At 46.7% G+C, this 60,948-nt stretch overlaps 1 protein-coding gene across 1 annotated transcript; it reads left to right on the forward strand.

Moving 5' to 3' along the window:
* The first annotated feature begins 16,631 nt into the window (after nt 1–16,631).
* On the forward strand, nt 16,632–58,744 carry LOC136619884 (ficolin-2-like). The gene is made up of 9 exons (XM_066594613.1): nt 16,632–16,734; nt 27,083–27,196; nt 29,593–29,615; nt 36,502–36,523; nt 40,153–40,191; nt 41,048–41,175; nt 41,275–41,404; nt 49,255–49,389; nt 58,294–58,744. Exons 1-9 carry the CDS (start codon nt 16,647–16,649, stop codon nt 58,539–58,541), a joined length of 927 nt encoding a protein of 308 aa, XP_066450710.1. The 5' UTR covers nt 16,632–16,646; the 3' UTR covers nt 58,542–58,744.
* The last annotated feature ends 2,204 nt before the right edge of the window (nt 58,745–60,948 follow it).

A 60,948-nucleotide genomic window follows, 5' to 3' on the forward strand; every position in this document is an offset into this window, starting at 1 on the left:
GCAAACAATCACAGCGCAGCTTTCATTTTACCTCAGCAGTATAAGAAATTGCAACCAATTACAGTGCAGCTTTCCTGTTACCTAAGCAGTATAAGGAATAGCAACCAATCACAGTGAAGCTTTCATGTTACCTCAGCAATATAAGGAATAGCAACCAATCACAGCACAGCTTTCTTTTACCTCAGCAGTATAAGAAATAGCAACCAATCACAGCGCAGCTTTCATGTTACCTCAGCGATATAAGAAAAAGCAAACAATCACAGCGCAGCTTTCATTTTACCTCAGCAGTATAAGAAATAGCAACCAATCACAGCGCAGCTTTCATGCTACCTCAGCAGTATAAGAAATAGCAACCAATCACAGCGCAGCTTTCATTTTACCTCAGCAGTATAAAGAATAGCAACCAATCACAGCGCAGCTTTCCTTTTACCTCAGCAGTATAAGAAATAGCAACCAATCACAGCGCAGCTTTCATGTTACATCAGCAGTATAAGAAAGAGCAACCAATCAAAGCACAGCTTTCATGTAACCTCAGTAGTATAAGAAATAGCAACCAATCAAAGCACAGCTTTCATGTAACCTCATTAGTATAAGTAGCAACCAATCAAAGCGCAGCTTTTATGTTACCTCAGCAGTATAAGAAATCACAACCAATCACAGTGCAGCTTTCATTTTACCTCAGCAGTATAAGGAATAGCAACCAATCACAGTGAAGCTTTCATGTTACCTAAGCAGTATAAGGAATAGCAACCAATCACAGTGAAGCTTTCATGTTACCTCAGCAGTATAAGGAATAGCAACCAATCACAGCGCAGCTTTCTTTTACCTCAGCAGTATAAGAAATAGCAACCAATCACAGTGCAGCTTTCATGTTACCTCAGCAATATAAGAAAAAGCAAACAATCACAGCGCAGCTTTCATTTTACCTCAGCAGTATAAGAAATTGCAACCAATTACAGTGCAGCTTTCCTGTTACCTAAGCAGTATAAGGAATAGCAACCAATCACAGTGAAGCTTTCATGTTACCTCAGCAATATAAGGAATAGCAACCAATCACAGCGCAGCTTTCATGTTACCTCAGCGATATAAGAAAAAGCAAACAATCACAGCGCAGCTTTCATTTTACCTCAGCAGTATAAGAAATAGCAACCAATCACAGCGCAGCTTTCATGTAACCTCAGCAGTATAAAAAAAAGCAACCAATCACAGCTCAGCTTTCATTATACCTCAGCGGTATAAGAAATATTAACCAATCACAGCGCAGCTTTCATGTTACCTCAGCAGTATAAGGAATAGCAACCGCAATTGTTGTGCGAAACGTTCGGCAGATGCATCATTTTGTAGTTGAACACGCATCCCGTTGTTCGTCTGTTTTTGAAGCTCGTAATGCCTTTTTCTTTCATTCTTGAGATGGAAATCGATTGGTCAATCTATGTCTGGGGGCATAACTGTCGATGATGCTCGCACGCACCCCACCTATCGTAGGATAGATGTACTATACCAGAAACCTTGGCAGCAGTGTACTCAACAACTTCCCAAAGTTTCATGGCAATCGGATGAATGGTGTAGTAATGCATAAAGGACAAACAGACAGACGTTTGTTTTTATATATATATAGATGGAAAAAGGTTTTGGTATTTTTTTTAACTTATTTACACTTTTTTATGTGATGCTTTGATCAGTCCTGCAGTATGATGTAGCATGTATAGCATTACATTTAGAGATGAGCGAGCATGCTCGGTTAGAGGATTTACTCAAACAAGCATCGCTTTTTTGGAGTAACTGCCTACTCATCCGAAAAGATTCGGAGGGCGGCGGGGATGAGCAGGGTGGAGAGAGAGAGATCACCCCACTGCTCGCCCCCGCTACCCCCAGCTCTACCCCGCCGCCCCCCGAATTTTTTGGATGAGTAGGCAGTTACTCGAAAAAAGCGATGCTCGTTTGAGTAATTGCTCTAACCGAGCATGCTCGCTCATCTCTAATTACATTGTACCGCTATCTGACAGGCATTCTATCAAGCCATGGCGCACGGCTTATTGGAGGGCTGCTGCGGGCGGATGCCAACTGTAAGAAGCTGCTGGCACCTGCGTTGTATGGTGCGAGATCGCCCTGCGATTTCCCTTTATACATACCCCAAACGTGCAGGATGTAACTGTACATCCTATAGTGTTAAGGGGTTAAAGACTACAAGTAAAGCCTTTATCACTATAAAGGCTCCAGATAACCAGGATCAGGAGTACAAGCTGTAAGAATGCATTACCAATGCCAGATATCATTACACCTAAAGGCCCATTTAAACGTAACGATTGTCACTCAAAATTCATTCAAATGAAAGTACATGATAAAATGTAAACTTTTTATTTGTCGCTCAGTTTCAGCCTGCATTAAAAAAAATAGCCTTGGAGCACTATCGCAGTGGGACGTTTTTATTCGCTCCTCTGACATTTTTGTTCAGTCATTACCAGCCCTTGGTACTCAATCACCATTTTAGCATTGATTTCAAAGAGAGCGTAGTATTACTTAAAGTAGCGAACAAAACACATCTCGCAGGCAGCAGCCAATAAGAAAGTATTGATAGAGCCATGAGGAGCTGCCACCTGTGAGATATCTTCGCTTGCTACTATGTGGCCTATTTGCACCAACAAATGTATTGGTGACAGTGCAAAGGACAGCTTGTAGGTTCGTAGTTAGAGATGAGCTAGCACCAAAATACTCGGGTGCTCGTGTCGAACTTTTCGTAATGCTCAAGAGCTCGTTTTGAGTAACGAACCCTATTGAAGTTAATTGGCGACTCAAGCATTTTTGTATGGGACCGATGCTCCGCATAGCTGATGACTTGTGAAACACCAGAGAACATCAGAAAGTCATGGAAACACCACAGAAACGGATAGGGAAGGGCAGGGGCAGCATGCATGACTGCATCTGAGGCTCCCAGGTCCCACTATTAAGCGAAAATGGGGGCAAGAGTCTGGCGGTCACCCCCCTAACAATTTACTTGAGACAAACCCTCATTAGCAAGGCACACGCGCTGGCACCAAGGACAATCACCGCCTGTGGGTTACACCGCTGCCTCTTCTCCTGGGTTACATGCTGGCATTGCTGTCCAACCCCCCGCGCGTCCACAGCACACACAAAAATTTCCCTGTTCAGCTGGCCTCATGCCACACGCTCGCTTTATAGCTACACCACCGTCATGTCTATTTATAAGCGCAAACTGGATGAGGAGGAACCGGAGGCACACACTGCAGAGGGTTGGCAGGGCCAGGCAGCGAACCTCTTTGAAAGTGTGGGCGATAGCCCACAATGCTGTTGAGAATTGATGATAAATTGACGTACGATCATCATTCCAATCCCGTGCCACCTCCGTCACAAAATTGTCAGGAGCCGCAAACGTGGGCATAAAGGGGACTCAGGTGCCAGCACTTCTACACATCTCCACAATGCAGCAGTAAATACTAACACCGAAGATTGGTTTGAAGCAGGAGGTGTCGCAAAAGTAACCACCACAGGTATACAGTGACCTGTGAAAGTCTCATGAAATCACTAACGCTTCCTGTGAATGCTCCAATCCTGTATCTCAGATAACTGTGGTAATTTGTAGCATGAGAGATAATACATGCCGACCAACGCAGATCCCCAGACCCCAAGCAGGAGGAGGAGGTGCCATAATAAGCCCGAGAAACCATGACCAAGGTAGGACCCGCAATACTCTGTGTGGGAAGCACGTGAGCGGGACCTGAGTCAGGCTCGGTCCCAGCCTCCACCTTGTGTGACCCAAGGTGCCGTGAGTTACATAGCATTGGGAAATCCATGTGTCCCCACAAACTATTGATTCTGTGCAGGTGTCAGATAGCTCAACACCGCAAGGTGTCTTTGAGTTCCTTGGGCTCGCCTATGCTGTCAGTGCACAAGAAGTGGTATTACACAGGAAGAAATAAGAGTGCCCAAACATGGCAGAGTTTCATCCCGCCAAGGACCTCGGCCCACATTTCTGCCCTAGTCAGTCAGTATATTTGTGCCAGATAGGTAAAATACTGTAATGGGAAGTCTTTGTGCACCCACAGTATAGGCAGACCCCAGTAACATTTCTGTTGCAAAAGTATAGGCAGACCCCAGTAACATTTCTGTAGTAAAAGTATAGGCAGACTCCAGTAACATTCCTGTAGCAGAAGTATAGGCAGACCCCAGTAACATTTCTGTAGTAAAAGTATAGGCGGACCCCAGTAACATTCCTGTAGCAGAAGTATAGGCAGACCCCTGTAACATTTCTGTAGCAGAAGTATAGGCAGACCCCTATAACATTCCTGTAGCAGAAGTATAGGCAAACCCCAGTAACATTTCTGTAGCAAAGGTAGAGGCGGACCCCAGTAACATTCCTGTAGCAGAAGTTCAGGCAGACCCCTGTAACATTCCTGTAGCAAAGGTATAGGCAGAGCCCTGTAACATTTCTGTGTCAAAAGTATAGGCAGACCCCAGTAACATTTCTGTAGTAAAAGTATAGGTGGACCCCAGTAACATTCCTGTAGCAGAAGTATAGGCAGACCCCAGTAACATTCCTGTAGCAAAGGTATAGGCAGACCCCTGTAACATTAATGTTGCAAAAGTATAGGTGGACCCCAGTAACATTCCTGTAGCAAAGGTGTAGGCAGACCCCTGTAACATTTCGGTAGCAAAGGTATAGGCAGACCCCAGTAACATTTCTGTAGTAGAAGTATAGGCGGACCCCAGTAACATTTCTGTAGCAAAGATATAGGCAGACTCCAGTGACATTTCTGTAGTAAAAGTATAGGCAGACCCCAGTAACATTCCTGTAGTAAAATTATAGGCAGACACCAGTAACATTCCTGTAGCAGAAGTATAGGCAGCCCCCTGTAACATTCCTGTAGCAGAAGTATAGGCAGACCCCAGTAACATTTCTGTAGTAAAAGTATAGGCGGACCCCAGTAACATTCCTGTAGCAGAAGTATAGGCAGACCCCTGTAACATTTCTGTAGCAGAAGTATAGGCAGACCACTATAACATTCCTGTAGCAGAAGTATAGGCAGACCCCTGTAACATTTCTGTAGCAAAGGTGTAGGCAGACCCCAGTAACATTTCGGTAGCAAAGGTATAGGCAGACCCCAGTAACATTTCTGTAGTAGAAGTATAGGCGGACCCCAGTAACATTTCTGTAGCAAAGATATAGGCAGACTCCAGTAACATTCCTGTAGTAAAATTATAGGCAGACACCAGTAACATTCCTGTAGCAGAAGTATAGGCAGCCCCCTGTAACATTCCTGTAGCAGAAGTATAGGCAGACCCCAGTAACATTTCTGTAGCAAAGGTATAGGCAGACCCCAGTAACATTCCTGTAGCAGAAGTATAGGCAGACCCCTGTAACATTTCTGTAGCAAAGGTATAGGCAGACCCTTGTAACATTTCTGTAGCAAGAGTATAGGCGAACCCCTGGAGCATTGGTGTACCATGAGTGTAGGCAAAGCCTGAAAAATTAGTTAGATAACAGTATAGGCGAGGGCCAGAAAAATTGGTGTACCAAGAGTATAAGTGCACCCCTGAAAAATTGCTGAACCGCGAGGGCAGGTGAAACCCATAAACATTTTTAAAGATACAGCTCGCTGTTGCTTAATTAGTAACAGAGCCTGGAGGCAGCCCTGTGAAAAAAATTGGTTTCTGTTAAAGTATCAATACTTTTGAAACATTGATAAATTGTAAAAAAATTATAAACAGAGCCTTTTGGGCTGCAGAAAAACTGGCAGTTCAGCGTGATAACATGCTGTTTTAGGAGGAGGAGTACGAGGAGGAGGAGTAATAATATTCGAGAGTGATTGACAAAGCTAATTGCCCCTTTTTTCTGGTGATAGAGAATGCTTTTTTTCTCCTGTTGCAGTGAAAAGAATCATTAGGTTCCGCTGCTTTCCACCAGTGGAGAAGAGAAGTCTGGGGAAATCCAGCCTTTGTACATCTTTAAGAGTGTAAGCATGTCGGCACTGGCAGTTGACAGGCGAGTACACTTATCCGTGATGATTCCCCAGCTGCACGAAACACCCTCTCTGACAAGACGCTAGAGGCAGGGCAGGCCAGAACCTCCAGGGCGTACAGCGCAAAATCATGCCACATGTCCAGCTTTGACACCCAATAGTTGTATGGAGCAGAGGCATCACGGAGGACGGTGGTACGATTGGCTACGTACTCCCTCACCATCTTTTTACAGTGCTCCCTCCGACTCAGGCTTGACTGGGGAGTGGTGACACAGTCTTGCTGGGGAGCCATAAAGCTGGCAAAGGCCTTGGAGAGTGTTCCCCTGCCTGCGGTGGACATGCTGCCTGATCCCCGCGCCTCCCCTGCTACTTAGCCCTCGGAACTGCGTCTTCTGCCACTAGTGCTGTCGGATGGGAATTTTAGCATCACTTTGTCCACCAGGGCCCTGTGGTATTGCATCACTCTCGTACCCCTTTCCTCTTCGGGAATGAGAGTGGAAAGGTTCTCCTTATACCGTGGGTCGAGAAGGGTGTACACCCAGTAAACAGTGTTGGCCAGAATGCGTCTAACGCGAGGGTCACGGGAAAGGAATCCTAACATGAAGTCAGCCATGTGTGCAAGGGTACCAGTACGCAACACATCGCTGTCCTCACTAGGAAGTTGACTTTCAGGATCCTCCTCCTCCACAGCCCATACACGCTGAACAGATGAGATGCAAGCAGCATGGGTACCCTCTGCAGTATGCCCAGCTGCTCTCTTCCCCCTCCTCCTCCTGCTCCTCCCCCTTCTCCTCCACCTCCAAAACGCGCTGAGATATAGACATGAGGGTGGTCTGGCTATCAAGCGACATACTGTCATCCCCCGTCGCCTGTTCCAACCGCAAAGCGTTGGCCTTTATGCTTTGCAACGAACTCCTCAGCAAACTTCTTAGCAGGCAAAGCAGCAGGATGTAACGCTAATGATTGATGCATCGCCGCTCACCATCTGGGTAGACTCCTCAAAGTTTCCGAGGACCTGGCAGATATCTGCCATCCATGCCCACTCCTCAGTAAAGAATTGCAGAGGCTGACTACCACTACGCCGCCCATGTTGCCGCTGGTATTTCACTATTGCTCTATGTTGCTCGTACAGCCTGGCAAACATGTGCAGCATATAATTTCAGCGTGTGGGCACATCGCACAGCAGTCGGTGCTCTGGCAGCTGAAACCGTTGTTGCAGGGTCCTCAGGGTAGCAGCGTCCATGGTGGACTTGCGGAAATGTGCGCAGACGCGGCGCACCTTCCTAAGCAGGTCAGACGAGTGGGGGTTGTTTTTCAGAAAGCGCTGTACCACCAGATTGAAGATGTGGGCCAGGCATGGCACGTGTGTAAGGCTGCCGAGCTGTAGAGCCGCCACCAAGTTACGGCTGTTGTCACACACGACCATGCCCGGTTGGAGGCTCAGTGGTGAAAGCCAGAGGTCGGTCTGCTCTGTCAGACCCTGCAACAGCTCAGGGGCCTTGTGCCTCTTGTCACCTAAGCTGATTAGTTTCAGCACGGCTTGCTGATGCTTGCCCACCGCTGCACTGCCACGCGCTACCGACTGCTGGCGATGTGCTCACACTTCTTAATTGAGAGGTAGAGGTGGCATAGGAGGAGAAGGGGGAGGGGTTGGAGGAGGTGGCATAAAACGCTGCAGATACCAGCACCGAGGTAGGACCCGCTATTCTGGGTGTAGGTAGGCAGTGAGCAGTCCCATGCTCTGACTCTGTCCCAGCCTCCACCAAGTTCACCCAATGTGCCGTCAGGGAGATATAGTGGCCCTGCCCACCAGTACTTGTCCACGTGTCCGTGGTTAAGTGGACCTTCCCAGTAACGGCGTTGGTGAGAGCACGATTGATGTTGCGGGAGACGTGCTGGTGTAGGGTTGGGACGGCACACCGTGAAAAATAGTGGCGACTGGGGACCGCCATCATGTTTTTGAAAGCCTCCATTTCCACCAGCCTGTACAGCAGCATCTCCAGGCTGATTAATTTGGCAATGTGCACGTTTCAAGCTTGAGCGTGCGGGTGCGTGGTGGTGTATTTGCGCTTGCGCTAGCGACAGCTGAACGCTGCGCTGAGAGACATTGCTGGATGGGGCCGAGGACAGCGGAGGTGAGGGTGTGGGTGCAGGCCGGGAGGCGCTTGTGCCTGTGTCCTGAGAGGAAGATTGAATCTGAGTGGCAGGTTGGGGCACAGGGGAAGAGGCAGTGGTGTGACCCGGAGGCGGTGAACGGCCTTAGTCCCACCTTGTGGGGTGCTTGTCCATCATATGCCTGCGCATCCTGGTGGTGGTGAGGCTGGTAGTGGTGGCTCCCCGGCTGATCTTGGTGCGACACAGGTTGCACACCACTGTTCATCGGTCATCCGCACTCTCACTGAAAAACATCCACACCTTTGAACACCTCGGCCTCTGCACGGTGGCTTGGCACGAGGGAGTGCTTTGGGAAACAGTTGGGGGATTCTTCGCTCTGGCCCTGCCTCTACCCCTGGCCACCTCACTGCCTCTTCCAACCTGTCCTGCTGCTGCACTTGCCTCCCCCTCTGAAGACCTGTCCTCAGTAGGCTTAGCAAACCAGGTGGGGTCAGTCACCTCATCGTCCTGCTGCTCTTCCTCCGAATCCTCTGTGCGCTCTTCCCTCGGACTTACTGCCCTTACTACTACCTCACTGATAGACAACTGTGTCTTATCATCATCGTCCTCCTTACCCACTGAAAGCTCTTGAGACACTTGCCGGAAGTCCCCAGCCTCCTCACTCGGACCCCGGGAATTTTCCAAAGGTTGGGCATCGGTCACGACAAACTCCGCAGGTGAGAGAGGAACCATTTTTTCCCACTCAAGGCAGGGACCCGAGAACAGTTCCTGGGAGTCTGCCTGCTCATCAGAGTGTACGGCAGAAGTACGCTAGGGGACTGAGGCCTCATGGAATCTGGGGGCGGAAAGGGTTAATAAATGTAATAAAAGGTAGATGGATATGGTTTGAATTGGGGATGGGGGGGGGTTCTAACCTGTTTTTATTAAGTCACTCTAGGGTCAGCTATAATATGAGGAGTCTGCTATGGAAGCTGGGAAGCCTAGCGACAGAGAATGATTGGTCAAGAAGATAATGGCAGTGACCTATCAGGAGAGAAGGTCTCTGTGAGGCAAAGGCTTAGCAACAGGCTGTGATTGGTGGAGGTTTTGAGCGGGAAGAAGAAAGGAGATATCATTAAGAAAAGCTGCAGAATCCTGTCACAGTTTCCTCACAGCATTCAAAGTTGCCAGCTGTGTAATGGAGGACTTACTGAGGCAACTGATAGTGAGAGTGGAGGCTTCAGGGGGTGAGGAGTGGCTAAGACATTGCCTGGAAGTTCCTGCTGCAGGTGTGTCTGCCTTACCTGTCAGCTTGGAGGATATCTCCCTTTTAGCCTCTGAGCTGAGTGACCCGGAGGAGGTTGGAGGTGTCGGGTCAGCAGTCATTTTGCCCAGGAGGGACTCCACTAAAAGTGTTGCAGCATTGTCCAGTGCAAGGAAGAGGTCGTCTGGAAGGAAGGTGGTGTCGGAGGGGCTGACTGGATGCCCGCCGCAAGCTTTAGTACCAGGGGTTGTGGAGATGCAGACCCGCGATAGAAGTAAGAGCACACGGAAGAGCAGCAGGCCCTATTCTCCTTCAGTTTCCCCACAGCGTCACAAGCCAGCGGAGGACAGTTCCAGGAGGACACCGTTGGGCTCCACAGCAGCTGAAGGGCCAGCCATCCACATGACAGCAGCGGCGAGCTCCAGGGGTGGTGAGACTTCTGGAGGGCAGTGTTTTTCGCTGCCCTCTGGCAACAAAGGTTTATTGCAGCCATTGCTGGTGTCTGCTAATAGGCTAGCAACCTTAGGTAGTGTTTTGCTGACCCTGAGAGGGTTATTAATAGGCTGGTGCTTCAGGGGTGCAGCAGTCAGTGGAGTTAAATAGAGGGTTAACTGTGCAGGATGAATCCCCAGCAGTGTCATGGATAGCTGCACCAGCAGTCCCATTGATGGATAACAAGGCCGGTGTGAGCTCGCAGTGTTTTACAGAAGCTCTGCCCTGTGAGCTGACACCGCTGGGGTTTCACCTGCCAATAACCACTAAGGAGAAAATCTGTCACGGAGAGTTTGTGGAACTCTTGCCACTATTACCATCAGGCAAGGGGGCTGCAAAATCAGAAGAGGAAGAAAAAAAAGTTCCCCAAGAGTTCCAATGTGTGGTTGCAGGCGTTTTGCATTTATGCTGCAGTGTTATCTGAGAAGTCGTGGGTTAAGACTGCAGGCATTCTGCAACATATAGACATTATATTGGAGGCATATCGCAGCTTTGGCGGATCGTCATGGTTTACTTACGATGAAATGTTTCGCCAAAAGCTGGCGATATACCCCAATTTGAAATGGGGAGTCAAAGATGTGGGTCTGTGGCTGAGCTTAATGATTCCACCGAGGCAGCGGAGCTTTCCTAGGGTGCAATCCACAACAGGGGCGGTGCTGAAGAGAGGACACTGCTTTGCATTAATGAAAGTCAGTGTAAATAGCTTCAGAACTGCAAGTACCGGCACAAGTGCTCCTTTTGTGATGGATTGTACCCTGTGGTAAAGTGCTTTCGCAAAGCTGCAGCAGCCAGCTCTCAGGTTGGTACGACGGATTTGCTTGTTAAAGGCTTCAACCCCAGTGAGGCTGGGAAGGCTGCTGCCGTGGTTAGGACGGTACCCAGAGCGCCTGAGGGCCCAACTCATTGAAGAAGGTTTTCGGGTCGGATTTTTTATCCCAGGTTTGAAAGGCTCCGGGTGTAATTGGGTGGAAAACTTAAGTTCGGTCAAGTTGAAGCCGGATGTGGTGCGTGATAAAATCCTAAAGGAGATTCAAGAAGGCCGGGTTGCTGGACCATTTAGTAGTCCTCCTTTTGAGAATTTCAGGTTATCTCCCTTGGGTCTAGTGTCAAAAAAAAGAAGCAAATACTTTCCGGGTCACCACCTGTATTTTCCCCCTAATGCTTCCTTGAATGATGAGGTGGATGGGGGTCAGGCAGTGGGGAAGTATGCTTCATTTGATTCAGCTTTAGTTTTATTACAGAGGTTTGGTGAAGGTGCCATGATGGCTAAAGCTGATGGCAGCGTTCAGATTGCTTCCGGTGTGTGCAGCTGGCTTTACCTCTTTAGGTTTTCAGTTTGATGGATTTTTCTTTTTTGACATGGCCTTACCCATGAGTTTTAGGCTGTCTTATTACTAATTTGAGCTATTTTCTTCGTTCTTAGAGTGGCTGGTCAGCAGAGAGTTCCCTTTAGTTGGTATTATGCATTATTTAGATGACTTTTTGTTTATATCTGGTCATCCAGAAAGTGGCGAATGTGCTGAGGTTTTGAGAGGTTTTTGTGTGATGATGGAGTTTTTTGGAATCCCGCTGGCTCATGAGAAGACAGTTCAGCCTGGTGTGGAGCTAGAGTTTCTAGGGATAGTTATTGATAGCATTAGGATGGAAGTTTGTCGGCCAGCTGAGAAAGTGGACAGATTGTGCAACTTGATCAGCGGTGTACTGCGCAAGAAGAAAGTTACTTTGAAAGAGCTACAGAGAATTGCGGGCCAGTCGGCTTTTGCGTGTCGTGTAATTCCAGTGGGTAGAATTTTTTGTCAGAAGTTTATTTTTGGCGATGAAAGGGTTGGTTTCACTTTCGTTGCATGTTAGATTAACTACAGGTATAAAGGAAGATCTGAACATCTGGTTGAGCTTTCTGTCTGATTTTAATGGTCACACCGCATGGCAAGCATGTTTTTGCCGGACACAGGATTTGAATTTAAGATTAGGAAAATCTGAAAGTGTTTATGCGGCAGGGCTGCTGAGTGAGTGGTCTGTTGAGAAATGGCATGAATCTTGGCTATCAAAAGGTTTCTTCAAGAATGCAGTGTTGTTAGAAGTTTTCCCGTTAGTGGTAGCATTGTATCTATGGGGTGAAAAGTTATGTAATAGGAGATTGTTATTTTGTTCCGATAATAGAGGAGTTTTAATAGCGTTGAATTATTTTGTATCCAAATCAGGGCCAGTTACAAGACTGTTAGGGCGCCCACCCACTGGCGTTTTTTTATCTGCGTTTTGCGTTTTGCGTTTTTCCTGCACAGGCATAGAGATAACATGTGTTCCTGTCCACTGGCGTTTTTTTTGCGTTGCGTTTGCGTTTTTAACATAGGAACTGTCAGTTGCATATGTGTCCTTATTTTTCTCCTAATGCACCCATGAATGTCAATGGAAATTAACGGAAAAGCCACGAAAACGCCGTGAAAAACGCGCGGAAAAATCGCGGAAAACGCGCCGAAAACGCGCTAAGTGTGGGCTTGTTTAAAGTACAACATTTTTGTCAGAGCACAAAGCAGTCTTAGTCAACATGAGGTTTCGGTCCCTACTTTATTTTGCTTTCAGATGCTGCATTTTAGGGAGCTGGCACCAGAAGGGGATTTAATTGGTGTGATGTCCCGAACATCTCTGGGCCCTGATGCCGAGTTGATTTTTCAGCTTTTGTCCACATCTGTAGCGCCGATGACTTGGTTGGAGTATAATGCAGCTTGAGAAGCTTGAAGATGTTTTTGCAAGGAGAAGGCAGTACATGAGTTCACAAGATGTGAATGTTTGCATTTCCTTTTTATGTTCAAAGATTAAGTCGGGGTTGGCTTATAACTCTGTTATGAAGCTTTTGGCAGGTATATCCTTTTTTCAGAAATGGTTGAATGTAACGCCAATTAATTCATATAAGCAAATTAAGCTTCTGACTCACGGTTTTAAAATGGTTGCTTTTGCCGCAGATCAGAGGTCGGCCATCACGTTTAGTTTATTGAGTAAGTTAGTGGCGGTTCTCAGCTTAGTCTGCACTTCAGAGTATGAGAGTATTTTATGTCACTGTGCCTTTTTAGTGGCTTACTTTGGAGCTCTGAGATGTGGTGAATTTTTGTCCCAATCCATGGTAACTTGCTCACCGTTATTGGTGTTTGACGTGTTTGATCAGGGCAATCACGTGAAATTATTTTTAAAATATACAAAGACTGATAAGTTAGGCAGAGGGATATGGATTCAGCTGTTTCAGAATCCCTCTGCTAACCTGTGCCCGGTCAGAGCTTTACAAAGGTATTCGAGGATTCGTCCGCAAAAGATGGAATCGTTCTTTTGCCATGTGGACGGAGCTTTGCTGTCACGATTTCAATTTGTAAGTATACTAAAGAAATGTGTTAAGAAGGCAGGTTGCAATGGCGTTAAAGTGACATCACACTCGTTTAGAATTGGTGCTGCCACAGAGGCGGCTAGGTTGGGTTTCAGCAAAGAGCATATTAAGAGGATTGGTAGATGGGAATCAAATCGATTTCAATTATATGTTCGGCCCAATAATGTTGCCTTGTAATGTTCTTTGTTTTTTTTTTAGGTTCTCAAAAGGAGATAGTTTGGATTGTAGGACACTCTTTCATATTTTGGGCCCATCAGAGGGCGGTAGGCCACTGCTACTCAGGGAATTTGGGTTTGGATACATCTTGTTACGAGATCTATTGGTGTGGAATCAGGGGTATGCCTTGGCCCTCCTTGACATCGTTGCTGCTCGAGAAACAGGCAGTGCTGCCTATGCCGAGCATTTTGATCATTCATTTAGGAGGAAATGATGATGGAAAGCTGAAGACATACGATCTGATTCTTGAGATCAGAAAGGAGCTGTGGAAAACGACGTCTATGTTTCCTGGGACCAGAATAGTGTTATCAGAAATAATACTCCGGAAAATTTGGTAATTCCCCAAGTTTTTGTTTATGGAAAAGATTAGAAGACGGTTGAATAGATCTCTAGAGAGATAGATGTCAACCATTGGGAGTTTCTCATTTCGGCACAGGAAATTAGAAGGGTTCGTTCCTGGGTTTTACAGGGCGGACGAGGTACATTTATCTGATATTACTCTTGGCATTCTTAACATGAATTTGCAAATTATGATTGAAATGGCTGCAGCGGTTGTGGAGGGCCATGTTATAGGATGGGCATGGCTGGGTGGGTTGTCGCCCGCCTCCTGCGGGTGGACAGAAAGGTTATTAAAAGGACTTTAGTGGTGTAGTCTGGAGTCTGCAAGACTAAGGCTACAGGTTATATTATATTAGATTTTATTATATTTGGTAGACTTGAGGTGGACGGACGGAGTCTACATTTTATATATATTTTATGATATTTAATATGTTTTAACCCAGTTTAAATAAATGCCGCGGCCTTTTATTCCAGATTTGGACTTCGTGTATGTTATTTTTCACGGTAAGATAAAAGATATTTGTAGCCTAAGATTCCATGTGTAGTTTTCATGGAGTGAGGAGGCTGGGAGGAAGAAGGAGCAGCAGTCAGAGGATTCAGAGTGCAGCAGTGGACTGCATAGAAGACTGGGTCGTCGATACATTGCTCGATACATTTTCTGCCATCCACGACAGGACCTGCTCACACTGCTCGGTTTGCAATAAAGGTCTACCACGTGGACCCATAAATTGTGATAAAAAGCTGGGGACCCCAGAAACTTGCATCTTTCCTAATCCCGCAGCAGCCGGCTGTGATCGACCTGGACCAGGAACTCTGCTTGTGCCCACACCCTCACTTGGACCTCCGCGTCCTCGCCCGCGTCCACGTCCCCAACCCCTACCCCTCAGCATGGTGGATTATGAGTAGAGCAGACACAGACCGGTGTAAATAATTATGGAATTATTTGCATACACTTTCACGCTGAGAACGGTATTGTAACGCAAACTCCAGGCAGAAACAAAGAATATGGAAGGCTGCAAACAGGCCTAGCTGTGCAATAGTAATGCACTAAAACTCCCACCAGACACCCTGTAAAATGCAGACAGTCAAAGGTAGCCCAACGAATGAGCTTTTGTTTTTTTTGGAAAAAGAATACAGGCTATATAGTGTGTATATCCCTTTCTCTCTATCAGTGGCTGTGGCCGTACGCTGTGCGTCAAATTCACTGCAGACACAGACCGGTGTAAATAATAATGGAATTATTTGCGTACACTTTCACACTGAGAGCAGTATTGTAACGTAAACTCCAAGCAGAAACAAAGAATACGGATGGCTGCAAACAGGCCTAGCTGTGCAATAGTGATGGACTACAACTCCCACCAGACACCTTGTAAAATACAGACGGTCAGAGGTAGCCCAATGAAGGAGCTTATTTATTTTTGAAAAAGAATACAGGCTATATAGTGTGTATATGACTTTCCCTCTATCAGTGGCTATCGCCATACGCTGTGCGTCAAATTCCCTATAGACACAGACCGGTGTAAAAAATTATGGAATTATTTGCTTACACTTTCACGCTGAGAACGGTATTGAAACGCAAACTCCAGGCAGAAAAAAATTGCAAGGAAGGCCGCAAACAGGCCTAGCTGTGCAATAGTGATGCACTACAACTCTCACCAGACACCCTGTAAAATGCAGACGGTCAGAGGTAGCCCAACGAAGGAGCTTTTTTTAAAAAAAGAATACAGGCTTTATAGTATCAATATCACTTTCCCTCTGTCAGTGGCTGTGGCCGTACGCTGTGCGTCACATTCACTGCAGACACAGACCGGTGTAAATAATTATGGAATTATTGGCGTACACTTTCACGCTGAGAGCGGTATTGTAATGCAAACTCCAGCCAGAAATAAAAATTATACAGAAGGCTGCAAACAGGCCTAGCTGTGCAATAGTGATGCACTACAACTCCCACCAGACACCCTGTAAAATGCAGACGGTCAGAGGTAGCCCTAAGAAGGACCATTGGGGTTCTTGTAGACAGGATCCTACACTACCATTTTCCCTTTCTCAGCAGCACTTTCCCTATACTCTGTATTACAGACTGCAGACTTAAAACGCTATAGCTGTAATGGCCTGCACAGTCTGAGATTAAAAAAAAAAAAATTGTGCAAAACTGCTCCCAGCCAACCCCAACCAACCTAAGAAGGACCGTTGGGGTTCTTGTAGACAGGATCCTACACCACCACTTTCCCTATACTCTCCCAGTGTGTGTCTGAGGCGAGCCGCATGTGGGACCGCTTTAAGTACTCGGCGGTCACTTGATCTCTCCAGCCACTCACTGGCTGGCACGTCACAGGAGGAAGCGGTAATGCCTTCCCTGCATGCCTATTCACTAAAAAATGGCGCTAAACATGCAGGGAAGGAAATGGAATTGACTCAAGTACTGGGTGGTGCTCATCTCGAGTAACGAGCATCTCGAACACCCTAATGCTCGAACAAGCATCAAGCTCGGACGAGTGTCCTGGTTCATCTCTAATAAAGACAATATCGAGGTCATGATGGGAATTGGCAAGTCTGGAAACTTACATGCTGCATAAATTAGTATAGGAGGTTTAAAGAGTCATATAACCCCAACTCCACATCAGGAGGACACCGAGTTTATTGACGGTTAGGAAAGATTACTTAGAGAATTCATTACGTACAATCCAATAGTCATTGGACTACATAAATGTTTTTTTTCTAACATATCTACTCAGCTAGAGAAGGATGTGAATAGGATGAACAAAGAGCAGCTTAGATTTGAAATGAGCAACAAAGATCTTAAGGAGGAGCTTATATTTATGAGGAAATTTACAGATCTTTTTCTTAGAAGGCTGAAATAAAAGCCCATCTCAGTCAGGCTGAAGGTCAGATGGTAAGAACAGTCACAATGTGGACTTCGCTGGCCACTGTGCTCTGGCTGGTAACCTGCATTGGTAGTGCTGAAGACTCATGTCCAGGTGAGTAATCTCTAATCAATAGATACTAGGCAGATCTGCTATATATATTGCAGATATCAGTTTTTATAAGCTATCACACTGCACTTGTGTACTCACCCAAAAGGGTCATTTTATGTCAACTGGCCTAATTTGGTGGAGGGTCCCTGCTCGACCACCTTCAATTTTGCTGAAATTTTTACAAAATGTTCATACACCAACTGTAAGAAGTTCTGCAAAGTTTCATCTTGGTGTTTAGCTCAGTTGAGGCACTAGAGCCATTTGCATAAATCCTTCTTCCCTTGCAGAGGTCTTTTTAAAAAATTTCCAAGTTTGTGTCGCCGCTGTTCTTGATCCAAGCAGGTCAACTCACTGACACTTGGTCAACTTTTTGTGCAGAGTTCGAAAATGTTACTGTCAGGGCTCCCTAAACATTGATTTGTTGGCTAACAAAATTGTCGACAAGTTTAGGAACCTATAACTTATAAACAAATAGCTTACATAAGCTGGAATTTGGCCAGTGAGGAGTACAAGTGCTGACCAAAAGCACAGTTACATTGGCTTCATTGTTTTTTGCATACTTAATGTTTTATTTCATTTTGCTTTGTGCCACTAGAAAGAGCAGGTTTTAATCCATGTGTTTCTGTAGTTTCATGTTGGTGTCTTCCCACTTAAGGAGAAAAAATCCAAATAAAATAGTGTGGTGACATTTGCTCAAGATATGTAAATCCTTGCGTTGGTCCATGGTGGCAGTGCCACTATCAATGTGTAAGACTGGTATCCCAATTTCCAAGGGCTTCATGTCCGATAGTCATGTAAGGCCAGCCACAGGATGGTTTCTTTGCCACAGGTTCCCAAGCCTGAATAGGGGTGTCTTTTAGGTTCCCATTTCGTAGCTGATTTTTTTCCCCTTAAAGGGGTTGTCCCGCGGCAGCAAGTGGGTCTATACACTTCTGTATGGCCATATTAATGCACTTTGTAATGTACATTGTGCATTAATTATGAGCCATACAGAAGTTATAAAAAGTTTTTTACTTACCTACTCCGTTGCTAGCGTCCTCGTTCCCATGGAGCCGACTAATTTTCGCCCTCCGATGGCCAAATTAGCCGCGCTTGCGCAGTCCGGGTCTTCTGCTCTCTTCAATGGAGTCGCTCGTGCAGAATGCCGGCTCCGTGTAGCTCCGCCCCATCACGTGCCGATTCCAGCCAATCAGGAGGCTGGAATCGGCAATGGACCGCACAGAAGAGCTGCGGTCCACGGAGGGAGCAGACCCCGGCGGCCATCTTCAGCAGGTAAGTATGAAGACGCCGGACCGCCGGGATTCAGGTAAGCGCTGAGCGGTTTGTTTTTTTAACCCCTGCATCGGGGTTGTCTCGCGCCAAACGGGGGGGGGGGGGGGGTTAAAAAAAAAAAAAACCGTTTCGGCGCGGGACAACCCCTTTAAGTGGAAAGACACCAACATGAAACTACAGGATCAGTTGACTTGGAATAACCCAATGCAGAGAGATCTCACGGACTGTCGATAGGACAGACAAGATCCCACCTAGCCAGCTGAAAGCCATCATTAGGAGGAGATGGAAACATATCTAATTACCTCTATAAATCTGTATACATTGAGCTCTCTGTTGTAGCAGCTAGAGGCATACAGAGTTTCATCACTTACACCAGAATTCTGTTGTAAAAAAAATAGCAATTTTTTCTGCACAAAAATTTGTGACTTTGCAACTTTTTACGCCACACTCGCCACTTTTGTAAAAAAGTGGGTCAGGATTGGAAGGGGGCTGGAGCAGACCACAGCCCATCAAATTCAATATAATTTGTGCTGGAATTGGCATAAAATGAAGCAAAAATTTATGGCAGGTTTATATACAGTGTACAGGGGGACGCTCGCCACTACATACAGCGGGCAGGACTGCACACGAATCACTACATACAGCATACAGGGGAGAGGGGGACACGCATCACTATATACAGTATACAGGCAGGACACGCATCCCTATATACAGTGTACAGGAGGACACACATTACTATATATAGTGTACAGGGGGAGACACATCACTATATACAGTATTATGCCACCAAATGTCTGTCCGCTGTCTCTAATATTATGTCCTTTCTCCACCAAATACTGACCTACTGGTATTTCCACCCTCTACCAACTGACCTCATCCTGACCTCTCTATCTCAGTATGTGGCACCACCATAACTCCCAGCACGCCTGCTGTCTGGGAGTTGTATTTGACTCTGATCTCTCCTTTACCCCCTATATCCAATCCATTGCCCGAATGTGTCACCGTTACCTTAAGAACATCACAAGAATCTGCCCTTTTCTCACTGTGGACACGCTAAAAATGCTCACTGTTGCCTTCATCCACTCTCGACCCAATTATTGCAACTCACTGCTGATCAGCCTCCCCCGCACCAGACTCTCCACACTCCAGTCCATCCTGAATGTGGCAGCCAGGCTCATCTTCCTGTCCTGCTTCTGCTCTATGCCAGTCACTGCACTGGCTGCCCATCAAATAAAGAATTCAATTCAAACTCAATACCTTCATCTTCAAAGCTCTTCGCAGCACAGCTCAGCCCTACATTGCCTCCCTCATCTTAATCCACCACCCAGCCTGGACACTCCGCTAATGAAATTAGATTAGGTGCCCCTTTAATTCAAAGCTCTCATTCCGGCCTCCAAGACCTCTCCAGAGCAGCACCTGTTCACTGGAATGTGCTACCCAAAGCTATCCAGGCAATCCATGACCCACAAAACTTCAGCTGTGCTCTAAAAATGCACCTCTTCAGGGAGGCATACGATATCCCCTAAACCAAACCCTTCTGTACTCTGCCTGATAACATGCTTCCTGACCTACTGACTGCAATCCCTGCTAGCCACCATCAACCAACACCTGCAGTCATACCAATTCAGCCACTATACGGCCTGACCATTGTCTGTGTGTATAACATCATTCACTCTCCACCTCGCTATACCATGCACATCTCAAGCCTCTTTACCTTCTGTATCACCCCATTATCTGTAGTATGTAAGCTTGTTGGAGCCCCTCACCCCTACTGCTTCCTTCAACTGATTACTACATGTAACTGTGGTTTTGTTTCTGTTCCCGCTGTCTTGTAAGCGCTGTATGTTGGCACTATATAAATAAAGATTATTATGATATCCACTGGATTTACAACTTTCATAATCATACATTTGAACTGAAACTGATAATTAGCAGTATATTTGTATACAAGGAGAAATCGTGGCGGAGTGCGGAGATTTAGTAGGAACCCACAGGCAGAAGGAATGTGAGCCCAATTGAATTTCTCAGATGGGGGAGAACATTGTTTGTAGAAATGGCCTTAGTGTTGGAGACCGTCTGCGGAGGGGCTTTGTAGCTCTGTTACTGAGTACAGCGACTGACCCACTTTCCTAGGGTACCACTGTGTTTCCCCGAAAATAAGACTGTCTTATATTAATTTTTGCCCCAAAAGAGACACAGTGTATTATTTTATGTGGGGGGGGGGGGGCGGGGGAAGAAGTGGGGGGAGGGGTACCTTATACTCACCTAGGTATCCAGATGCTTTGCGATGGTCTCGGGCGGCACTGCGGCAAGCTGCAGTGTCCTCTGCGCTGACATCTCAGCTTTTTTCTGGCGATGCGGCTTGGAATATCCCGCCTCCAGCAAAGCGAGTGCTATGGTTGGATCAAGCGCCAGCCAATCACAGCCGGTGCTCAATGAGCTAATCACAGCTATTCAGTGATGTCATTTAGAGCACTCGCTTTGCTGGAGGCGGGGTATTCAAAGCCCTGTCAGCGCAGAGAACACTGCAGCTTGCCGCAGTGCTGCTGGAGACCATCGCGAGGCATCGGGACGCCGTGAACCAGGTGAGTATTGTTTTGTTTTTTTTATGTAGGTTAGCTAGGGCTTATTTTTGGAGGAGAGCTTATTTTTCAAGCCTCCCCCGAAATCCATGGTAGCTCTTATTATCAAGGAAGCACAGTATTGTACCTTGTCACCACCAGAAGCTAGGGATTTGACAGGGCTTGCATGCAAGAATGCCCCTAGCTCCCGATTGGCTGAATTCCTGAAGGTCCTAGCAGCGTCTCTATAGATTTTTGCCTGGGTTGCAGGGTTAGTTAGTTTTTCTGTTAGGCTCACATTATTTGCTATAAATGCTTCATTGTTACAGGTATCACTTTCCCCAGAGCAGCCGTCGTTGTTGCTGCAGCTGAAGCACATTGTGCAGCGGTGATGTTAGGTAGCCGGGGAGACTGACAGCGGGGACTGGTCAGCCGCGAAGCAGTGCTGGGAGAAGGCAGAGCGCTTCCCTGGGCTGACATTGGGGACCGGCCAGTGGTGGGACAATGCTGGGAGAATGCACAGAAGGCAGAGTGCTTCCCTGAGCTGACATCGGGGACCGGCCAGTGGCGAAGCAGTGCTGGGAGAATGCACAGAAGGCAGAGTGCTTCCCTGGGTTGACATCGGGGACCGGTCAGCGGTGGAGCAGTGCTGGGAGAAGGCAGAGCGCTTCCCTGGGCTGACATTGGGGACCGGCCAGTGGTGGGACAATGCTGGGAGAAGGCACAGAAGGCAGAGCGCTTCCCTGGGCTGACATCGGAGACCGGCCAGCGGTGAAGCAGCGCTGGGAGAATGCACAGAAGGCAGAGTGCTTCCCTGGGTTGACATTGGGGACCGGTCAGCGGTGGAGCATTGCTGGGAGAAGGCAGAGCGCTTCCCTGGGCTGACATTGGGGACCGGCCAGTGGTGGGACAATGCTGGGAGAAGGCTAGAAGGCAGAGCGCTTCCCTGGGCTGACATCGGGGACTGGCCAGCGGCGAAGCAGCGCTGGGAGAATGCACAGAAGGCAGAGTGCTTCCCTGTGCTAACATCGGGGACCGGCCAGTGGCGAAGCAGCGCTGGGAGAATGCACAGAAGGCAGAGTGCTTCCCTGGGCTGACAACGGGACTGGCCAGCAGCGGAGCAGTGCTGAGAGAGGGCACAAAGCCTCCCGGGGCTGACATCAGGGAATGGCCAGTGGCGGAGCAGTGCTGGGAGAAGGCACAGAAGGCACAGCACTTCTCTGGGCTGACATCGGTGACTGGCCAGAGGCGGAACAGTGCTGGGAGAAGGCACAGCTCTTCCCAGGGATGACATCGGTGACGGCTCAGCGGCAGAGCAGTCCTGGGAGAAGGCACAGAAGGCAGAGCGCTTCCCTGGGCTGAGGAGCCGACTGGGATTCCGAGCACCACTGGTGAGTGCAAGCCTCTCACTGTCCATCACAGCGCTGCCACTGTGTCGAAATACACAGTGTGCTGCTCGCTCTCCCGGGCATTACTGCGGGATCTTGTCTCCCAATTGGCATCTAGCGTCATGACAGGGGCGTTCCTACATGTAAGGGCTGTCAAACCCCTAGTTTCCAGTGGTGACAAGATACAATAATACTAGAGATGAGCGAGCATGCTCGGATAAGGCAGTTAATGGTGCGAGCATCACTCTTCTCGAGTAACTGCATTCCCATCCGAGCAGGCTCAGGGGGGGGAAGAGTGAAAGAGAGAGATCCATAGCAATAATAGTGACTCCCCACAGTAGAGCCAGCAATAATAATGACCTCCCCACAGTAGCCACAGCAATAATAGTGAGCCCTCGCATTAGCCACAGCAATAATAGTGAGCCCCACAGCGATCCCCAGCAATAATAGCGACCCCCATAGTAGTCACAGCAATAATAGTGAGCACCCACAGTAGCCACAGCAATAATAGTGAGCCAGCACAGTAGTCATAGTAATAATAGTGACCCCCATAGTAGCCACAGCAATAATAGTGACTCCCACAGTAGCCACAGCAATAATAGTGACTCCCACAGTAGCCACAGCAATAATAGTGAGCCCCCGCTTTGGTCACAGCAATAATAGTAAGCCCCCGCATTAGCCACAGCAATAATAGTGAGCCCCACAGTGACCCCAGCAATAATAGTGATCCCCCACAGTAGTAATAGTGTCCCCTTAGACCCATACACTTACTTCTTCCTGGTCTTCACAGCGTCACTGCTCCTCCCAGCGCTGACAGCGAAAGCTTGTGCGCCTGTAGCAACACCTCCTCCCCTCTGCTCTCCTCTCTTGCAGAACCAGGAGAGGTGAGGGAGTTGGGACAAAGATAGAATCATAGAATGGTAGAATTGGAAGGGACCTCCAGGGTCATCGGGTCCAACCCCCTGCTCAGTGCAGGATTTACTAAATCATCCCAGACAGATATTTGTCCAGCCTTTGTTTGAGCACTTCCATTGAAGGAGAACTCACCACCTCCCGTGGTAACCTGTTCCACTCATTAATCACCCTCACTGTCAGAAAGTTTTTTTCTAATATCTAATTTGTGTCTCCTCCCTTTCAGTTTCAACCCATTGCTTCTAGTCTTTCCTTGTGCAAATGAGAATAGGGCTGATCCCTCTGCAGTGTGACCGTCCCAGATCCTTTAACCGTTCTTCATAGGAAATGATTTGCAGATCGCTTACCATCTTGGTAACTCTTCTCTGAACTTGCTCCAGTTTGTCTATATCTTTTTTAAAGTGGGGTGCCCAGAACTGGACACAGTATTCCAGATGAGGTCTGACTAAGGAAGAGTATAGGGGGATAATGACCTCATGTGATCTAGACTCTATGCTTCTCTTTATACATCCCTGAATTGTGTTTTTTGGCTGCTGCATCATATTGTTGACTCATGTTCAGCCTATGATCCATTAGTATACCCAAGTCTTTTTCACATTTGCTGCTGCTTAGCTCAATTCCTCCCATTCTGTATGTGCTTTCTTCATTATTCTTGCCCAGATGTAGGACTTTGCATTTCTCCTTGTTAAATACCATTCTGTTAGTCGCTGCCGACTGTGCAAGCTTTTCTAGATCTTTTTGAATACTCTCTTCCCTACTGTTAACTATCCCTCCTAGCTTTGTGTCATCAGCAAATTTGATCAGTTTCCCATCAATTCCCTTCTCCAATCATTTTATAAAAATGTTGAACAACACTGGGCCTAGGACAGAGCCTTGTGGTACCCCACTTGATACATTCTTCCACTTGGATGTGCAGCCATTTATGACCACTCTTTGAGTACGATCACTCAGCCAGTTCTGAATCTACATAACAGTTGCCTTGTCAATCCCATATTTGGTCATTTTTTCAATAAGTATAGTATGAGATACTTTGTAAAATGCTTTACTAAGGTCAAGATAAACTATATGTGTTACGGCACTCTGCCCCCCGAGCGCCAGGTGGGGTGCCCTGAACTTCCCGCACCCCACTGTCCCTGCCTACTTGCCTCGGCCCTGGCTAACCCCAGGCAGACAACTGGGCGGCGGTCCCTGCTCTGGCTAAGGACCTGGCGACTACCTAGATGGAACTAACTAACGGGGGACAGAGTGCCGACAGAAGAGGCAGGTGGAACAGACCAACAGAACTTACAAGGCAGAGCAAGGCTGGAGATGGAGCTCACAGGCAAACTGGAAGGACACTGACTAGCAACTAGAGCAGACTGAGACAGACCTGACTAGAGGCTAACAGAACCAATAACTGGCAGTGAGCTCAGGTCACTGCCAGTCTTTTCACTTCAATCCTCCGCCCAGGGGCGGAGAGTGGGAGGGGCTGACTCTCCCACTGTTGCATATGGAAGGTAGGGGAGAGCGGGCGGCACCCTATGGGCGGACACGCCCACGCCGCCGCCCGCTGGCTGCCCCCCCCGCCGCCGGGAGAGCCCCGCCTGCAGAGCTCCGGGACACCGCAGCCGACATCAGAACGGCGCGCGCCGGCCGTGGGACCCAGCGCCGCCCTGCATGGTAACATTATGCACCGCATTTCCCTGATCAATCCAGTCAGTGATACTATCATAGAAGGAAATTAGATTAGTCTGACATGACTTTTTTGTTTCAAAACCATGCTGGCTCTGGTTAATTACTCCCTTTTCATCCAAGTACTTGCATACATGCTGTTTAATAATTTGTTCAAAGATCTTTCACAGTATAGAAGTCAGGCTCACAGGCCTGTAGTTTCCTGGATCCACCTTCTTCCCTTTTTTGAAGATAGGGACAACATTTGCCCTTTTCCAATCTTCTGGGACTTCTCCTGTTCTCCAGGAATTTTCAAAGATTATGGCGAGTAGTTCAGCAATTTCCTCCGCTGCTTCCTTTAGTATCCTAGGATGTAATTCATCTGGACCTTAAGATTTGAAGTCATTTAAGTTTGCTAAGTGTTCCCTCACCATCCGCGAAACTGCAGACTGATTTCTGTCTGGGGAGCTGCAGCTGCCCCAGCTGGTAATCACTAAAATGGTGACCTGACGTCCCAAAAGCAGGACAAAAGCGGCTCAAATGTCCCTAAAGTGGGACAAATGGCTGTCCCACTGGCTTCTCAGTGGGAAGCAGGACACAGGATCCCAAAGCAGGACTGTCCTGCCTAAATCGGCATGTCTGGTCACCTTACTTTAACGTCACTGAGCGCTCCAGAATAATTTATACTCCGTTTTAACATGGCCAAGAAAATTGTGCAAGATTTTTCCATTGAATAGGGTCATGCACATGAGCAATTTTTGTCCTATCTTTGGGCTTGCCCTCGCATTGCCCATTGTTTTAAACTGGCCTGCAGCAGCATCGCACCACGTGCTAGGTGCACGCCAGTGTGATGCGATGTTTCCCCATTGAAAACAATGGATTGCCACTTCCCCTGAAGTGATGTGAGGTGGTTTTTAGATCAAGACACCTCACATCCACAGGGAAATCGCATTTTAGCGAATGTGATGTCGGACCAAGGATCACAGCCCGATATCGCACTTGACTGTGTGAAGTTAGCCTCACAGTGGAGTCCACATATTTTTAGCCATATAGTGCTAATATTTCCTATTACAATGACTTTAAGTCTCTGAAATGGAAAAGCAAACGGCAGACATGATGTAGAATTTCACTGCCGGGATTGCAGTGAAAATTCTGCAGCGTTTCCAGTTAAAGACACGTAGAGAGGTTTAAAAATTACTTTCACATGCTATAAAAAATTTCAACAATAACTCTGCAGCGTTTTTGAAAAACACAACAGATACTAAATTCGCAAACTGTCTATTTATGTTGCTGAATTCAGCCCTTGAAATACAAGGGTTAAATTACGCAGCATTTTTGAAATTAAAAGCACTACCAAAACCGTATTTAGGGGTGGATTTGGCCACTGTGTATTTAAGAAGTATGTGCTGCAGATTTTCATTGTGGAAAGCTGTAGTGGCCCAGCGGGTACTACAGAACATTAGCAGCACACTTGTCCTGTCTCACCTGTCTGTATGCCATCCCTGGATACAGAAGGTGCCGTCTGTGGGAGAGACCATAAATCTCCTCTTCTTTCCATATACATTCTTTCTGTCTTTAATTGCCTTGTACACCATTGGAGCGCTGCTTCTGATTCATTATTTACTCTTCTGCTCTAAGCTAGAGCTCATCACTGACGTCAGCTGGCTTCTCATTGGCTGACAGTCAGGTTTAATCTCACTGGTGCAGAGCCCCAAGGGCAGAAAACAAAGATACAAGTCCCTATCCAAGTGGGCGGGTAGAGAGAGAGGTGATAAAAAGAAGTGGCGCAGAGCAGTTAGCAGACTCAGCCAGGAGCGTGTGAGGAGAAGTTGCAGTTTCTGTAGTCGGTGAGGAGGTGTCTTCAGCGAGTTATCTTCAGCCGAGCTCGAGTGTGTCGACAACCTGCTCCCTTGTGATTCTACAGCAAAGTTCCAGAAGACCCTTTCAGAGGTGCATCTTCATCAAACAGTGAGTTACAGCTACCCGGTGAAATCAAAGCCTGGATCAGCATATTGTCACTAGTCTCTCTGCTTTACAAGTACACCTATAGTTAAATCCAACTCAAACCTGTTCATCTAACTTCACTAGTGGGAAGAATTGTCTAATTCAATCAATCTTCAGGTAATATTAGAGAGAGCATTGAAAATCAGAGAATCATCCAATCAATCTTACTGTATCTTGCCTGTTTCATATTGCATCCTTGTTCAGTTGAGATAAAGCCCTCCACGAAAAGTTGTAAAGTTAATATGTTGCTTACCAATATCAAAGTTAGTGAAACTGTTCACTCTCAGTTTACTACACTATACTGGACTAGTCTATGTTAGTTCCGCGTTATCATCCAGAGTGTCCAAATAGAGTGTGGCATCACCGTGACAACAAAGGCCATACCAATTGTAAGTGCATTGGGGTGTTACAAAGACCATAGCAGACATGCTTCCTGTGAAGATACCCTTAGTAATAAGCAGCTATAGGAACGCCATCTAAAATGCAGAGACTTACTGGTAATTTTCTATGCTTCATACGAGCTGCACGGTACATCATCCTCATTCTTTATCATCTTACTTACAGAAGTGAAATATGTGGCACTTGGAGAAAGTGATAAGTTGACTATCCTCCGAGGATGTCCGGGTCTGCCTGGCCCTCCTGGACAAACAGGTGAAGCCGGTCTCTCAGGACAGAAAGGTGAATATTTATGGCAGTTTAAGGGCGAGCACCCACTGGCGTTTTTTTACCTGCGTTTTGCGTTTTGCGTTTTTCCTGCACAGGCATAGAGATAACATGTGTTCCTGTCCACTGGCGTTTTTTTTTGCGTTGCGTTTGCGTTTTTAACATAGGAACTGTCAGTTGCATATGTGTCCTTATTTTTCTCCTAATGCACCCATGAAAGTCAATGGAAATTAATGGAAAAGCCGCGAAAACGCCGCGAAAAACGCACGGAAAAATCGCGGGAAACGCGGCGAAAACGCTGCGTTTTTTTCCCGCGGAAAACGCAAACGCCAGTGGGTGCTCGCCCTAACAGTCGATTCTACATTCACAAGAGTGAGACATTCGCACAAATATGAATTCCATTCTTTTAAATGGAGTCATACACAGTGATGCTGCGAGGTTAAAAGTTGCTGCATGTCCCATTTTTTGCATTTTTTGGAATACATCTACTATTGTTTTCAATGGGAGCTCAAGGATAATGCATGGTGCTCACATACCGGGCAATGTGCACGCAAGTGCGATGTTTCACATTGAAATCAACAGGAAACACTTGTGACCCTCTAGTGCGTGTAACACGCACCTAGGGATCGCAATTTTCCTGAAGTGATGCAAGGTGTTTTTGCCTGAAATGCTCCACAAGTCCCCTTTGGTTTTGAACAATTCTCTATTCACAAAGCCATGTTGTCCACCACTGAGCATAGTGAAACGGCTTTAATCGCTACAATATGCTGACAATCAACCTTGAAACTGATGCAGGTCTGCCAAATAAACCTTAACTGCTACAGCGCCACCTATCAATGACTTTTTACAAAGTTCTTTTTTTTTCATAAATGACAAGCACATCCTCTAAAGTGGTCATTGTCTGAATTTTATCTTACTTGGAGAAGCAGAACGACCTCCAGTGGCCACTGAGATGGGGAAATTTAATTTCGCTACCCTGTATGCAGGGTTATTATTGAGATGATGGCTAAATTGATATTTTTATTTCAGGATCTGCAGGAGACCCCGGGAAGGCTGGACCTGCAGGACAGCCAGGTTTGTATTCACATAACAGGGTTTTCTGTAGTAAATGAAAATCTGTATGATGGTTACTGTACCGTTAAGTTATGTGCATCCACAAAGACCCTTCCATGCACTGACCTCCACTCACACTAGGGGGCTTTATACACTTTACATGGTCCTATATAGCTGAAAGCTTGTGATTTGTTTTGTGAAGATTATATTAGAGTGATACATAATTGACAGTCCTCTGATATAATGTGCTTATTACCAGAATTACTACACAAGTGGCCGTGAGCCCATGATAATCCTCCACGGCTACCAGAGGATGCCATACTGTTTGCTATTGCCCGGCAGTTGCCATCAGTAGAATACTGGCACTATTTCCAGCAGGTTATGTAATATGCTAATGCATTGCCTGCTCAGCTATTAACTAGGGATGAGCGAGCGTACTCGGAAAAGCACTACTCGCTCGAGTAATTTGCTTTGTCCGAGTATCGCTGTGCTCGGGTCTAAAGATTCGGGTGCCGGCACGGAGCGGGGAGCTGCAGGGGAGAGCGGGGAGGAACGGAGGGGAGATCTTTCTCTCCCGCCTGCTCTCCCCTGCTTCCCACTGCGACTTACCTGTCAGCGGCACCCGAATCTTCAGGGACGAGCACAGCGATACTCGGATAAAGCAAATTACTCGAGTGAGTAGTGCTTTTCCGAGTACGCTCGCTCATCTCTACTATTAACCCCTTAATGACACGGCCCTTTTTTTTTTCCTCCCCCATTTAAAAATTCGTAATTTCCTTATTTATCCATTAAGGTAGCTGTTTGAGGGTTTGTTATTGCAGGAGGAGTTGTATTTTTCAATAGTATTATTTAATGTACCATATAAGGTACTAAAAAACTTTTTAAAAATTGTAAGTGGAGTAAAATGAAAAAAAAAAAGAACTTCCGCCATCTTTCGGTGCGTCTTGTTTCTACGGCGCACAAAATGCAACATAAATGATCACAAACTGCAACAAAAATGACATGATAACTTTATTCTATGGGTTATCTTCAACAATGCTTTCCATTCGCAAAACCTTGTTGCCCCCCGCTGAATGTAGTGAGTCAGCTTTAATCTCTTCTATATGCTGACGAATGCTGTCCTTCAGATTTGACACTGATGGAGGCCTTTCGAGGTATACCTGGCCCGCTACAGCATCACCTATCAGTGACTTTTTACTGTAAAAAATTTAACTAAATGGCGATCGCATCATCTGAAGTGGTCGCTGTCCGAATTTCATCTCATTTGGAGAGGCCTTTGAGTTAGAGAAGTTTAACTTCGCTACCCTGTATGTGGGGTTATAATTGAGATGATGGCTAAATTGCTGTTCTTGTTTCAGGATCTAAAGGAGACCCCGGGATGGTAGGAGCTCCAGGGCCACCAGGTTTGTATTCAGATAAAAGGGTTTTCTGTAGTAAATAAATAACTGTATGATGGATACTGTACCGCTAGGTTATGTGCATCCACAAAGACACTTCCATGCACTGACCTCCACTCACACTAGGGGGCTTTATACACTTTACATGGTCTTAACTGGCTGAAAGCTTGTGATTTGTTTTGTGAGGATTATATTAGGGTGTGAAGATTATATTAGGGTGTTACATAATTGCCAGTCCTCTAATATAATGTGCTTATCACCAGAATTACTGCACAAGTGTCTGTGAGCCCATGATAATCCTCCACAGCTACCAGAGGATGCCATACTGTTTGCTATTTCCCCGCAGTTGTCATCCGTAGAATACTGGCACTATTTTCAGCAGGTTATATAATATGCTAATGCATTGCTAACTCAGCTATTAACCCCTTAATGATGCGGCGCTTTTTTTTTTCTTTCTGCTTTCATTTTTTTCCTCCTCCCTTTTAAAAATTCGTAACTTCTTTATTTATCCATTGATGTAGCTTTATGAGGGCTCGTTGTTTGCAGGATGAGTTGTATTTTTCAATTAAACTATTTTGTGTATCATATAATTTACTGAAAACCTTTTAAAAAAAGTGGAGTAAAATGAAAAAAAAAAAAAACTTTAACCATCTTTCGATGCGTCTTGTTCCTACAACGCACAAACTGCAACAAAAATGGCATAACTTTATTCTATGGGTCATTTTCAACAATGCTTTGCATTCACAAAACCTTGTTGCCCACCGCTGAACGTAGTAGTCAGCTTTAATCAATACAATATGGCAACGAATGCTGTTCTTCAGATTTGACACTGATGCAGGTATGTCACGGTAGGCCTGGCTTGCTACAGCATCACCTATCAGTGACTTTTTACTTTAAAAAATTTTAATAAATGGCGAGCGCATCATCTGAAGTGGTAGCTGTCCGAATTTCATCTCATTTGGAGAAGTCTCTGAGTTCGAGAAGTTTAATTTCACTACCCTGTATGTGACTGCAACGCCCCAAACAAAATGACCCCGGACACTTAACTACAGGTCAGAGCTGGGAGGGAAAGGTGTTCGCTTGTCACGGCAGCACTTACCAGGCTCTGGTCCCAGAGGGATGACACGTACCCAAGGCCAGAGCAGGATTGCAGGCCAGCTTTGACGCCACCATTCCCATACACGGGTATGCTATGCGGCAGAGAATTAACACAGAAACTTGTGTATAGTACCTCGGGTCCCCAGGAACGGTAAGGCCCGGTATAACTTTACTTGGTGAATATGCTATAAACACAACTTTTACCTCTGGTCACTTATATAAAAGGATGTACCCACCCCCACTGTACTCTGACTAAGTCTGCCTGTCCACGGGCATAGCAAAATATCCCACGGCAGATCTCCGCCACAGGAGTTGCTGCCAGGGAGCAGGAGACAGCTGACAGTTCTCCACCCTAAGCCTATCTGACAGATAGGCTCACGATGGAGAATTGCGGCAAATCACAGGATGCTGCGATTTGAATCCCGTAAGCAGAGAATAGCTATAATTCTCAGCTAGGGGACGCCGCGGCTACGCCTTCTGTAGCAATGCTATGGAAAGCTTCAGACAGCGTGATTCACGTAAATCGCCAGCGGAATCACGCCTGTGGACATGCAGTCAAAAGGAAATGTCATTTCCATGTGTGGCTTGTAACTTATGACAGCGTGTAAATGACTTTTACTTGCAAGTACATTAGAGAAAAACCTAATAGGCTGGACAGAATCCAAGAGCACTAGTATTGCTATGGAGCTTCTTTCATAACTTTACTCCAAAGGCTAGTGATGTAAGATCAGTGGAATGAATGTCACTGTTTCTTACGTAGAAGGAAACACATTACCGTACACAAAAATATGAAAAGGCAACTGGTAGGAAAAGAGAGCAAAAACTATCATCGGAGCAGTCAGTAGCTTTAGTCAATACTGCCTGTGATTTAAATGAGGTGAATGAAAGGCCCCGCCCACTGTGACAGACAGGAACGGGCTGCTAAACACTAAAGACTGGAATAGGGGTAGACTAGACTAGAAATGAATTATTAGACTAGAAATGAATTATGCATGAAAAATTACTTTGAAGAGAGAGCATGAGCAAACCAACTTTTAAATTGCAATAGGTGTTTTACTTTTCTTCCTCCAGCACATACTTAAACATTGTAAAATGTTGCATAAATAGCATGAAACTTTTCAATGTGAAAAAAAAACATTACTTTTCAGTCCTTGACTTAAGATATAACTGGGAAAACAAGAGTTAAAGAAATGTCTCTTACGGAAAGAGTCTTAGAACACAAACCTTACCCTATGTTTCCTGAAAATCTGTGAGACATAGATTTCCCTGGTCTGAGTGTCCGTGGACCAGCCAGACGGGAATGGCACACTCTACCATGAGGAGATCCCAGCGATGCTACAGACGAGGGACTGTCCGGATTGCAGAGTTGTCTCTTTACCTCCCTCAGCGGCATGGCTGGTGTGACTGGCAGGTCCAATCTCCTGACTTCTGGAGGTCCAGTGAGCGGAGGGCTCAGCTCCCTCCACAGCAGCAAATGTTCCCGAGCACTGAAGTGCACTCTTACCCCCGGATCCTCAAAATCCCTTATGAAAGGATGCAACATGGGAGGTATAAGTGCTCGGCCCAACTGATTGTCATGGTGGACCACTATTCAGGAGAGCGGTGGCTCCTCTCTCCCCTGTGGCTACAGTTGTGGTACTCGCCTTGGTCGGTGAATGTCCGGAGACGGGATCACTCGCAGCAGCACGACCTCCTCCGCTGATACAGGAAATCTCTGGGGTCTGGCTGGTTAAAGTGCTCCTGGTGGAATCAGCCTCTTCTTAAGTGGCAACATGGGAGTGATTCCTTTCTTCACCTCACCTCCAGTAGCTCCGACTCTTCGCCCCAATAATATCAGGGCTTGGGTTGTGGGTAGCCCGCAGACATCCCACACTGGTGGTAGGAGACATTTTTCTCTCTGCCTCTCCAAAAATGCTCTGAGTCCAGGATTCTGCAGCCGCAGTTGGCTCCTCCCACTCTGGACACCAGCAAGTTTATTCAGCAGGGATAGTCGTCCCCCCCACCCCCACCCCCGCTAGTTTGGGCCAGGCAAGGATGTTGTTCTTTTGGCTCAAGCAACTTTGGCGGGAGCAAGCCATAGAGGAGAGCATAATTATAAAATGGGCGCCATCTTGGGTGACTCCATTAGATTTTATGTGGCAGTCCATTGAACTTGTTTTAGTGCAGCAGATTAGATCCTGTGCCAAGTGACACCAGAAAAAGCTTGTGCTGCAACACCCCAAAGGGATAACCCTGGACACTTGACTAAAGTTTAGAGCTGGGAGGAAAAAGTGTTGGCTTGTCACGGCGGCATTTATCAGGCTCTGGTCCCAGAGGGATTACATGTAGCCAAGGCAAGAGCAGGATTGTAGGCCAGCTTTGACACCCCTAGGATAGGGAAATCCAATAAATGGATTGATGAAGGTAGTAGTAGTTATAACTTGTGATGCCACCGTTCCCACACACTGGTGTGCTACGCGGTGGAAAAAAATAACAAGAGATTTTCATATAGTACCTCTGGTCCCCGGGAATGGTTAGGGCCTGGTATAACTTTACTTGTTGAATAAACTTTTACAAACAGGTATTCAAAGCAATGCAGGTACAATTCTCTTAAAGTGTTAACAGGCTCGAGCTCAGAGGTCGGGGAGGATACACAGGATGAAAACCGGTCCTACAGTCCATGTTATCTACATGGCACCGCTCCTGGACTAGCAGCACTCCCTAGGAGGAAGGGGGTAGGGGTCACTCCGCAGACTCTTTGGCAGACAATTAATTAAAGCAAAAGACTTAGCAATAACACCTCGCACAGCAGGCAGGTGTGTGTCAGTATCGTACTTCTCTGCAGGGATCCTGACTTTGGACGGCTGCACAGGAACAGCCTATAGTGTGAATTGGTACCTATACTGTGGGTTCCTCTATACAATATTAATTGGAGTAGCTCTCTCTCCCTCTCTGCTGGTTGGTCTCACTCCATTCACATCCAGACTTCAATCGCTACGGGATACCTCTCCTCTGCCACCATCTTCACCTTCATGGAAGCTGAAGGTGCTTCAATGTGGCTGTGTTAGGTGGTAGACCAGATGAAACTTCATGCACTCCTATTTACACTTTCACTTATACCACATGACATGACAAACTGTTACATCTACATGCAGGCAATGATTTTATTGCAGTTAACCTCTCAAGTGCTGCAGCTGTGCAACACACACACTGGATATGACAGGACAAGCTTTGAAAAGTGCATCTACATAGGACAAACACGTGACATTTATGGAGGGAACCAGGATGGTGTTCTGGGCCACTATATGGGTATCTGTTATTATTTTGATGATGGCTAAATTGTTGTTCTTGTTTCAGGATCTGCAGGAGACCTCGGGAAGGCCGGACCTCCAGGACAGCCAGGTTTGTATTCACATAACAGGGTTTTCTGTAGTAAATGAAAAACTGTATCATGGATACTGTACCACTAAATTATGTGCATCCACAAAGACAATTCCATGCACTGACCTCCACTCACACTAGCTGGGCTTTATACACTTTACATGGTCTTAAATATCTGAAAGCTTGTGATTTGTTTTGTGAGGATTATATTAGGGTGTTACATAATTGGCAGTCCTCTAATATAATGTGCCTATTACTAGAATTACTTCACAAGTGGCTGTGAGCCCATGATAATCCTCCATGGCTACCAGAGGATGCCATACTGCTTGCTATTGCCCCACAGTTGTCATCGGTAGAATACTGGCACTATTACCAGCAGGTTATATAATATGCTAATACACTGCTGGCTCAGCTATTAACCCCTTAATGATGTAGCACTTTTTTCCCTCCCCCATTTAAAAATTCGCAACTTCTTTATTTATCCATTGACGTAGCTGTATGATGGTTTGCTTTTTGCAGGACGAGTTGTATTTTTCAATGGTACTATTTAATAAACCATATAATGTACTTAAAAACATAAAAAATTCTAAGTGAAGAAAAATGAAAAAACCTGAACTTCCACCATCTTTCGGTGCGTCTTGTTTCTACGGTGCACAAACTGCAACAAAAATGGCATTGTAACTTTATTCTAAGTGTTTCATTATTGACAGTCCTCTAATATAATGTGCTTATTAGCACACTTACTGCACAAGTGTCTGTGAGCCCACGATAATCCTCCATGGCTACCAGAGGATGCCATATTGTTTGCTATTGCCCCACAGTTGTCATCGATAGAATACTGGCACTATTTCTAGCAGGTTATATAATATGCTAATGCACAGCTTGATCCGTTTTAGTTTTTTCAACCCCTTGTTTTAAAAATTAGTAACTTCATTTATTCCTGGATGTAGCTGTATGAGGGCTTGTTTTTGCAGGATGAGTTGTATTTTTCAATGGTACTATTTAAAGTACCGTATAATGTACTGAAAAACTTTTAAAAAAATTCTAAATGGAGTAAAATGAAAAAAAAACTTCGTCATCTTTAAGTGCGTCTTATTATTGTGGCACACACACTGCAACAAAAGTGACGTGAAACCTTGTTGCCCACCTCTGAATGCAGTGAGTCAGCTTTAATCTCTACAATATGCTGACGAATGCTGTCCTTCAAATTTGACACGGATGCAGGTCTGTCAAGGTAGAGCTGCAACAGCCGAGCTGAGAGCGCCAAAGTGGGAGACACCACGGGGATTGTAAGATGGTTGTCACAGGTGGCTCTGTAATCTCTCCCAACAGTGGTGACAATGGTGCTCTGCTCAGCTGTCGCACAGTGGCACAAATAATGTACAAGGGTATGTTTAACGTAAACAGTTATTTTGTCACGGGTGACGCCAGTACTCCAACCTGAACTTTCAAGTATAGCGAGGGTAAAAATAACTTGAGATGAGTCCAGTTGCTTGTATCCTGGGAGCATGCAGTTTTACTGAAGATTTTGAGATAACAGTTGAAACACACTGGAACTTTGCAGCGTTACAAGGATGTAGCAGAGCTGGCAATGACGCAGTAAATTGACACTTTAAACAACACTTTTCTTCAACGCTCTCTCTCTACTTCTCTAGCGGTCACTCAGTAATAATTTACACCAGTGTTGGCTAGGTAATCAGCTTACTGGAAGTGTACGATGCAGTTGTTGGATGAAAGTTGAAAATGGTCGCTGAACTAATCCTGGCTTTGAATTCACCAGGTAGTTTAACTCACTGTTTTGTGAAACACTGGCCTCCAACACAGATCTCCTCACTGCTGAAATAACGAGGGAGCAGAAAGGGACCTCACTATCCTTGAAAGGCTTGTTGAAACACTGCGCACTTGGCTGCACTGCTAACACACCTCCTCCTCTGACTCTGACTCCTTCTTCACTTCCCCTCTTTTCCTGCACTTTCTCTTGCTCTCCTCCCCCTCTGCATAGATACACATACTAATGTTTCCTGCTCTGGACTCTCCCACCAATGAGTGGAGGCTTGACATATAGCCAATAGGCAACCAGCTATTGCCAGCAGTAAGCTTTCAGCACCTTCTATGCCTACAGGAAGCACATAGGTGTGACAGGGCAAATGTTAGTGTAACTATTCTGGAGGACACTCCAGGCCACTACAGTTGCCCGCCACAGCATAACCTTTCAGTGATTTGTTAGTAAAAAAAAAATGTTAATAAATGGCAAGCGCATCATCAGAAGTGGTTGCTGTCCAAATTTTATCTTATTTGGAGAGGCCTCTGAGTTGGAGAAGTTTAATTTCACTGCTGTTTATGTGGGGTTATAATTGAGATGATGGCTAAATTGCTGCTCTTGTTTCAGGATCTAAAGGAGACGCCGGGAAGGCCGGACCTGCAGGACAGCCAGGTTTGTATTCAGATACCAGGGTTTTCGGTAGTAAATAAAAAACTGTATGATTGATACTGTGCCACTAAGTTATGTATATCCACAAACTAAAACTGCACTCCCTCATGCAGGTCAGACATGGTGCAGTGTCCCAGAGTCCCTCCGTCCCAGACTCCATCATTGTCAGAAATAAACAGTTGGTCAGCGCACACTGTAGTTTTTTTTTAACAATAATTATTGAAACTTTTCCATTTTACAAAGGAATATAACATTGAGATAATGTTTTGTAGAAATACATGACTGGCTGGGTTAGTGGTAGTAGTACAATTCTAATCTGTTATAGCCAGATTCTTTTCCGCCTTTCATTGTTGCCTTTGTCATTGAAATTATTAAAGAACCTCAGTGGCCTGGTCAGGGCCAACTTGCAAAAGGGATGAAGGAGAGAGGTAGGCAGGTATTGGGATGGGGTAGGGAGGAGAAGGTTCTTCTCTCATTGGGCAGTAACCCAAGGAGGAGGGGGGGAGGGATCCCCAAGGTTATCATTTGGGCTTGCATTTATAGTGCAGCTGAGGTGCCAGGCTCCACTGTAGGGAGGGCGTAATCTAACCATGTGGTCCAAATATTTAGACATGGAGGTTAATGTCTCATTAATCAGATACCAATTTATTCAGCGTTTAACCTCGGAGAAGTCCAGTGAGGTTTTTCGCCAAGATCAAGCAATAGTTTGCTTTGTGGCTAGGAAGAATAACGAAATCAGCTTTCTAGAGTTTGGAGATATATTTGTAATCCATTTGTTTAGTAAGGCTTCCCATGGGTTTTTACGCTGGTTATAATTAGTTACTGTATAGCTGAGAAAGTATACCCTAATCCAGGGTGTTTTGACTTGAGGGCAGGACCATAAAAAGAGTGTCCTGGAACCGCGTGAGCAATTCTTGTAGGGACTAAGTACCAGCATAATAGGATTTTATATAAGGTTTCTAACATAAGTGTATTGTGGGCACCACAATTGGTTGATCTCTAAATCTGGGACCATTCGTCATCTAGAATGTTGCGTATATCTCGCTCACATTTTGCTACATATGATAGTTGCGAACGTTACGAGGTATGTACCAGGCCCGAATATATTTGTAAGATAAGGCCTTTTGCTTGTGGGTGTTTGAGACAGCATGTTTTGAAGGGGGTTGTTTTTAACGGGGAGTTTGTTTTTTTGAGAAGGATATGAAATTTTTGAGCTGTTGATAGCGGAATACTTCAGAAGATGGTAGTCCAAACTTCTCCTGAAGGGCAGGGAATGTAATTATACCGTTCAACAAAAGTAAGTGGTCTATTTTGGATATGCCTTTGCTTGTCCAATTCTCAAAGGACAGTGGGGATTCAAGACTTGGTGGGAATGAGAAGTTCTGCAAAAATGGTAGGAGGGGTAAGTGAGGGGAGAATAATTTCCTGGAGTACTTTATTGAATCCCTGACTTTGAGGGAATGTTTTATAATGGGGTTAGAGTTTGGGGGTCTATGAGTAGGAAGAGTCCACAAAATCAAGCCCATTATCAGAGGATATACCTCCATGGCCTCTAGAGCAAGCCAAAGAGGCGCATTGGTTGTGGAATGAAGAAGGGCTAGTTGGGCCATCTGGGCAGCTTGGTTGTATTTCAATATATTTGGGGCTCCCATTCCCCCCTGCAGTCTATGTCTGTACAAAGTAGAGCGCAACAGCCTAGGAATAGAGTTATTCCAAATAAAGTGGAGGGTCATCTGCTAAAGTGTCTTCAAAATGTGCCTAAGTATATTACTGGAAGAACTCTGAAAAAATACAGTAGTTTAGTCAGAAATGTCATTTTTAGGGAATTCACTCTTCCAATCCATGAGATGTGGTATCAGTCCCAGTTTTCCAGAAGTAGTCTGAGTTTACAGAAGAGTGGCATGTAATTTTGCGTGAATAGTAGAGATGAGCGAGCAAGAATGCAGTTACTCGAGAAGAGCGGGGCTCGCTCGAGTGTCTGACTTATCCGAGCGTGCTTGCTCATCTCTAGTGAATAGCGAGGTGTAGGAGCTTGTTAAATTAATGCCCAAGTAGCCTAATGTCCCAGTCATTTAAAGGGGAAGTTGGATTGGCGTAGGGAGTCCGTATCTGGGGGTAATGTGAGCTTTGGCACACTAGTTTTTTTTTTAATGTTAATAAGGTTTATGGTCCAGAAAAACCCTTAATGTGAATATCTGGACTGTTCAAATAAACCTTATGAGCATTTAAAAAAAAAATAACAGTGTATGCTGTCCAACTGTTTATGTACATCCACAAAGACACTTAAGGCGCATTTAGACACAACAATTATCGCTCAAAAGCCATCTTTTGAGCGATAACCATTGCGTCTAAATGCTCGGCCATCATTCATTTTTCGTGCATGATTTGTTCATTGCTGATTTTTAGCTAGATAAAAAGTCAGTGATGACTCTTATCAGCGCCGCATGCCGAGTTCTCCGCAGGACGCTAGCTGATAGTATTCTTTCATCTGGTGTCCCACTCAGAACTCTCAGCAATAGTTCCGAGAACAAAGCAGCCATTTACATATACAAAACAGCTGCTGTTCTCTGAGCGGTCAGTAGTGTCCCGCTCCGCCTGCATTTAAATCCTTAAGTAGCTAATTAGGTACTTAAGAGTTATGCAAAGATGATCGCTCAAAACTGTCACTCAAACTGTCGTTTCAGCGATTTTTGAGCAATCATCTTTCAGTGTAAATGGGCCTTTACATGCACTGTCCTTCGACTCCACCTGGGCTTTATTGACTTTAAATGGTCTATGGACATAGGTAAAGTCCCCTGGTGCAAGCACCAAGTCATGACTGACTCCTCGGGTTTTCTTGGCAGACTATTTTTGCGGGGTGATTTGTCATTGCCTTCCCCAGGCTATGGACATAGAAGCAGATAAAATCATGTTTCGCCACTATCATCTCCTGACCTCAATCCTGACCGCAACTCACCTGTCACCCGCGCTGGCAGCCGAATCTTTACAGACGAGCAGGAGGATACTCAACGAAGGCACTACTCGCTTGAGTAGTTAGCCTTAGTGAGTATACTTGCTCATCTCTAATAATAATTTGGGACAGCAGATTGTGTTAATTTCAAAATAAAAATAAAGCCATCGCTATTATCAGGACTTCTGCTTGTAATAACATCCACATTGTAATATAACTGTTGAGGGTAAAATCTATCTTTGCACATAGTGTCTATTCTGGAAAAACAAACAAACATGGTGCGTGCTTAATAATTTGGAAAACAGTGTAGAAATAGGTGAGAAACCAGTCCAGTTGTAACTATGGTTGAAATTAGGGCCTCTGAAAAGTCAGAGCTGGAATCTGGTTGCTATAACTGTGCTATTTCTCTTTTTCACTAGTTTTGATACATTTTCTCCAATGTCTTCTGCTCTATTTTTTTTTGGGGGGGGGGGGGCTGCATCCACACGGGTTACAAAATCTCGCTACAAAACATCGCGCGTGTGAAATAACCCATTGGAAACCATGGGCTTCACATTGTAGCAATGATTTTGTAGCCCGTGCGGATGCAGCCTAATGAAAGGCTGAGAAATGTAGAGGAAATGCTCAGTTATTTGTTCATTCATTCATTCTTCCATTTATTTGTCTCTACATTTTTTGCTAGGAGAGAAAGGAGACCCCGGGATCTCATCTCCAGCATATAGTGAGTCTCCAAAGATGTTACACTTGGATAATATACAGTAAATTTACAGTATTATGTAACAGTGGATTCAGAGATTGTAATAAGTAAAATATGTGCACAATAAATAAAATAGTATGAAATCACTGTAACCGGGCTCACATGGACATAGGCAGGCCTCCCACAGTAGAATCCAGCTGTGAGCTCCGCCGTGACCCTGCGTACAACTGCATAATTGTACTGCGCATGACCATGTACTCACGCAGGCGATCATGTGCAGCACACCCTTTTTAATGATATCCAGATGAGGTTTTTTTCGCCATGTTTTTTTTTGCGCATCCCCTTATGTATTGTGTGCGCATTTGTGCAGCCTCAATAGACTTTTATGGGGCCCTTTAGTAGACACAAAATAGAGTATGTTATATTTTCTTGCATGCGCAAGAAATGTGCGCACTAAAAATGGAAATCAAAACAAACCCATTGAAATCAATAGGTTCTATCCGGTATGTTTTGCATGCATAAATTACACCTGTGTGAAAGAGCCCTAATTTAAAGGTTTGTTGAAACTAAAAAAAAATGAATTTAAGTAAGTTCTGTATGTTTCTTCTTTAGTAAAATGATAACAACTAATACTTATTGATTTTTTTTCTGTTTCTGGTTATTGCTTAACTTCTGTTGGCTGTTATGTGACTGTAATATAGTGGTTACATTATATACAAGTAGGAGTATATGACATATAACTACTGGCTCACTATATAGTTAACATGTCTTTCCATTTCCTTGGCCATAGAACCCTGTTCTTGGCGTAAAAATCTACTAATATAATGTTACTCATTATATCACCATTGGTACTCACCACCAAACCTTCTACTTCTTCCAGCACCTCGAAATTGCAAGGAACTGCGGGACCAAGGGACAATTCTCACTGGGTGGTACAAAATATACCCAGATGGAAAAATTCCACTTACAGTCTTGTGTGACATGGATACAGATGGAGGAGGATGGATTGTATGTTATAAAGTAGATTTAGTTTTTCCTTAAAGTAACTCCCTAAACAATAGCTCCCCCTCCACCCCCAAAGTTATACTTTGTTTGTCCTGTCTGTAGGTTTTTCAGAGACGATATGATGGCAGTGTCAACTTTTTCAGAGAGTGGAATGATTACAAGCGAGGGTTTGGTAGCCAACTAAGTGAGTTCTGGCTGGGAAATGATAATATTCACCGCCTCACATCTTCAGGTAACTATTGCATCTGCGAGAATCGTACCAGAACCCTCTGTCATTACTGTGGACAAGTCTGCTCATATTGTGTCGTACTACAAGTTGTTACTGTGGAACTGCAGATCACTACACTCTTCTCTTAAAGGGGTTGTCCCGCGCCGAAACTGTTTTTTTTTTTATTCAATAGGCCCCCCGTTCGGCGCGAGACAAACCCGATGCATGTGTTTAAAAAAAAAAAACGTTTAGTACTTACCCGAATCCCCGCGCTGCGGCGACTTCTTACTTACCTTACTAAGATGGCCGCCGGGATCTTCACCCACGATGCACCGCGGGTCTTCTCCCATGGTGCACCGTGGGCTCTGTGCGGTCCATTGCCGATTCCAGCCTCCTGATTGGCTGGAATCGGCACACGTGACGGGGCGGAGCTACGAGGACCAGCTCTCCGGCACGAGCGGCCCCATTCACCAGGGAGAAGACCGGACTGCGCAAGCGCGTCTAATCTGGCGATTAGACGCTGAAATTAGACGGCACCATGGAGACGGGGACGCTAGCAACGGAACAGGTAAGTGAATAACTTCTGTATGGCTCATAATTAATGCACGATGTACATTACAAAGTGCATTAATATGGCCATACAGAAGTGTATAACCCCACTTGCTTTCGCGGGACAACCCCTTTAATAGATACCCATCAGTAGGGGTGGCAGCGAGCTGCTGAACCACCACCCCAATCAGTAATTAAGTTCCAAGGCTGGTGCCAGTATTTAATTTTTGCTGGTCGTATTAATGACCAGTAAAACATAATTGCTTCCTGCGAGTACGGCCGGGCAGCAACCATGGCCACAAGTAATATACTTAGCAAAGAAGCTGTCGTCCGGCCGCCACAGCTGCTGTTTGCAGGGAGCCTTCTTTGTCATCTGGAAATGGCTGCTGTACGCAGAGAACCTGCATACTTCCCGATGTCTGCGTAGGCCATGCTTCCCCTCCTGGTGTCTGCATTCCTGTATGTAAAGTATGCAGCACAGATGCAGAGGGGAGGAAGCAAGATTTCTGCGTAAAGCAGCCACGGTGGGTAGACTGAAACTGCTACAGTATGTAAACTTTTTCAAGCCTTGGTTCTTGCTCAAGGGCAAGGAGGGCACTACAGGTTCCCACTCTTATCATACTATTAGCATTACCACCACTATCGAGGGTGCACAATTATTATTTGGACCACTATTGTGGGTACAATATTAGGGGCACTATTGCCATTAGGACAATTAGTGGAATAATCATTTTGTGTTGGTATCTGGCTGATTTCACAAAAATCATGGTGAATCGGAATGGTTGATTCTGACACCTATTAAAGTCAGTGGGAGTAAAAATTGGGTTTACTGATTTGCCTTCCAGAAAGTTTCCAATGCAGCCAAAGGCCCCCAAATTGTTGGCGAATGTAGATACACATCTGGGGAACACTGTTGTCCGGCCAAAAATTGCTTAAAATAGTGTGCAGTGTTGTAGGGGTGAATCATAGTACAGGGGAGTCACTGAAAACAAAAGAAGGCCCACATAAGGCCTTTTAGATCAAAGATTACACCAGGCAAGACAGCAGATGTATTGGTTTCCTTAAAGTAATGTCAGTTCCACTACCACCAGCAGCAACAGCACTTTTAGGGCAGAGTGTGCTACTTGAAGAAACACGAGAGCTATAGCTCCATATTTCCATAGTGACTTATTTTTCATTTGAGGGAAAGTAGGAGGAGGAAACATGATGGAAGAAGGAGAAGGAAAGCAACAGCACCAGCAACAGTACCTTGAGGGCACAATGTGGTCTTTGATATAAATCTATGCTCAGTCATATGTCAGTAAAAATTCCCAACATGCTTACTAATCAGTGAAATCTGCCACAGGGGGAGCAAAAGGCAGGTGAAATGCATGCCTGGTTCATTTTTATAAGCGCCTGGCAATCCATATTGTCTGTAGACACAGGCAGATGCTTCTGTCAGTTATCACACCCCCCAGCTGTGCTGAACACCCTTTCTGATAACACACTGGCAGTGGGGCAGGTAAACCCCTCTAAACGATGTTCTGTAAACTTTAGCCACGCATCCTGCTTAGACACCTAGAAGTCAAATGGGCCTAAGCCATGAGTAAGTACATCCAAGCCCAAGCTGACATACTCTTGGACCATCATGGATAAGGGCTGAAAAACCGATGCCACACCTCTGTTAGACTTCCCTGCCACCAGTGGTGGTTGTGCCGTGGTGGCTTCCTGCTTGTCTGCCATGAGCTGTAGATGCTTTCCTGCAGCCATAGGGAAATGTTGTGCTCAAGCTGTTTAACAGTATGTCCTGATAATTCTGCATTTTGATGTTCCTCTCCAGTACTGGATTGAGATTTGTCATTTTGGCCTTGTAGTGGAGATGAAGGAGGGTGGCTACCCAGTAATGATCTGATGTTTTGATGTGGGATATGTGATGGTCCTTCTACTAGCACCGCAGCCTAAAAACTTAAATGCTCAAAGTGCTTAAGAGTGATTGCCCACATTCCTTGGTTCAGGCCCAAGAGTGCCCTCTAGCTCAGTGGTCCCCAACCTTTTTGGCACCAGGGACCGGCTACCAGCAAGACCATTTTTACAAGGCCCGGCAGGGTTGGGCGGGACATGGGCGGGGCTTTGGTTATATAGGGCAGGGTTATAAAGGGGGGTTGGAGTTTAGTTGATTCTTATTTAATTATGACATTTAGAATGTCCTGGCAGTACACACATAGGGCAGTATAATATATCCCCCCCCCCCCCCAGCACACACATAGGGCAGCATATAATTTATCTTCCCCCCAGTAATAGACAGCCCCCACCTCTCAGTAATTAGCAGCTCCCCCCCCCCCCCAGTAATAAGCAGGTCCCCCCCCCCAGTAATAGGCAGCGCCCCCGGTAATAAGTAGCCCCCCCCAGTAATAAGCAGCCCCCACAGTAAGCAACCCCCCCAGTAATAAGAAGTTCCCCCTCCCAGTAATAGGCAGCACCCCCAGTAATAATCAGCCCCCCCCAGTAATAGGCAGCACCTCCCCAGTAATAGGCAGCCCCCCCCAGTAATAGGTAGCCCCTTCCCCTGTAATAAGTAGCCCCCCCCCCCAGTAATAACCCCCCCCCAGTAATAACCGCCCCCCCCAGTAATAGGCAGCCCCTTCCCCTGTAATAAGCAGCCCCTTACCCTGTAATAAGCAGCCCCCACCAGTAATAGACAGCCCCCCCCCCCAGTAATAGGCAGCCCCCTCAGTAATAAGTAGCCCCCCCAGTAATAGGCAGCCCCTTCCCCTGTAATAGGTAGTCCCCCTTCCCCAGTAATAAGCAGCCCCCCCGTAAGCAACCCCCCAGTAATAAGCAGGTCCCCCCCCAGTAATAGGCAGCCCCCCAGTAATAAGTAGCCCCCCAGTAATAACCGCCCCCCCAGTAATAGGTAGCCCCTTCCCCTGTAATAAGCAGCCCCTTACCCTGTAGTAAGTAGCCCCCACCAGTGATAAGCATGTCCCCCCCAGTAATAGGCAGCCCCCCAGTAATAGGCAGCCCCCCCCCAGTAATAAGTAGCCCCCCCAGTAATAACCAGCCCCCCCAGTAATAGGCAGCCCCTTACCCTGTAATAGGTAGTCCCCCACCCCAGTAATAAGCAGCCCCCCCCCCCCAGTAATAAGCAGCCCCCCAGTAATAAGTAGTCCCCCCAGTAATAACCAGCCCCCCTAGTAATAGGCAGCCCCTTCCCCTATAATAGGTAGCAGCCTCCCCCCGTAATAGGCAGCCCCCCCCCAGTAATAGGCAGCCCCACCTGGTAGTAAGCAGCCCCCCCAACCCATATACTTACCCCCTCCCTGCTGTCGCTCTGTCTGCTTGCCCTGACGTCAGCCCGGAACGCTTCCTCCTGAGTCCTCTCCTGCGGAACTAATGAGCAGGGGACTCGGAGAGGAGAATCCTGGCTGCACAGACGTCAGTGTGCGCCGGGATCAGCACGATTACCAGCGGGGAGCTGCGGCGCCCCCGCTGGTAATCGCTTCAGTGGTGAGCGGCGTCCGCACGCCGCGGGCCACATAACACAAGGCAGCGGGCTGGATTCGGCCCGCGGGTGTTGTGTTTAGCGCAAAATTTCCCGGCGGTGCCGCGGACCGGCGCTAAACATCCAACGGCCCGGCCCCGGTCCGCGGCCCGGTAGTTGGGGACCCCTGCTCTAGCTGGTCCTGCCATCAACAAAGAATAGCTGTGATTAGTAATGGGTGGAAGAAACATTATGGAGACTTCTTATCTTCTGCCTCCTCTTGCTCTGACTCCTCAATACTTCTCTGATCGGTGGAAAATTGTTTTAGAGAAGACGCCCCTTTTCTTGGCCAAAGCCACCCTCCCTGCGATGTTGAGTAATAGAGGATTGGCCAGACAGTTGGGAGATTTGTATGCCTTCCTTCTAATCCTGTGACAACACATCACTGTCCTGAGGCCTTGCAGCATCTGTTTCAACAGGCAGACAACAGGAATGGTCATACTAATCAGTGCACCACCCCGACGGACCATTTTGTTCACTTCCTGAACACAGACTAAAATGGTACACGTCTTTGATCTCCTAACCGAATACAGCATCTGGTGCTCTGTTATAGCTCTCTGATGCTGGCTTTGCCTCTGCAACATATGCAATGTGGAATTCCACTTTGTAGGCACATCATAGATGAGACAGTTGGGTGGTAGCCCGAACAGTCATTGCACCTCCATCAGATGAGAGGTACTGGGTGTGAACACAGTTTTCTGACCTTTTTCAGCACTGGATGTAAACCTGAGTAATTGTTTAGGAAGTGCTGCACTACAAAGCTCATCATATGGGCCAGGTAAAAAGCATTTGTGAGATTGCAGAGGTGAAGGGCTGCCAGCAGGTTGACTGTAGTGTCGCACATGACCTTGGTTAGTTTCAGATGGTGCAGTGACAGCCACGTGTCAGCCTGGGCCTTCAGAGCTGTCAACACCTCTTCAGTTGTGTGGCTGTGTATCCCTAGACATATGTGTTTTAGGACAGCATTTTGGCATTTACCAGTGCACTGCTGTATGGAGGTCACATTTTGTCATATAAGGATAACTGTGCCAATGTGGAGGATGTTAAAGGTGGTTGAAGGAGGATACAAGGATGAATGACCCATAACTCTTGGGGGTACAAGGAAATGAGAGCCACCCCTTTCAGCTTCAGGTCCCACCTACAGGTCATTGACCCACAGGGCTGTTAAGGAAATGTAAAGCCCATGCTTGCTGGACCACCTTTCTGCCAGGGACTTGTTATTACTACCATGGCGATGCACAGCAGGGACAGCTTTTTGGGCAAAAAAATGGCAGCTGGGCATCTGGTACTGCGGGTTAGCACAGAGCATTATGTTGCAGAAGGCATCTGTGTCCTCTAGCCTGAAGGACAGCATTTCTAATGCAAGTAGCTGTGCAATGCTTGTGTTCAGGCTCTGTGTTCATGGATGGTTGGGGTGGTATTTGCTTTTTTATACATCCATAGCTTGGAGATGGAGGGCTGGCTGCTGACTTGGGAAACGCTAGAATATAGGATGGATGTGAATGCTCGTAAAGGTGATGGTGGTGGCTCAACTTCTGCTCTCCATTTCCCATTCCTGGTTCTGAAGCCTGGGGACCAATCAATTGTAGATGAGATGTCTAAAGTAAGTGTGCTACAGAAAACTGGCCTCTCTGTGTTCAGGGACTACTGCATGAACACGGAGGAAGATGTAGCTACAGCAGCAGAAGAGGAAGCTGCATGAGGCTGACATTTTGCCCTCTGGCCCAGGCGGGCTCTCCAAGGCAGCGAGTCCTGGGAGTTCATGTGACTATTCATACATGTTGTTGTGTTAAGGTTGTTTACAGTCCTGCCGCATTTAAAACACTTACAGCCTCCAGTCCATGGGTGGGTTGGATCCTGCATGTGGGATTCCCGTAGTGGAGTTTGACCCAGTGCCCGGCCGGCGACCCTGCAGGTTAGACCCGGGCGGGTTAGACTTGCTTCCAGGCCTGGTTACCTGTCTGCCGTACAGGGGACGCCGCATCGTCACTATGGCGATGATGTGACCTCCTCTGCTGCGAATGTCCTGGCGCATGCACAGTTGAGAGGACGCCGCAGCGAAATGGCCACGGCACGGACGGCTTCCATTGACTTCAATAGAAGCCGGCCATGCATAGCCCACGGGAAATCACAGAATTCTGCGATTTTTTTTTCCAGCAAGCGAAAAATCGCAAACGATTTCCGCTGGTGGGCAGGAAATCGCATTTTTTCATAGCATGGTATTGGCTGGATGTGCTGCTAAATCCGGAGGCGGAATCCAGCTTTTCATTTCGCAATGCAAATCCACTTGTGGACAGGAAGCCTACTACAGACCTTACAGAGGCAACTCATCAAACTTCATATGTGGTTTCAAAGAATGCCCAGGCTGCACAAGTCCTGTGAGCAGACCCAGCTGTGGGCCTGATGTCGGTGCTGTTGTGTCTAGTAATAGCTGATGATAAATGGTAGAGGCCTGCAACACTGTACTTCTTGTCCTAGCATGGTGCTGCCCCACAACATCCACCTCTTCATTATCTTTCTGTGAGTTCAAACACATCATCATCTTCCTCTTCATTGTCCTCCTCCTGAGTGTACTGTATTACACAGTGAGAGAGAATCTCCTTTTCCACATCCTACAGTAAATAATATCATCAAAAGATTCAGAGAATCTGGAAAAATTAATGTGCACTAGGATCAAGGTCAACGGTCAATATTTGATACTCGAGGTCTATGGGACCTTATGAGTCACTGCATTAAAAACAGGCATGATTCTGTAATGCAAATCGCTGCATTGGCTCAGGAATTCTTCCAGAGATCACGGTTATCAGTGCACAGTTCACGAGTCTGCATCTTAGATGCGATGGGGTTGCCTAGGCATGGGCAGCTGAAGCATCTTGAAAGGCATTATTAATGCTGGGCAGTATATAGAGGTTTTAGAACAACATATGCTCCCATACAGATATAGTTTTTTTCAGTGAAGGCCTTGTATATTTCAGCAAGACGATGCTAAACCACATACTGCATCCATCACAAGGACATGGCTTTGCAGAAGAAGAATTGGTGTGCCTAACTATCCTCCTAGACCTTCCACCAATACAAAACATTTGGCACATTATGAAATGTAAAATTTGGCAAAGACGACCCGAACTGTTGAGCAGCCAGAATCCATCAGAGAAGAATGTAGCAACATGACTCACCCAAAATTCCAGCAACTGGTCGAACTTCCCAGATGTTTACAGATTCTTGTAAATAGTAGAGGAGAGGCTACACAATAATAGACATGGCCCTGCCCAAACTTTTTTGAGATGTGTTGCTGCCATCAATTTCTAAATGGCTTAATTTTTTAAAAATGAAATTGAAAATGTCTCACTTTCACCCTCTGATATGTGTTATATTAGGAATAAAATATGGTTAGATGAGATTTCCAAATCATTGCATTCTTATTTATTTACATTTTACAGAGCATCCTACCTTTTTTGCAATTTAGGTTTGTTCTACAGGGGACAATACGGGGGAGCACAATGACTACTGGGGCCACTGAGAGGGGCTGCTATGACTACTGGGGCTACTGAGAGGGGCACTATTATTACTGGGGAGCTACCGTATTACAACTGGGGCTGCTGAAAGGAGGAGCTATTACTACTGGGGCCACTGAGATGTTCGGTTATGTTGTTATAAACCACACCCCTATTACACTGGCCAATTTTTTTTTGGTGACAAAGGTGGCAACCCTACTATCAAAGTATGTATGAGCTTGTAGAAGTGTACAGCCTGGATTATGACATCTTCCTTCATCCACTGACTTTGTACATGTTTAACCTTCTAGGAACCCATAAACTTCGATTTGATCTGACAGATTTTGAAGATAAACACACTTTTGCTGCTTATGCTTCATTTTCCCTATCAGGAGAAGCTGACAAGTATAAGCTGCACCTTGGCAAGTTCCTTGGAGGCAGTGCAGGTAATGTCTACTCTGGTAATTCATGTAATGTCCTATCATGGGGCACAATATCTAATAGCTTCTAGAGCAGTAATGCCGTCAGGGCATGCTGAGACCTGCAGTTTTACTACAACTGGAGAACCAGTTTGGAGATCACTGTTCTAAAAAAATAGGACTGGTCCCCCAACAGTAGGATCCCTCACAATCAGCTGCTATTGTCAGTGCCTGCTAGTGGCAGGAGACATGAGGCATTGCACTCCATCTGTTAACCCCTTGGAGTCAGACATTTTCCCGCTTTTGATTTGTCACCCTTGCTTTCTAAGAGCCATAGCTTTTTTACATTTTTTTCTGTCTCCATAGCTATATAAGGGTAGTTCTACACGGAAGGGAACGCGATTTTGCCGCAAGAAAATTGCGACAAAATCACAGCTTTTTCCCATGATTTTACATGTTTTTATCATGCAATTTTGCCTAGATTTTTTTTGCGAAAGTCAATAGGATGTTTTGCAATGTTAAAGTTTGTTTGTTGCGCCGTGATGCAATAAAAAGGAAACTCCATAGGTTAACATGGGAGATTTTAAAAATCGTACATCGCAGAAAGATAGAGCATGCCGCGATTTTCTGCTCTCGCAACATCGTATGAGTAAAGACATGACTAATGGGAAGTAAACCACTGTAAATTATTGGTTTCATAATCTGCTTTCTTACTGAATCTTGCATAACACGAAAATCGTGTGATTTTTTTGCCCGTGTGAAACCCAGTATAGGCGCGTGGAAAATCGTGGCTACACTGCACTAAAAATCGTGTTGCCGGGCAATTTTTCATGCGCAGAAGACCCGAGGTTTATGCACTTGAAAATCTTGCATTAAGCGTGTTGCTTAAAAAAAAAAAAAAAAAGCACAGCTGCTTCAGTAGGAGGGAGAAATGAAGCCCTGCAGGGCTTTGGGATTTCCCCATAGCAGTGAGAGAGAGAACGGGGCTATGGGTGATTAACCCATAGCCCCGCTTTCTCTCCCTCCTATGGGTTAATACCCCATAGCTCTGCTCTCTCACTCCATGCTCTGGGGATGCCCGAAGGATATCCCCAAAGTGTAGAGAGGAAAGGGTGGGGCTACAAGGGATGCCTGAGGGATATCCCCATAGCACAGGGAGAGGGGTGGGGCTAGAGTGCTTCTCCCAGGGTTTCCCCCCTAGCAAGTTGAGAGGGTGGATCCTCAAGCCCCTCCCCCGGTCTCAGGAAATGCGTTGGGGAAGCCCTCTAACTACTCTCTCATCTCTTTCCATGCAATGGGGGAATCCCTTGGGGAACCCAATGTCAGGGAGAGAGATGGAGGGAGTTCCCTACTGCGCCCCGTTGCTGGGGAATTGCCCAGCAGCCAGGTTGGAGGAATTCCCCACAGCTTACAGCAAGAAATTTAAAACTTGCTACCCAGAAGAACACTTTAAATGTCCTGCTGTAAACTCCTGTTAGTCCTCATGGTGATTAAGAGAATGCATGGGAGATAATGGAAGCCTTACGGCTTCCTGTGATCCCCGTGGGGACTAACTGAAGTTTACAGCAGGACATTTAAAATGTGCTTCTGGGTGTAGCGGCACCTCTGCTGTTTGGCAGAAATCCTCCTCACGACTTCTAATCTTTTTTCCGGAGTGTCGGACACGGCTAAACTCCTGCTCCAATAAGAGTCTAAGCAAACTCCTGAGCATCACAAACCAAAAAAAGGTCAGGTTTAGAGATGAGCGAGCACCAAAATGCTCGGGTGCTCGTTTCTCGAGTCGAACTTTTCGCGATGCTCAAGGGTTCATTTCGAGTAACGAACCCCATTGAAGCCAATGGGCGACTCAAGCATTTTTGTATATCACCCATGCTCCGCTAAGGTTTTCATTGGTGAAAATCTGCAAAACCCAAGAAAGTGATGGAAACGACACAGAAATGGATAGGGCAGGTGAGGGGCAACATGCTGGGCTGCATTTCAGGTTCCCAGGTCCCACTATTAAGCCACAATAGCGGCAAGTGGGCCCCCCCTAACAATTTTTACTTCGGACAAACCCTCATTAGTAAGCCACACTTTAGCTAAGCACCACACTACCTCCAACTAAGCACAAGCACTGCCTGCGGGACACACCGCTGCCTCTTCTCCTGGGTTACATGCTGCCCAACCCCCCCCCGCACGACCCAGTGTCCACAGCGCACACCAAAGTGTCCCTGCGCAGCCTTCAGCTGCCCTCATGCCACACGCTGGCCTCATAGCCACACCACCCTCATGTCTATTTATAAGGGCGTCTGCCATGAGGAGGAACCGGAGGCACACACTGCAGAGGGTTGGCAGGGCCAGGCAGCAACCCTCTTTAAAAAGGGCGGGGCGAAGCCCACAATGCTGTACAAAGGCAATGAGAACTCCAATCCTGTGCCACCTCCGTCAGGAGCTGCAAACGTGGGCATAGCAATGGGGAATCCATGTGCCACACAGTATTCATTCTGTCAAGGTGTCGCATAGCTCAATCCGCACTGCAAGGGGAAAGCAGTCTGCGCTCTGCCCCCTACCCAAGTCAGTCAGTGTCTTTGTGCCAGACAGGTCAAACACCGCGATGGGAACTAAGTTTGCAACAACAGCATAGGTGGGACCTAGGAAACCCAAGACATGAACCAAAAATTGATCTGAGCGGCCAAACATGGCAGACTTGCACCGCGCCCACGGCATAGGCCTCGGCCCACAGATTCAGCAATCCTAGGCAGGAAGCGGACTTTCACTGCACCCAGGACATAGGCCTCTGCACAAACCCTCAGCAATCGCGGGCTTACAGCGGACTCCAATGCTAGCGTAGCTGTGCACATCTCATTAGCGCTGTATTGCTCCTGTAGTTTGTCCCAATGCAGTGCCCCGGATAGTATACACAGGCAGGTACAACTCCCTAATGTGAAGTCCGTGTGGAGCCACAGCATGGGTGGGTCCCAGGAAGCCACCGGCGGTACATAAACAAATCCCATTGCAGTGCCCTGGACAGTAGAGCTAACGTCAGATTAAATGCAGGTGGGCTTCGGCCCACACTGCATGCCCCAGTCAGACTGGGTTATTTTATGAGTAGACACATGCAGGTACAACTCCCTAATGTGAAGTCTGTGTGGACCGACAGCATGGGTGGGTCCCAGGAAGCCACCGGCGGTACATAAATAAATCCCATTGCAGTGCCCTGCACAGCTGAGGTAACGTCAGATAAAATACAGGTGGGCTTTGGCCCACACTGTATGCCCCAGACAGACCGGGGTTTTTAATACATAGACACAGGCAGGTACAACTCACTAATGTGAAGTCCGTGTGGACCGACAGCATGGGTGGCTCCCTGGAACCCACCGGCGGTACATAAATAAATCCCATTGCAGTGCCCTGGAAAGCAGAGCTCACGTCAGATTAAATACAGGTGGGCTTCGGCCCACACTGCATGCCCCAGTCAGACTGGGGTTCTTTATAAGTAGACACATGCAGTTACAACTCCAGTGCCCTGGACAGCAGAGTTAACGTCAGAATAAATGCAGGTGACCCCACTAACATTTCATTTGCAGCAGTATACACAGACCCCAGTAACATTTCAGTAGTATAAGCATAGACAGACCCCAGTAACAGTTTAGTTAAGCAGTGTAAACAGACCCCAGTAACATTTCAGTTCCAGCAGTATTGACAGACCCCAGTAACATTTCAGTAGTATCAGTAGCGACATGCCACAGTCACATTTTAGTTCCAGCAGTGCAGACAGACCCCAGTAACATTAACGTAGAAGCAGTATGGGCAAAGCAGCAGATTCACATTTCCCTTGCAGAAGTGTAGGGAGAGCACAGCATTTGTAACATTTCAGTAGTAGCAGTATAGTCAGACCCAGTAACAGTAATGTTGAAGCAGTATGGGCAAAGCAGCAGATAAACATTTCCCTGGCAGCAGTGTAGGGAGAGCAAAGTATTTGTAACATTTCAGTAGTAGCAGTATAGTCAGACCCCAGTAACAGTTACGTTGAAGCTGTATGGGCAAAGCAGCAGATTCACATTTCCCTGGCAGCAGTGTAGGGAGAGCACAGCATTTGTAACATTTCAGTAGTAGCAGTATAGTCAGACCCCAGTAACAGTTACGTTGAAGCTGTATGGGTAAAGCAGCAGATTCACATTTCCCTGGCAGCAGTGTAGGGAGAGCACAGCATTTGTAACATTTCAGTAGTAGCAGTATAGTCAGACCCCAGTAACAGTTACGTTGAAGCTGTATGGGCAAAGCAGCAGATAAACATTTCCCTGGCAGCAGTGTAGGGAGAGCATAGTATTGGTAAGATTTCAGTAGTAGCAGTATAGACAGGCCCCAGTAACATTTCCGTTGAAGCATTATGGGCAGAGCCTAGTATTAGTAAAATTATAGTAGTAAAAGTATACACCAACCAAGGTAACATTTCAGGAGCAGAAGTATCTGCAGACCGAAGTAACATTTCTGTTGCTGAAGTATAGTCAGACCCTTGAAGCATTACTGTGGCAGAAGCATAGGTAGGCAGAACAGAGTTACATTTCTGTAGCAAAAGTGTAGGCCAACCCCAGACACAGTGGTGTACCATGAGTGCAGGCGAAGCCCATAAAAATTACTTTGATTACATTGTAGGCGAGGGCCCGAAAAATTGGTGTACCGACAGTACAAATGTACCCCAGAAAAATTGCCCATGCCCAACCCAGAGGGCAGGTGAAACCCATTAATCGCTTAGCGTACTGTGGCTTAATTTTTAACTAGGCCTGGAGGCAGCCCAGTCTAAAAAACAATTGGTTCAGGTGGAAGTTTCAATGCTTTAATGAGAATTGAAACAGATAAATATTATTTAGAAAAGTTATATGAGCCTTTTCGCCCACAGAAAAATTGCCCGTTCGCGGTGATTACGAGAGGTTTCAGGAGGAGGAGCCGGAGGAGGAAGACGAATATCATACACAGATTCACAAAGGTCTTTAGGTAGCGCTGCTATTCACTGGTGGAGAAGAGAAGTCTGGGGAAATCCAGGCTTTGTTCATCTTTATGAGTGTAAGCCTGTCGGCGCTGTCAATTGACAGGCCGGTACGCTTGTCCGTGATGATTGCCCCAGCTGCACTAAACACCCTCTCTGACAAGACGCTAGCCGCAGGGCAAGCCAACACCTCCAGGGCATACAGCGCGAGTTTGGGCCACGTGTCTAGCTTTGACACCCAGTAGTTGTACGGAGCAGAGGAGTCACGGAGGACAGTGGTACGATCGGCTGCGTACTCCCTTACCATCTTCTTACAGTGCTCCCTCCAAATCAGCCTGGACTGGGGAGCTGTGAGACAGTCTTTCTGGGGAGCCATAAAGCTGGCAAAGGCCTTGGAGAGTGTTCCTCTGCCTGCACTGAACATGCTGCCTGATCTCCGCGCCTCCCCTTCTACTTGGCCCTCGGAACTGCGCCTTCTGCCACTAGCGCTGTCAGATGGGAAGTTTACCATCAGTTTGTCTACCAGGGCCCTTTGGTATTGCATCACTCTCAAACCCCTTTCCTCTTCGGGAATGAGAGTGGAAAGGTTCTCCTTATACTGTGGGTCAAGCAGTGTGTACACCCAGTAATCCGTAGTGGCCAGAATGCGTCTAACATGAGGGTCACGAGAAAGGCATGCTAACATAAAGTCAGCCATGTGTGCCAGGGTACCTGTACGCAACATATGGCTGTCCTCACTAGGAAGATCACTTTGAGTATCCTCCTCCTCCTCCTCAGGCCATACACGCTGAATGGATGAGAGGCAAGCAGCATGGGTACCCTCTGCAGTGGGCCCAGCTGTCTCTTCCTCCTTAGGCTCCTCCCCCTCCTCCTCCTCCTCAACGCGCTGAGATATAGACATGAGGGTGCTCTGACTATCCAGCGACATACTGTCTTCCCCCGCCTCCGTTGCCGCCCGCAAAGCATCAGCCTTTATGCTTTGCAGGGAACTTTTCAACAGGCATAGCAGGGGAATGGTGACGCTAATGATTGCAGCATCGCCGCTCACCATCAGGTTGGACTCCTCAAAGTTTTCAAGGACCTGGCAGATATCTGCCATCCAGGCCCACTCCTCTGTAAAGAATTGAGGAGGCTGACTCCCACTTCGCCGCCCATGTTGGAGTTGGTATTCCACTATAGCTCTACGCTGCTCATACAGCCGGGACAACATGTGAAGCGTAGAGTTCCACCGTGTGGGCACGTCGCATAGCAGTCGGTGCACTGGCAGATTAAACCAATGTTGCAGGGTGCACAGGGTGGCAGCGTCCGTGTTGGACTTGCGGAAATGTGCACTGACCCGGCGCACCTTGCCGAGGAGGTCTGACAAGTGTGGGTAACCTTTCAGAAACCGCTGAACCACCAAATTAAAGACGTGGGCCAGGCATGGCACGTGCGTGAGGCTGCCGAGCTGCAGAGCCGCCACCAGGTTACGGCCGTTGTCAAACACGACCATGCCCGGTTGGAGGCTCAGTGGCGAAAGCCAGCGGTCGGTCTGCTCTGTCAGACCGTGCAACAGTTCGTGGGCCGTGTGCCTCTTCTCTCCTAAGCTGAGTAGTTTCAGCACGGCCTGCTAACGCTTGCCCACCACTGTGCTGCCGCGCGACACCGACTGCTGGCGACGTGCTGCTGCTGACAAGTCTTGATTGCGAGGTAGAGGTTGCATTGGAGGAGGAGGAGGAAGGTTTAGTGGAGGTGGCATACACCGCCGCAGATACCAGTACCGATCTGGGGCCCGCAATTCTGCGGGTGGGTAGTACATGAGCGGTCCCAGGCTCTGACTCTGTCCCAGCCTCCACTAAATTCACCCAATGTGCCGTCAGGGAGATATAGTGGCCCTGCCCGCCTGTGCTTGTCCACGTGTCTGTTGTTAAGTGGACCTTGCCAGTAACAGGGTTGGTGAGGGCGCGTACAATGTTGCGTGAGACGTGGTCATGCAGGGCTGGGACGGCACACCGTGAAAAATAGTGGCGACTGGGAACAGAGTAGCGCGGGGCTGCCGCCGCCATCATGTTTTTGAACGCCTCAGTTTCCACCAGCCTGTAGGGGAGCATCTCCAGGCTGATCAATTTGGCTATGTGGACATTTAAAGCTTGAGCATGCGGGTGCATGGCGGCGTATTTGCGCTTTCGCTCCAACGATTCTCTTAGTGACAGCTGGACGCTGCGCTGAGAGACATTGCTGGATGGGGCCGAGGACAGCGGAGGTGAGGGTGTGGGTCCAGGCCAGGAGACGGTCGTACCTGTGTCGTGAGAGGTGGGTTGGATCTCAGTGGCAGGTTGGGGCCCAGGGGGAGAGGCAGTGGCGCAAGCTGGAGGCGGTGAACGGCCTTCATCCCACCTTGTGGGGTGCTTGGCCATCATATGCCTGCGCATGCTGGTGGTGGTGAGGCTGGTGGTGGTGGCTCCCCGGCTGATCTTGGCGCGACAAAGGTTGCACACAACTGTTCGTCGGTCGTCCGCCGTCTCAGTGAAAAACTGCCACACCTTAGAGCACCTTGGCTTGGCGCGAGGGGGTGCTTTGGGAAACAGCTGGTGGATTATTCGCTCTTGCCCTGCCTCTACCCCTGACCACCCCACTGCCTCTTCCAACCTGTCCTGCGGCTGCAATAGCCTCCCCCTCTGAAGACCGATCCTCAGTTGGCTTATCACACCGGGTAGGGTCAGTCACCTCATCGTCCAGCGGCTCTTCCTCCGAATCCTCTGTGCGCGCCTCCCTCGGACTTACTGCCCTTACTACTACCTCACTGATAGACAACTGTGTCTCATCGTCATCTTCCTCCTCACCCACTGAAAGCTCTTGAGACAGTTGCCGGAAGTCCCCAGCCTCATCCCCTGGACCCTAGGAACTCTCCAAAGGTTGGGCATCGGTCACGACAAACTCCTCTGGTGGAAGAGGAACCATTGCTGCCCAATCTGGGCAGGGGCCCGAGAACAGTTCCTGGGAGTCTGCCTGCTCCGCATAGTGGGGAGCACAAGGCGAGGGTCACTAAGAAAACACAATTCTGTCAGAATTTTAAAAAACCCACAAAAGAAACAATTCTGCAATTTCGCCGGGGGGGGGCTTTTGCTTCAAATTTCTATAGTTTATGTTTTACTACTGTTATATGATAGAAACATTTTTCATAGAATGTATTTCAGTAGTATTGCCATAGTCGGAGAACCACCATGTTTTTTTATTTTTCTGTCTGTGCATCTGTGTCAGGATGTTTTTCTGTGGGATGGATTGTCATTTTCATTAGGGGTACATACAACTGTTGTAGATGTCAGTTGTACGGAGGAGGCTCGACTCCGAACCTGCACCATATAACTAGAGTGACTAAGAGTGTACTCAGCAGAGCAGCTTTGCCATTCAGCACTGTACCAAAGCTGGATGATAACTGCAGTGGGAACTATAATGGTGGCCGACTTGGTTATCAATTTGTGAGTTCTGAAAGAGAAAAGGCACAGTTTTTCATAGATAAAGACAACTTTGGGGTTAATATTTGTTGGTGATTTAGCTCCCAGCAAATTTGCACAACAAAACTGTAAAAAATATATATGAGGTTAAAGTGCCGCCCTGCTGTGGACGAAAGCTACATTGGGATGGTGGTTTATTGGAAAATTGTATATTTATTTATGGCCTCGTGTGATTTTTTTTTACCACTTTTTACCTGAAAATCATATACACCTAAAAAAGCAATACAAAAACATGACTCGCAGCAGAACCGTTTGCCAGGGTGGTTTACGGACGCACTTTAGTCACTAAGTGGCGCCTTAAACATCGTGGCCAAAACTGTGCTGATTTACAGATTGACATGGTTTTCAAACTGATTGCAGCTAGAACAGTTGGCCAGTGATCGGCCACGGTCTTGCAGATAAACAGCAGTTCACCTGTGTGAAGGCGGCCTTAGAGGAAAATTCTCATAATTGTTCCTTCCTTTATTCCAGGTGACTCTCTCACTTATCACAACAATTGCCCTTTCACAACCAAAGACAGCGATAATGATGCTCATTCAAAAAATTGCGCAACACTGTATAAGGGTGCCTGGTGGTATGCAGGATGCCATGACTCCAATCTGAATGGACTGTATCTGAAAGGACAACACAGCAGCGATGCAGATGGAGTTAATTGGAAAACTGGAAAAGGACACAATTATTCCTATAAAATAACGGAAATGAAGTTCAGGCCAGTTTAATATGTACAGTATTTTTATGCTCATGTTGATATAACCCTACAGAATCACATCATTGACAGTGTAATTTATCCCATATATCATAGACATAGATCATAGCAGTGTATTCTTTGATCTCGGACCACCACGGAGTCCATTTTTTGGGTTATATCCATGAATTTTACCACCATTTGGCTGTATATTAACAAAGGTCATTCCAATTACAGAAGTGTCCATGAATTAAGGGGTCTTGTCTTTCTTTAGGATGTGCTACAATTCATGTAATGATCTTCTATATGGCACATTTGTGTATGTGATGTCATGTCTAATGTATAACCTCATATAATAACTGATTTCTACCATATTGTCCTCTATTTTCTCGGACCATCAAATAATCTTTGTGTTGAACTCCCTAACCTAAATGATAGGAAATCTTGGTTGAATTAATAACACTATAGGCAAAGGCGTACAAACTATATGGGAAGACCATGAAGCTGCTCTGTGTCCTTGGAGAGCAGGGCCCAGCCCTAGTTGGACCCATCTTCTTTATTATTGAGTCAGAACCTATATAGAAAAATGGAAAGCAAGGAGGGGGAAATACATATCAGGCCCTTCTATCCTGAGTGTAAAACTCATTACCATAATTGGGTGTCTATTTTAAACCCAATTTCTATATATACGCTGACTATAGGACACGGATACCTAGCACTTCATAGAATTAAATCCATAAAATTAAAACTTTAACTTTTACTGGTCAATATATAATGCGCTGACTATGGGGTTGGACTGGCTAACTAGAGAATCCGAGGAGTTATAGCAAGGCCCGTGAGGCCTTCAATACAAGTGGGGTGTTATGTGATGGTGCTGCAGTAAGCAGGGGTAGGCAATAGAGATGAGCGGGCACCAAAATGCTCGGGTGCTCGTTGCTCAAGTCGAGCTTTTTGGAATGCTCGAGAGCTCGATTCGAGTAACGAACCCCATTGAAGTCAATGGGAGCCTCGAGCATTTTTCAAGCTGACCTATGCTCCGCATAGGGGAGGGTGTGTGAATCACCTAAAAATATCAAAAAAGTGATGGAAACACCACAGAAATGGATAGGGAACAGCAGGGGCAGCATGCATGGATGCATCTGAGGCTCCCAGGTCGCACTATAAGGCCTTAGTCACACGGGCGTTTTTTCACGCGATTTGCGGATCGCATGACGGATGCGCATCCGCAAATCGTGTGACTGGTGCGCGCAAGTCGCCCGCAAATCGCTCGAAAATCTGCTCCTAGCCGCGTTTCATTAGAAACGGGCCGGAGCTGTCCAGCGCATTGCATTCAATGGAGACGGCAATAGAGCCGGCTCCATTTAAAGCAATGCGCTGCGGGCGAGCCCGGGATGAATTGTCGGGAAGGGCTTAAATATATAAGCCCTTCCCTGCAATTCATCCTAAAATGTGTAAAAATAAAAAATATATATATACTCCCCTTCTCCCGGCAGCCGGAGCTCCGCGCGGCCGTCCTGCAGTGGGTGTGAAGGGGGTTTGAGTCAGACCTGCCCCCTGATTGGCTCAGCGCTGAGCCAATCAGAGGCATGTCTCACTCACACCCATTCATGAATTCATGAATGGATGTGAGTCAGACCTGCCCCTGATTGGCTCAGCGCTGAGAGGCAGCAGTCACTCACCCATTCATGAATGGGTGTGTGAGTGAAACCTGCCTCTGATTGGTCAGGGCTGTGACCAATCAGAGGCAGATCATTCAGCAGGTGGGGATTTTAAAGCCCCGCCGGCTGAATAGTGCCGAGAAGCAGTTCAGGAGAACTGACAGCGGCCGCGGCTGGACTCCGGCTGCAGCAGAAAGGTGAGTATACAATTTTTTTTTATTTTAACACATTTTAGGATGAATTGCAGGGAAGGGCTTATATATTTAAGCCCTTCCCGACAATTCACCCCGCGCACGCCGGCAGCCCATTGCTTTCAATGGAGCGGCTGTATTGCCGGCTCCATTGAATTCAATGGGCAAACATCGTTCTTCTCTGTCACAGCTGTGGCAGAGAAGAATGATTTGTCTTCTATATGTTCTCAATGGGGTCGGCACTGCTGCCGCCGGCCACATTGAGCGCATATAGAGAAGAGAACAGGAATCGCAGACCGCAGATAGGTGCGATCTGCGATTTCTGGTCTATAATTTATCGGACGAGCACATAAAAAGCGCTCATGTGTCCGATACCATTGCAAAGCAATGGTTTTATAAAATCGCCGGACGCATGCGCATGCGCAAATCGCGGCTAAAACGCCCAACTGACTAAGCCCTTAAGCCAAATTATGGGCAAAAGCCTGATGGTCACCCACCTAACAATTTACTTGGGCCAGACCATAATCAGCAAGACACAAGCGCTGGCACATCTTAGCTAAGCACCACACTAGGTGGAACGAAGGCCAGTCAC

Source organism: Eleutherodactylus coqui, chromosome 3, assembly GCF_035609145.1.
Source record: "Eleutherodactylus coqui strain aEleCoq1 chromosome 3, aEleCoq1.hap1, whole genome shotgun sequence".
Taxonomy (NCBI): Eukaryota; Metazoa; Chordata; class Amphibia; order Anura; family Eleutherodactylidae; genus Eleutherodactylus; species Eleutherodactylus coqui.

Excerpts from the sequence above, each read along its gene's own strand:
- LOC136619884 (XM_066594613.1), top strand. The coding sequence starts at position 16,647 with ATGGTAAGAACAGTCACAATGTGGACTTCGCTGGCCACTGTGCTCTGG. Across the intron at positions 29,616-36,501 it reads CTAAAGGAGACCCCGGGATG|GCCGGACCTGCAGGACAGCC; the intron begins GTAGGAGCTCCA and ends GACGCCGGGAAG. Across the intron at positions 41,176-41,274 it reads CAGATGGAGGAGGATGGATT|GTTTTTCAGAGACGATATGA; the intron begins GTATGTTATAAA and ends TCCTGTCTGTAG.